General features: G+C 31.4%; 4 protein-coding genes across 4 annotated transcripts; 3 read left to right on the forward strand and 1 right to left on the reverse strand.

The window, feature by feature from the left end:
- Positions 1–1,986: 1,986 nt before the first annotated feature.
- On the forward strand, positions 1,987–3,349 carry LOC102660080 (putative nuclease HARBI1). Its single transcript, XM_006604078.4, has 2 exons — positions 1,987–2,859; positions 2,940–3,349. The coding sequence occupies exons 1-2, from the start codon at positions 2,430–2,432 to the stop codon at positions 3,323–3,325; spliced, it is 816 nt and encodes a 271-aa protein (XP_006604141.2). The 5' UTR covers positions 1,987–2,429; the 3' UTR covers positions 3,326–3,349.
- A 25,107-nt stretch (positions 3,350–28,456) lies between these two features.
- On the reverse strand, positions 28,457–29,203 carry LOC102663444 (vegetative cell wall protein gp1-like). Its single transcript, XM_006605082.1, has one exon. It carries the CDS (start codon positions 29,201–29,203, stop codon positions 28,457–28,459), a length of 747 nt encoding a protein of 248 aa, XP_006605145.1.
- Positions 29,204–29,247: 44 nt separating this feature from the next.
- Positions 29,248–32,521, forward strand: LOC102663580 (kelch-like protein 18). Its single transcript, XM_006605083.1, has 7 exons — positions 29,248–29,389; positions 29,476–29,675; positions 30,524–30,675; positions 30,897–31,083; positions 31,531–31,577; positions 31,789–31,858; positions 32,300–32,521. The coding sequence occupies exons 1-7, from the start codon at positions 29,248–29,250 to the stop codon at positions 32,519–32,521; spliced, it is 1,020 nt and encodes a 339-aa protein (XP_006605146.1).
- Positions 32,522–56,404: 23,883 nt separating this feature from the next.
- On the forward strand, positions 56,405–57,146 carry LOC100784553 (probable calcium-binding protein CML31). The gene has a single exon (XM_003553870.5). It carries the CDS (start codon positions 56,577–56,579, stop codon positions 56,997–56,999), a length of 423 nt encoding a protein of 140 aa, XP_003553918.1. The 5' UTR covers positions 56,405–56,576; the 3' UTR covers positions 57,000–57,146.
- The last annotated feature ends 14,943 nt before the right edge of the window (positions 57,147–72,089 follow it).

A 72,089-nucleotide genomic window follows, 5' to 3' on the forward strand; every position in this document is an offset into this window, starting at 1 on the left:
CAGGCTGCCACTGCTATGGTGTAAGCTGTTATTTACTATATGGTAATTTTTATCACCAGCTGTGTGCTCTGTTATGGTAATCTATGGAGCCTACTATTTTGGGCAATTTCAGAATCTTAAGCATGTTTTAAACCTTCAGAAACAAATTGAAGAACTTGTGCCATGATGCTTGCTTTTGCTCTGTTATGTTGTTTAGGATTTAAAAAGTCAACAAGGAAATAAGCTTGATGTACTACCAGACTAGAAAGATAGAAAATTATGTAGAAAGTAGTTGTATTACCAGCATATCTAAAAAGAGCACACTGCAGTTAGTTAGACGAGAATGAGGAGGTGGTGGAGGAGGAGAGGGCGAGGGAGAAAGAGGAAGAGAGGGAGAGGAGGGAAAATTGAATTTGAAATGCATCATTTCAATTTTTGTTTACCACACAACAATGATATATAAATGGATCTTGGGCTTTATTGAGAAAATTGGCTTTACTGAGAAAATTGGTGTTCTTTTTCTTTTTAAAAATAGGGAGTCAATGAAGGTTGGCTTATGCTTGAGGTGCATCAACCAAATGTTTGGGGGTTTTCAATCTAGAGGCACTTGGTCTTTTCGATTCTATTTTTGATCTGGATATGATGAAAATTAAGGGTCTGTTTTATTTTCTGTGTTCACTTTTAATTACTATCTTGTTTTCAATCTAAAAGTTTCAAATCTTTGAAAACAGGAAATAAATGAGAAAGAGAAAGTGCACAAGGACCTTTTTCATCTCATGCTTATTATACACTATAGCATTGACAAGTTTCTGTGGTAGCAACAAATTAGTTGTTATCCAATTTCACTTTTTCTGTTGACTCCCTTATGCTTCTTTAGGCAATGGTATTTACTTGCATTTGTTTAGATTCCATGTTCCCACGGGATACCATATGTCTCAATCTCAATCTCATTCTCACCTCCTCTTTCTTTTTACTTCCCTTAAAATCAACACAACCGAAATTGGTTTGCTTTATCTGCCAACTTGAAAAGGCTGGGATTCCATTGTAGAAGCAGCAGCTTGAACACTTCCAACCTGCAAAACATCAGATTAAATGATTAATCAGCAAAGTTCATTCAATTTAACAGCATTTTAACAATTTAGTTCCCAATAAGTACTATGTTTCTAAACATTGCACTTAATTACAAAAATCAGGAACTCTCAGTTCTAACCTCTTCGTTTAGTCTAGATTCAGTTTGTGCCAGTTTCTCTTCAATTTCCTCTAGCTGACTTTGCAATGCATATTTCTCAGCAACCTGAACTTTGAGAGTTTCAACCTCAGATCTTAGGGAACCTTCAATTTTCTGTTGTTCCTTCAGCTTCTCCTCAAGGTCAAATATCAGAGACTGAAGTTCCTTCTTTAAATTCTGATTAGTTTCATTGAGCATGTTCTTCTCATTCCCCACTGAAGATATCTGCAAGTTGATATCATTTCATTCAAAGATCAATTCTCTATTAATCATGATTTACACAAAATGACTATTTCAGGAAATTATATTACCACCCCTAGCAATAGAAGAAAGAAAATAGGGGAATATCAATACGAATAGTCTGTATATTTCATGTACTTGTGAATTTAATGTCTACACTTCTGCACTATGTGTTGTCCCTAATTCTTTTATGACATCCTTAGTTCAAGCTGATTAATAAAGAATTTAACTTTGCTGATTAATCATTTAATATGATTAAATTGGTTTGCTTTATCTGCCAACCGAAATTTTATAATAATTTGTGAATATTTCACCCCCATCCAAAACTATCAAATTTGTAATGTTAGAACTTCTTGCATTGTTAAATTCATCATAGTGGCTCTCATTAAAAGCTGAAAATGTCTTGTGCACATGGAACCATGTTTGTGGAAACAAACATAAAAATAATGAGTAACAACATAGGATAATTTGATATTAAAATTAGTATCCTTATTAAAATTAGTAACAACATAGGAAAAATGTCCACTTAATATGGAGATTACAACATCAACTTGCTTTATTATTTTTTTTCTTGAAAGATACAAACATAGAGTATAGTAACTCCTGAACTTTTGAAGCTCTCAATAAGGTTTAATTTTGAAGGATGAGCAATGGTGCTTTCCCTGACCAAACGTGGGGTGCCCTGCTTTTCTCTGTCATGGAATGGAACCAAACTTCAAAATTAGAGCAACAGTGGATTCGTGATTGTGTGCTCTGTAGGATACAATCCTGATATATTTTTAAAATGTCATGAATCAAATTATATTATCATAAAATATATTTATGTTCATTTTATTTTATAAGTAAAAAGATGAGAGTATGAATTGATATCTTGAAGCACCATGTGCCCCACCTCAAAACAAGCAGTGGTTTTGTTTTTATGAGCAACTTAAAGAAAACTTGAAATGTCAGCATTTATGAGCAAGTTGACTTGTTTTTATACATGTTGAGTCAACCAGGTTCTGTTCGTAATTACGAGGAAATATTTCAACATTCAGGTGAAACAATATCTAGACATTTCCATAGTGTCTTAGAAGCTGTGTGTATGTTTGCAAAGGATATAATTAAGCCTATTGATCCATCATTTAGAGATACTCCTGATGAGATTCTAAAAGATGCCAGATATTGCTCTTATTTTAGGAATTGTATTGGTGTAATAGATGGTACTCATATACGAGTTTGTGTTCCCTCTCATCTACAAGGAGTCTATATTGGTCGAAAAGGCTACACTACCACTAATGTCATGGCTGTTTGTGACTTTAGCATGTGTTTCACTTTTGTTTGGGCAGGTTGGGAAGGTTCTGCACATGATACTAAGATATTTATGGAGGCTTTACGTAAGCTTGCATTGCATTTTGCACATCCTCCTCAAGGTACTTAAAATTTATATATTATAAATATATGTATCATTATAATTTTGTGTTCTAATATGCTCTATTGTTTTATTCTTTAGGTAAATATTATCTTGTTGATTCTGGTTACCCTACTTTTATGGGTTTTCTAGGATTGTACAAGAAAACTAGGTATCATATCCCGCAATTTAGAATTGGGCCTAGAATCAGGGGAAGAGTTGAAGTTTTTAATTATTATCATTCTAGTCTTCGAAGTACAATTGAACATGCATTTGATTTATGTAAAGCAAGATGGAAGATATTAGGTAATATGTCACCTTTTGCTTTGAAGACACAAAACCAAATCATTGTTGCTTGCATGACAATACATAACTTCATTCAAAGAAATGACAAGAGTGATGGAGAATTTGATTCACTTGATGAAGATAACGAATATATAGATACTGATGAGGATGAAAGTGAAGTTGGTCCTAGTACTACAACATAGGAAGAATCGGATGCTCAAAGTACTCTACAAATGGAATGGTTTAGAGAATCTCTGAAGAATATGTTTTCAACACGTATTTAATTTCTATATTTTTTAATAATACAAGTTTGCATGTTTATGGTATGGGTACATTTGAATAATTTTATATTGGAAGACATTATTGATCGTATTATTACCAGGTTAATGACATTTTATATTTTGCTATAAATTATAATTACATAGATAATAATTAAATTATAAACTAGAATGTATGTGATAATATTACTAAAAAAATAAATTAATTAGATTTTAAATAAGAAAATTAATTATGTAGAAAGACGTATAATTATATTTTTATGAGATACATTTATTTTATTTTTATAAAAATAATTATTTTTTAATCAAAATTTCTAGAAAATATATAACAATATTTTAAATATAATGATAAAGTTAAAATATTTTTATAAATGAAATAGAAGAAAAAAGTAATTTTATTATTTTTAATAATATTTAATTATTTAAGGCATTTAATAATTATATAATAATGTTTAAATATTTAATTATTAGTTTTAATAATGTGAAAGCATATAATATCCTTTTTGGTAATTTTAATTATGCAAAAGACCTTCTACAATTTTATCCAAACACCATATTAATTTAAATAAGCACATAAAAGTTTATCATCCAAATATCAAATTAATTTATGTAAAAGTAACTTTTCAAATAAAAACTTAGTTCTTTGTCTATAAGATTTTTTACAATAATGCATCCAATCCAAACATACCTCCTTTGGTGATCTTTTAGATGGGGCTATGTTTAAATCTTGGACATGGATTAAGGCTAAAATTAAGCCTTTTAATTTTTAAAATGCGGAGTGGTATAACTGCCCAGCTCTATGTCTAAGAAACATGGACGGCTAATGTTAATCTACCTACCATGCGGTTGATGAGGTGCTAATGATATTTGTGCACAGGACATCTGTTGGAGGATGATTCAATCCGAAAGTTATTGAGGAAAGTGTTGGTGAGTGGACTGTTATGAGTGGGGATGATATCATGAGACTGATGCGGGGATAGTAGAGTTTTAAATAAGGAACTTTTCCTATTAGCATGTTTATGTCTGTGCTTTGGTTGCCTGTGAGTGGGGACATTGCTTGTGTTGTTCCACCTTTGGCTCGACTTTTATTGTATCACTGTTATCTATTTTATATATTATTAATATATATTGTTGACTTACATAAAAAAGAAACATAACATTGATTTAGCATCAACTATTACAACAATCAAAGCACACAATTGTGAAAGAAAAATACATCTTAATTTGTAGGGAAGGAAATTTTGGCTTCCTAGCTAACTTACATAACATGCACAACCAAGCGTACATTCATTTATCTATGCTTTTGCCTTTTCCTTTCAAGCGTTTTTTTTCTTTCAAGACCTACTTTGTGTTTTTTATCTGGTTGGGGCTTGGATGTTGCTAGGTGCACGAGACATATTGTTTGTGCATCCAACATTAAAACACAATTCCAAAAATACCCTTAAATATTTTTGGCTTTCTTTTAAGTAAATTTTTTTTATATAACTTACGGATCGATTAATCCATTTGAGTTATACGGATTACGTAATTTGTATAACTCATACGGATTAACTAATCCGTAAGAGTTATATGAATTTTTATTTTTTTTAAAATAAAAAATATTAACTTTTTTATTTTTTTTAAATTATAAATATGTTAATATGATTATTAAAAAAGAAAAAATAACTATTTAAAAAAATAAAATTAATATATTTACAATTAAAAAAACAATTACTATTTAAAAACATAATTCAAAATAATATTTTTTATTTAAAAATTAAAAATAAGTATTTACAAACAAAATAATATATTTACAATTAAAAACAATTACTATTTAAAAAATAATTCAAAATAATATTTTTTATTTAAAAATTAAACAATAACTATTTACAAACAAAAAAATATATTTATATTTAATAAAAAAACTATTTAAAAACAAAAATCAAATAATATTTTTATAAATAAAAAATATTTACTATTAAAATATATAAATAAAATTAATTTATTAATAAATTTTAAAAAATATATAGATTAACTAATCCGTATAAGTTATACGCATTAACCAATTTGTATAACTCATATGGATTAGGTAATCCATATGAGTTATATGAAACTCATATGGATTACCTAATCCATATTAGTTAATCTGTATAACTGGTATGGATTAGGTAATCTTTATGTATTACACGGATACCAAGCGTGGTTCTAAACCACAAAAAACAAAAAAGAAAAACCTTACCTCGACGAAGGTGGTGTAGACGGCCTGAACGGAGCCAATGGAGGCTGACGACAACGACAACGCGGCAACGATAACGCAAAGACGGAGGAGGAAGAAACTGCGTTGTGGTGGAAGCATGTATGGAATGCACGAGGGAGATGAGAGGGAGAGGGTTTTTAAAATTTAAGTAAAAAACATTTTTGTCACTTCACTTAAATTGTTGGGTGCACAAGCAATATTGCTGGGTGCATCTAGCAACAACCTTGGGGCCTTTAGTACCACCCTTAATTATGACCATACCCTCCAAAAATCATTGCATATGCCAACAATTTTTTTGAAAACATTTCTCTTTACATTGTAAATCATTTTATAATGCTATTTGTAAACATGAAGATTTCATTATGTATATTCTTTTATGTTTTCGATGATGAGTTGTAATTTATAAACACTAGTCTTGATTGTTGCTTTAATGCTTGATTGTGTGTGAAGTAATGCATACATACATCCCATCGTAGGACATGTAATTCAACGTGCTCAAATTGATCGGCATTGCATTGATCCAAGATGGTTAGCCTTTAAGAGTTGAACTTTTGTAACTTAGTTTTTAAAATGTCTAAGTATCAATTACATATCAATATAATCGACCATATGCTAATATAGTAGATTAAATTGTGACCTTTGTATCTCAGAATTGAGATAGGTGCCACCATAAATAGTCGACAATCCTTAGTGTCTAATCGACTATTTCGGTCTGAAGAGTTTTTCGCTTCCGCAAATAGTCGACTATATAGGAATATAATCGACTATATATTCTTTAGGAAACACAAGTGATTCAAAGAGTAATATAGTTGACTATCTTTATGACTTAATTGACTATTTTTGTTTAGAGGCTATAAAATGATTTTTTTTAAAGAGCTTTGTGTGGCATCATTCTCTCATATTTTTCACTGATTTTCATTGAGAGAGCTTTAAAACCTCTGAGTGTCATCATCACTTTGATCCTTTGATTGGAAACTTGTTTTTACATAGAATCAATGAATCTATGCATTGGATCATGAAGAAAAGTTTATACTACATAGGAAGAGTTTTCAAACTTTCACTTATTAGGTGAAATCTTTCCTTAATCTGTGTTTTGATTTTCATTTTTATTGAGTGGATGATACACCACTTTTGCAATGATATTTTGTTTGGGTTTTTGTGCCATTTGCATGCATTTTCTTGGCAGACTCATGTTTGAATGTTAGTTTTGTCTTGCAGAAGCATAACTGTTCATTAAGTGAAAAGAGTGGAAATTTGCACTTTTACCTAAAGATTTGAAGAATTTGTCACTTGACCACAACCATAGTGCATCCAACACGGTCGTGGTGAGCATGATGCCCATGGTAATATGATGACAACCCTCTCTAAACAGCATCAGCCTTCCGACGAAGATTATGGTGAATTCACCATGATTGTGGTCCACACCATGAGGATCATGGTCATTCCACAACGTCCTAGAGCTTCAACGTCATAGTTTTCGACCACGCTTGTAGTGGATTCAACACTATTGTAGTGCGCCTCATATTAGTTATTATTCTTAGGAAGCTATAAATAAGGGAGTCGAAGTCTACAAATAATACCTTTTGTCATTTTTAAAAATTAGAAAGCCCTTTTGAGGGTTGTAAGGTGAAGGCAACACCTTGAGGACGAATCATGATCATTGATGCGTAAAATATATTAGGCTTGCACAAGGGCAAGTGTACCTTACACAATAATAAGAGTGGCTCAAAAGTTCAAATACTGAACCCAAAGGACCAGCTATATTCCCAATTAGTTGAGTTTATTAAACTAATAATAGAGATGATTAAAAAGATGATTTAAATATTTTTGTAGTTTTGGTTTTTATAAGAAAGCAAATAAATGAATATAAGGAGAGGTTTTAAGTTATGATAAGAGTGACTAGGGGTTATGACTCACTAGTACCAATTTTCCCCAATCCTAGTCCTAACGAAATTCTTTCCCTAGTTAATTATTGATTCCCAAAATCAACTAAAGTCTTAAATCAACACCCCAATGATTATGGATCTATCAATTTAAGTCAAAGGATAAAATCAATTATAGGGATTATTAGTTAAAGATTAACTAATCTATCGGAGATTACCGAAACAATTTGATCATGCAATTTTGCACAAAACATTCTCTACTTAGATCTATCAATTACATGTAGATGATCACTACCATGCAATTGATTGAGTATTAGAATGACCGGTTTCTAATAAACAGTAAAATAAGAAAAAAAAATTAATTAACATAAAACAATGAGAAATTCCATTAAGAACAAGGAGAATGATACAAATGGACAGTTACACCATAACCCCAGATTAGGGAGGACTAGTCACTCATGATCAGAGCAACCATAACAATCTTCGATAAAATAAACATAAACATACCTATAGGTAGGAACGATGATCACGATCCGTTTTAGCGGTATTGTCCATGTTCTTCAACTCTCAAAAGCCTTCAAAGTTCCTCAAATTTGTAAAAGATAAGAATAAAACTAAAGTTTTTCTTTTTGTTTTTTTTTAAAGAGAGAGGCCTCATTCCTTATTTCTAATATTTTGTGGAGGTTTTCCTTCTATTTTTTCTTAATTATAGAATATTATCAATTAGGATTTAAATTTGACAGGTGAACCTTGCAATCTTTAAGTGACAGGTAGACAACAGACGTACAAAATTACTGCACATGTACAAAATTACAACGATTATACAAAATTACCACACATGTAAAAAATTATCACAGTCTTACAAAATTACCATGATCGTGGTCTTCGGATTAGCTCCAAAAATTCATGATATTTAACTCTTTTTCACATGAAACCTCTTAAGCACATGTCTTTCACAAACTTATATTAAACCGTGAATTTTGTCAAATAAAATATATCAAAGTGTATGAACATGACATGAAAACTCACTTCAAAATACAATCAAATCTAGGTTTATCAATCATCGTTCTTCCCTTGTGGTATGTCTAAGTTAATTTCTTATAAGCTTTCTAGTTTTGCTTTAACCATGAGCGGCTAGTCACCTTAGTCTATGTGTTATGATGTAACTGTCTAATTGTACCCCTTTCTTGGTTCTTAATGAAACTCCTCTATGCTTTTATGTTAATTCATTCTCTACCCTTTTCTTATTATTTAATTGGAATTTTATCAATCCTATGTTTAATCAAATGTATTATGGTGATCATTTGCGAATGTTTGGTAGACCTAGGTAGAGAATATTTTACACCAAATTACATGATCAAACTGTTTGAGTAATCTCTAATATATTAGTTAATCTTTAACTGATCATCCCTGAAACTAATTATATCATTTGACTTAAGTTGATATATCCATGATCATTAGAGTATTAATTTATGGCAACAAGCATCCTTTTGACCTTAATTATAGACTTTGGTTGACTTTGGGAATCAATAATTAACTGAAGGAGGAACTTCATTATAATTGGGAATGTGGGAAAATTAATATTAGTGAATCATAATCATTGGTCGTTTTACTATCGCTTAAATCTCTCTTTTGCAATTGTTTATTTTTTTTCTTTTAAAAACCAAAAACCACAAAAATACTTAAATCTTCTTTTCAAGCATCTCAATTGTTTAGTTTAATAATTTTGATTATTTAGAAATATAACTGGTCTCAAGGGTTAGATAACTGGACTTTTAGTCCACTATTATTATTGCGTATGATACATTTGCCCTTGGATAAGCATTATTTTTACACATCAGTGGATTTCTCAATTGTGTTCATGTAATGGATTTTCTACATGTAGGTTTTAATTCTTGATAAGTTTTCAAGGATTATTGCATTTGTGAGTGCATTTGCTCATGAATTTGGTTGTAATTGAAAGATTATAATGCAAAGATCCTAGTGGGCTACTATGAATCAACTAAAACTAGATTTCTTTGAAAGTAAATCAACATAAATTGTGTTTGCATCTTTTATTTAACCCTTCAACTCTTATATTGCTTCTTACTTAAGTTTTTTAACATTTGTGTGTTGATATTTTGTTTTGTATCATTGTGTAACATACCTAAATCTCTTGTTTCAAATGGATTAAAGAAACCTATATGCGAAAAGTTTTAATTTGGGTCTAAAATCGATTCAAAACCAATTCACCCCCCTCTTGGTTTGTATTTCCATGCACCATTATTTCTAACATTATTAGCATTTTATGTTTAGAGGTGTTGCTATTGGTATTGCAAATTCAATTAGGGAGGTGTAGATAAAGGGTGTTTTTAGAGAGAGAAAAAATTCAATAAGAGGTATGCTAGTAATAAAGGAAGGTATATATAACAATTACCAAATGGTTATTCTATGTATTAAACTCCAAGCCCAAATGGTTAATCTCCAAGTCCACTAGTCCAATGCCATGTGGGCTGGCTGGATTAGAAGACGCGTATAGACTAGACTAGGAGGAATTAACACAAAGGAAAGTGGAAGGATGTTGCTATTGACACTATCAAAATTGTTAATGGCACTACCCACCCACTTGGGTGCCTTTTAGCTGTATTTCAAAATTACCCCTTAGACAGAAACACAATGAAATCGTTTTTCCAATGCCTATATGGGGGTGTACAAAAAATAACAACGGAAACACAATTTTATTGTATATAGTGTACAACAAAATCTTATTTTTTTTGTGCACACGGAGGGTGAAACATGAACATAATGGAAATATGATTCCGTTGTTGTACAACAACATAATCATATTTCCATTGTTTTTTTTTTTTCACTTTTTACTAAGTGGAAATGTATTTTCGTTGTACATCCCTTCCCTTCCCTTTCAGACGATACAAGTGGCATGCATTTCTTCATCACTCACAACAACACAAACATTCAATAACAAAATCACTCATGACAACATGAATCTCAATGGGGTGGCACGACATGGATCTCAACGGGGTGTGCATGGTTGTGCTAGAGGACGACGTTGGGGTGTATGTGCTGGATGACGATAATGGTGACACACAACAAAGGTGTGACAAGGCACCATTTAGGTTTGACGGGGTTTGATGGTTCTGGATAAAGGTAGGGGAGCACAATGCACTGGATGACAAGGTGGGGGTGGCAACGCACGAGAACTTTCTCCTAATTTAGCACTTTCATAATTGTTATAAATGCATTATCTTCTAATTTAGCTCCTTCCTAATATGCTAAATGAAGGAAACTTTTGTGTTTGAATTTGATTAAAGTGATATATTGGAATTGTTTGGATTTGCTTGAAGATCTAAAGCAAAAATAAAGATTATGTACATTCAGAGATAGGGACACCGAACCATGCAAGTATTTTTTATTTTTTTTATTATTTTTAGAGCTACAATCATGTGTAAATTTAACAAAACTTTTCCTTTGATATTATTATTTTTTAATCCTACAAACAACGGCGGAACCAGAAAAATTTGTTAAAGGGGCAAAAATTTATCACATGATAATAAAGTTTCTTTTTATTCTATCTTCTCTTATTTTAAATTATTAAATAATAAACTTTAATATCATTTATTTTTCTTCATTCTATTTTTTTCATTTTTTTAAATTCATATATAAGATAAAATATCACCTTTTAATCTTTACTATATTAAATCCATATAATGTGATATGGTCCACACCTTAAACTTTGCTTTCACTATTCAAGCTAAGATTTTGTATGTTGCTACTTATTTTTCAAAATAAGACAAGATAGGAAATTATAAATAAATAATTGATAATATCAATTAAGACATTTTAAGGATTTTATTACTTTAAAATTTTATAATTATTTTATTTACAATATGATTGTTTTTTCTTATAACAAAAAGATAAATATTTATTTCAAACTTCAAAATTAAAACTATATAATTCTAACGCTGCAATCACAATGTATGGATAAAGGATCTCAACATTAAAAAAGTGCTAAAAGAGCATTAAAACTTGATAGACTTAAATAGAGAAAAAATTATTCATTCATCTAGCATTGAAATTTAGAGGGGGAGAAAGTTCTTTTCCAAGAAAAAAACATCAACAAATTTTTGGTTTTTTTGGGGTGGCTCTTACTCCTAGTTCTGTCCCTGCCTACAAAGTACAAAATTTACTCATTCGTATTAATTTATAAAAAAATGATTAAATTACTGTTTAATTCTTTTATTAATTTTTAATGTTTAATTAAGTTCTCTAATTATTAAAGGATTTAATTGAACCCTTTAATTATTTAAAATAATTCAATTGAATCTTTTCTATGAATTAAATGAAAGATTAATGTAAGTGTCTCTTCATGATATGAGATAAAATATATAAACTATAAACATCTTGCAGTGGCAGTAGTTAGATAAGTACTACCATGAAAACTACGAAAAGAATGTACGGCAAAGGATCTACGTAGGCAATCCTGGTATTATCTGTAGGAAAAAAGGTGTTCAAAAATACACATTACAGAATAAAATGATCTATTTTGTATTTAAATTATATCATAAACAGATGATATTAAAAAATGTATCTGCTGATGACCTCTTGAAGCATAAAAATTCTTCAATAGTGTGAAGACTTTACGTGTATCTACACCAAGATTCACCTCTATTCGTCAACAACTTTGACAAATGGAAAATAAGAATAGAGAAGTGATTTTTGGGATCGATTCAACATGCAGCCTAAGACTCTATTTATAGCACGCTAAGGATACCAAATTTCTTATCAAATCAAAATCATTATTGATAGTATCCTTTTTAAGCTATATTATTTCTTATTACCTATTATTGCTAACCATTTAGCAATTAAAATTGAAATAATAATTCACCAAGTCAAATTTGTATCTAGCCGCCATTTCAACCCAAATTCCAAATACAAAATCATACATGTTTGTTTCTCTTCTTTCACCAAATCTTTCATATTATTTATATTTTCAGTGCTAGCAAAAATATAATAATATTCCACCTTTTTGAAATCAATTAATCATATTAAATTCTCTCATTTAATTAATCATCAAATATTAAAATAATTTATTTAACAGAGATTAGAGCACTCGTTTGTGTGTGACCCCGTAGGTTCAATACTAAGTTGGTAATATATTAATTAAATTAATATACTAATCAAGGTAGACGTCTAGCAACACTCCTTAACGTCCGAATAACATGAAGTAACATTTTACTTTCAATAACCATTAGAAGAGTAGTGTAATAATTTCTTTCATTTTTACAGCTCTAGGTTAACTCCAGAGTATGATATTACCGTCAAACCCTTTTGAGTTAACTCATAATGACTTAAGAAACTCATTTCTTCTTTCATTTAATTTTCCTGGCCAGCATATAATTTTATTCATAGAGCTCAAACTCATTACCAAGAGTTGATGGATTCCTTCTTGGTTAATCATTAATTATACAGGTATTTAATCATATCCAATATCCATTCAACAAGTGCTCTAAAACATTAGGTGTCCGGAATCAAAATACAACAAATAACCTGTTAATTACTATGACAATCTCAGGTCAAAGATAGCTATTATACCTCTTCTTGAGGATTTTCTATTGACAATTTATGGTAAATTTCAATGATCACATCAACATATGACTCATCTATATATGCAAATTAATAAATGAGATCTATTAATATTTATCCAATAAATATTATCACATATATATTAATCTATCTAGATTATTGATATCCTATTTACAATAATCCTATGATCAAGAACAGTTTAGATTAAAATTAGAACAAACTTGTTTCTCATTATCATAATCTCTATTATAATAACAAGTCTTTAATTTTAATCAATGACATTATCAAATGGACCATTTGGTCAAATAGTGAAATATGACAATGAAAATAAAATAATACTTTATTATTAAAATTAGAATTGATTACATGATGACTTGGATCGTGGGCGTACAAATTTATTCCCAACAATCTCCCACTTGCCTAGAGCCAATCATTCATGAACTTCATTCCTAATTCTCATTTGTGCTTGTCAAACTCTTTTATGCCAAGCGCCTTGGTGAAGGGATCTGCTGCATTCTCCTTTCTATCTACCTTTTCAATCTTAACGTCACCACGTTCTATTATCTCTCTAATCAAGTGATACCTTCGCAAAATATGTTTGGACTTCTAGTGTGATCTTGGTTCCTTTGATTGAGCAATAGCCCCATTATTGTCGCATAAAAATGGGACCAACTCTTCTTTTGAAGGAACCACACCAAGTTCAAATATGAACTTTTTCATCCAAACAGCTTCTTTAGCGGCTTCACTTGCCGTTATATATTCTGCTTCAGTAGTTGAATCTGCTACCGTAGCTTGCTTGGAACTTTTCCAACTTACTGCACCACCATTTAAAGTGAAAACATATCCTGAAATGGATTTGCTATCATCTTTGTTTAATGCAAAGCTTGCATCAGTATAACCCTTTAGTTTCAATTCAGAGTCTCCATAAATAAGGAATTGGTCTTTAGTTCTTCTTAAGTACTTAAGTATGGTCTTAACCAATTTCAATGTTCCTCACCAGGGTTTGCTTGATATCGACTAGTTACACCTAGTGCATAAGCGACGTCAGGATGTGTACAAGTCATGGTGTACATGATAGCTCCCACTGCACTAACATATGGTACTCTACTCATGCGTTCTCTTTCTTCAGGAGTTGTTGGACTATTCTCCCTACTAAGAGTAATTCCAACACTTATAGGAAAATAGCCTCGTTTGGAATTATCCATATTATATCTCTTTAAGATAGTATCAATGTACATAGATTGGGAGAGTCCAAGCAACCTTTTAGATTTATCTCTATAAATCTTTATACCTAGAATATAGATTGCTTCTCCCAAATCCTTCATGGAGAATTGTTCTGATAGCCAAATCTTTGTGCCTTGCAATGTTGGTATGCCATTTCCAATTAGTAATATGTCATCTACATATAACACTAAGAAAATAATTGCACTCCCACTAACCTTTTTGTAAACACATGGCTCTTCCTCACATTTAACAAACTCAAACTTTTCGATTGTCTTATTAAAATGAATGTTCCAACTTCTAGAAGCTTGTTTCAATCCATATATAGATTGTTGCAACTTGCAAACTTCATTACAACCAATCAATGATGTGAATCCTTCAGGTTGTGTCATGTACACTTCCTCTTTCAACTCACCATTAAGGAAGGTTGTTTTCACATCCATTTTCCATATCTCATAATCATAGTATGCTTCTATGGCAAGTAGAATCTGAATTGATTTGAGCATCGCCATAGGAGAAAATGTTTCGTCATAATCTATTCCTTCCTGTTGACGATATCCTTTAGCAACAAGGTGAGCTTTATAGGTCTCGACCTTTCCATATGCTCCAATCTTTTTATTGTAAACCCATTTACAACCAATTGGTTTTATATCCTTTGAAGCTTCAACTAAAGTCCATACTTTGTTGATCTTCATAGATTCCATTTCAGATTCCATGGCTTTTTGCCATTTGTTGCAATCCGAGATTCTCATGGCCTCTTCATAGCTCTTAGGATCATCATCATTATGATAAACCTCATTTGACATGTCATCTTGCACCATTAAGTTTAATTTATCAGGTGCACGATGCATTTGAGTAGATCTTCTAAGAGGTTCTTGTGTTGGGTTCAAAGGTTGCTCCAATTGTTCTAAGATTGGTTCATTAACTTCTTCTTGAACAATGACTTGTTCTTGAACAATAGCTGGTTCTTGAGCCATAATCGTTTGAGTTGAAGAGCTTTGTCCTAATTTCAAAACATCAAAGAAAGGCCTCTCAGTTTCCATCTCATGTTCTTGAGTTATGTTATCATTGGTGACTTGAGTCTCATCAAGTTCAATTTCTTTACCATGGTTTCCTTCTACAAAAAACTTTCTTTCCAAAAAGGTTGCTCCTCTTTGCCACAAACACTTTATGGTTAGAAGGTTGTTAGAAATAATATCTCATTGTTTCTTTAGGATAACCAATGAATCTACACTTATCAGACCTTGCCTCAAGTTTATCTGTTTGCAATCTTTTAACATAAGCAGTTGATGTGTTTAAGACTTGGTTTCTTTCCTTTCCATATCTTTTATGGAGTTGTAGAGACTTCTTTTGTAGGAACTTTATTTAGCAAGTAGACTGCAACTTCTAAAGCATATCCCCATAAGTTTAATGGAAGATCGGTGAACCCTATCATGGATCTAACCATATCTAGTAAGGTTCGATTTCTTCTTTCAAATACACCATTGTGTTGTGGTGTTCCCGGAGGTGTCCACTGAGAGAGAATCCCATTCTCCTTTAGATAGTCAATAAAGTTATCACTAAGATATTCTCCTCCTCTATCAGATCTAAGCATTTTGATACTCTTACCAGTTTGCTTTTCAACTTCACTATGAAATCTTTTGAACATTTCAAATGATTCAGATTTATGTTTCATAAGATACAAAAATCCATATCTAGACATATCGTTAGTGAAGGTGATAAAATAAGAATATCCTCCTTTGGCTTGAATCTTTATGGGCCCACAAACCTCTATATGAATTAGTCCCAATAATTGAGAAGCTCTTTCTCCACTTCCAATAAATGGGGATTTAGTCATTTTTCCTTTGAGACAAGTTTCATATGATTCATAATCATAATCATCAAGGTAACCTTCCTTGTGCAACTTGTTAATTCTTTTCTCGCCAATGTGACCTAGCCTACAATGCCAAAGATATGTTTTATTTACTTGATTATCTCTTTTTCTTTTGAAACTAGAAGAAACATGCATAATCGAGTTATGATTCACATCGAGTAAGACATAAATGCCGCATTGGAGATAACCATTCACATATAAATCATCATCATGATAAATTGAGCAAATGTTATTATTAAAGATAATGCGAAAACCTCGCTTGTCCAACATGGAAATTGAAATAATGTTTGAAACAAATTTTGGAACATAATAACAATCTTCCAATACTAGTACTTTGCCAGTAGGCATTATTAAAGAAACTGATCCTAAAGCTAAGGCGGCAACATTTGCTCAATTTCCTACTTGTAGGTTTATTTCTCCTTTTTTCAACTATCTAGTTATCTGTAGTCTCTGCAACGTATTGCAAATATTAAAACTACTGCCTGTATCTAATACCCATATTGAAGAATCAGTGACAGTTAAAGAAATCATGAAAACATTTTTCATTAATGTCTTACCTTGTTTCTTGTTTTTCAAAGAATCAAGATACTTCTTGCAATTTCTCTTCCAGTGACCTTTCTCCTTACAGAAGAAACATTCAGCATCAGTTTGGTCAATCTTGTTCCTTTTGTTCTTGGGTTTGGTCATACCACCCTTAGGTCCAAGATGCTTCTTTTTTGGTACTTTGCCTTTCTTCTTGGAGCTCTTGCCAACTACCATGATAGTTCCTTTCTTCTTCTCAGAAGCAATTTGATGCTCATAATCAATTAGCAGATTAAGCATCTCATGCAAGTCATGACTCATCTTATTCATGTTGAAATTCACAATAAATTGTGAAAAATGAATCAGAAAGTGATTGTAGAATCAAATCTTGAGAAAGCTCTTTCCTAAGAGTGCACCCAAACTTCTCAAGTTGTTCTATGAGATCAATTATCTTAAGAACATAGGGTCCAACCTTTTCATTTGCAGCAAGTGAGGATCTAAACAGGGCCTTAGATAACTAAAATCTAACTGTCCTGCTTTGACCACCGTACATCTTCTTAAGATGTTCGACAATCTCATATGGGTCCATGTCTTGATGTTGCCTTTGGGGTTCTAAACTCATTGATGCCAAGATAATGCACTTAGCAATAAGGCACTCATCTAGGTACTTTTGAAAAAACTTGGTTGCTTCAGCATCACTCAGATCAGGTGCTTCCATGGGAGGCTTATCAATAGTGTCAATAAGCTTCTCATGCATGAGAACAATTCTCAAGTTGCGATACGAATCATCATAATTGGCTTCGATTAGTTTTCTAGATTCAAGAATACCATGAAGCGATAGAGAAGACATACTGTTGATTAAGCACACAACAAAATATAGTTATGTCAGAGCATAGTTTTTCAAACCTTTTAAAAATATAAAAATATTAATGATATTTCCACTAATTACAATAATAATATAGTAATGTAAGAAATACTTATTTCTTTTTAAGTGGATCACATAAAGCCTCTTAAAAATACTGAGCGAGTCACTTGGTTATCAAGTCGTTTCTCATACACATTCTAAAACAATGTATCATATACATTTTCAAATCAAAATAAGAAATGTCATATCACATAAGTTCCTGGTTGTCGGTCAATCCTATTGATATCAATAAATTAATTTTAATACTTCCCTAGGTTGTCTAGGCGCTCAGTATATAATTAATTTCAAAAACATGCATCTTATGCGAGAAAAAAAAATTATTAATTATAAGTCTCTTGTTCGTCAGATCGTTCCTTATTATTAATCAATTTTTTTTTACATAATATGTCTCAATTTATCTTTTTTCTATAAGTCCCCTGGTAATCAGGTCGTTCCTTATGATTAAACAATTTAATATGTAAGATAAATCAGATGATAAACCTATTTATCATTTAGATATATAACAATTATATAATTATGCACATAGCATATAAAAAAAATTTCTCTCAAATAATTGAACGAGATACAGTGCTTGAAGCGCATACCTCTTTGATATCACATATCCTAATGTAGCGTTTTTCCATTAAATTAATATCCAGCAATTTGAAAATAAAAGAATTAGTAAAAAATTACTCAAAATTGAAGGAAAGGTTTAATCTTTTAAAAGGAATCCAAATAAAAAAAAACTTTATTCTCTTTTATATAAAGATACCAATGTATATGATATGGAATACCTCCAGCAAATCAAGCACCATATTAACAACCAATTGCAAACATTTCACCGATTCAAAACAACATCCACGTAACAAGATTACAAATTGCACAAAAAAAAATTGATTTGACAATGTAATCATGCAATCATAAGGCAACATTACGTGTAAGTAAATAAAAATTGAAACTTTTTCAAATTTTGTTAAATATAATTTAAATACGAAAGACCCATGGCTCTGATACCAATTGTAGGAAAAAAGGTGTTCAAAAACACATATTGCGAAATAAAAGGATCTATTTTGTATTTAAATTATATTATAAACATATGACATATTAAAAAATGTACCTATTGATGACCTCTTGAAGCATAAAAATTCTTCATCAGTGTGAAGACTCTACATGTATCCACACCAAGATTGACCTCTATTCATCAACAACTTTGACAAGTGGAAATATAAGAATAGAGAAGTGATTTTTGGGATCGATTCAACGTGCAGCCTAAGACTATTTATAGCACGCTAAGGATACCAAATTTTTGATCAAATCAAAATCTTTATTGATAGTATCCTTTTTAAGCTATATTATTTCTTGTTACTTTTTATTGCTAACCATTTAATAATTAAAATTGAAATAATAATTCACCAAGTCAAACTTTTATCTAGCCGCCTTTTCAACCCAAACTCCAAATACAAAATCATACATGTTTGTTTCTCTTCTTTCACCAAATCTTTCATATTATTTATATTTTCAGTGCTAGCAAAAATATAATAATATTCCACCTTTTTGAAATTAATTAATCATTTGATCATATTAAATTCTCTAATTTAATTAATCATCAAATATTAAAATAATTTCTTTAACAGAGATTAGAACACTCGTTTGTGTGTGACCCCGTAGGTTCAATAATAAATCGGTAATATATTAATCAAATTAATATACTAATCAAGGTAGGCATCTAGCAACGCTCCTTAATGTCCGGATAGCATGAAGTAACATTTTACTTTCAAGAACCATTAGCAGAGTAGTGTAATAATTTCTTCCATCTTTACAACTCTGGGTTAACTTTAGAGTATGATATTACTGTCAAACCCTTTTGAGTTAACTCATAATGACTTAAGAAACTCATTTCTTCTTTCATTTAATTTTCCTGGCCAGGATATAATTTTATTCATAGAACTCAAACTCATTATCAAGAGTTGATGGATTCCTTCTTTATTAATCATTAATTCTACAGGTATTTAATCATATCCAATATCCATTCAACAAGTGCTCTAAAGCATTAGGTGTCCGGAATCAAAATACAACAAATAACCTGTTAATTACTATGACAATTTCAAGTCAAAGAAAACTATTATACATCTTCTTGAGAATTTTCTATCGACAGTTTATGGTAAATTTTAACCATTAGAAAATTTCAATTGAGTCAGTTCAATGATCACATCAACATGTGACTCATCTATATATGCAAATTAATAAATAAGATCTATTAATATTTATCCAATAAATACTATCACATATATATAAATCTATCTGGATTATTGATATCCTATTTACAATAATCCTATGATCAAGAACGGTTTAAATTAAAACTAGAACAAACTTGTTTTTCATTATCATAATCTCTATTATAATAACAAGTCTTTAATTTTAATCAAAGACATTATCAAATGGACCATTTGGTCAAATAGTAAAATATGACAATGAAAATAAAATAATACTTTATTATTAAAATTAGAATTGATTACATGATAACTTAGATCGTGGGTATACAAATTTATTCCCAACACTACCCTTGTACCTTTCTCATCAATGCATACTTTTATGTTCCATGCCAAGCCCCTCATTACCCACTATTCTAGTTTATTGCAATGCCTTTTTATAGAGCCACATCCACGAAGAACATAATGGTAGGCGGGATAAACTCCAACGATTCAAATTCAAAAACAACAAAGCTATAATGACAATTTTGGTTATATAGTTAGACTACAATGATGAATTCAACACACTATAATAGGCACCTAAATAAGCAACTGACAACTACTCACTCAACCACTCAGCATATAAACAAACCATGTATAGAAACCACATTGTAGACATATACATGCATTACACAATTAGAGTCAACTTCCATCTGACATCACGAAAATCAAAGCTAATTGAATCTATCTTTCCTAGTTACCGCAACATTTCACTCAAATGTTTGTATATCATGCATCCAGTTCCAACATTATTGTGAGCCTGCAAAGATAGGAAATATCCTGACAATATTAACACGGACTATAATCGCATGTGTACATGATATCTTCGTCTAAAAACTCTTAAAACATTGCACGAAGTTAGAGTGTCACATTATAACCATTCACAAACAAACACAAAAGTACAAAAAAGTCAAAATACGTAGAAAATATTGTTAGCAAAAGAATGCATGGGAGTGTAATCATGGATGTGTTTCTTATTGATCCCACTATTAGAAAATACACTTTCTACATCGGTTATTTATGACTTTTTACATAAGTTTTTAACCGATGTTGAAAGTATTATCGTTAACATCGATTTTAAAAAAAACTGATGTTAACGTAAAATTGACAACATCGGTTATTTAAATAACGGATGTTATATAATAAGAATTACACAAAAAAGTATTAATGTTGACAGTTAACATTGGTTTTCTGTAAAAAAAACCGATGTTAACGTAAAAGCTGATGTTAACGTACATATTAATGTTGATAGTTAACATCGATTTTGTTTTTTTTACAGAAAACCGATGTTAATATCCAAAACATTAACATCAATTTTTTTTCCCTAAAAACCGATGTTAATGTCCAAAACGTTAACATCAGTTTTTTTTTTCCAAAAAATCGATGTTAAGATACGTCAACATCGGTTTTTTTTTTTACAGAAAACCGATGTTAATATCCAAAACATTAACATCGATTTTTAACAAAAATCGATGTTAGTGTATGTTAACATCGGTTTTTTCGAAACAACCGATGTTAACGTTTTGGATATTAACATCGGTTTTCTATAAAAAAAACCGATGTTAAGATACACAAACAACATCGGTTTTTTTAAAAAATCGATGTTTTTAAGAATTTTTTTAAAATACTCTCTCTGTTTTTACAAAAAATCCAAAATTTAACCTTTAAATTTAAAATCAGAACACACAGCACGCAACTTATATCATTTTCATTTTGCTTTCAAATAGGTTTTAGCAGAAAGCTAGCTAGTAAACTATCAATTGTAAAAAATCAATTGATAACTATGAATAACTACAACAAAGATTATTCAATGTTAAAATGAAACAACAATTGTAAAAAATGTAATGCAAGTTATGGTAAACTAATTAAGTAACCTAAAGTTACATAGTTCCCTAACATCCTATGTTTGATTTCTAACTTTTATTGTGCCCACTGGATGCGAAGCGCCTTCAATCTCTCTGCTTCCAATGGTCTAACATCATTAAAATACTGCATGATCAAATAAAAGATAAATTAATAATGTAATAACAATGATAAGAAAATCAACTTTGTTTGAAATAAACAATTACCGTTTCCCAATTATTCCTGAAAGTTCCTAAGATTATCGTGGACATCCAGTGCATGACATAATAGCCGCACTCAGTGCTTCCTTTTTGTCTATTATAATAAATACATAATGAAATTTGGATATTAATTTAACTTTAACTACAAGTAGAAGTGAATAGGCATTTTGGTCCCTGTCTTTGTAGCCTTTTTGCATATTAGTCCCTAGCCTATTGAGTTTAATGCTATGTTAACATACATCAAAGCAAGTAATAGGAAGTTCCACACCAGTGACTGTTGTTTTAATTTACAATATCAAACCATTAAAAAACTAATTTGTGGACATCAAAAAACTGAATCGTTAATGTGTGTATTTTCATTTTAGTGAGGCCATCATGAATGTCATTTCAAGCATATCAAGGCCTCCCATGAAATCATGTTGCCAGATTTACTAAAAGGGAAAACATCACACATTTGCAGGTAATAGATAAACAAGTAGAGTTATCAGTTGATTGTTGGTCTTGATTGAAGTAAATTGGCACATATCAATTGCCATATGATAGAGCAAAGATTAAATTTGATAGAATCAAAATGTTATAGGTTCTGCAGAAGTATATGTAAATAAAATATGCATATAGTAAAATTACAAATAAGGATATGGTAATATATAACAATTTAATTATATGGCCCCAAACATAAATAAATAGATAAACTTTGATATGTTATTAGAATCAAGGACAATGACAAGGAAAATGAATTTGGGATAGTGGATGACAATATGGCATGCTAAACAATTCTAAAAGCAGAGGAACAAAACATGACATGGAGTCAAATATCACAGAAGATCAAAGATTACTCAAACTAAGACCAAAATGACAAATTAGAATTTAACTTCAAATCAATTAAAAAGGAGAAAGCAACATGAGAGTATTCTGTAGCTGCATAGCAATCCACATAAGGAGAAGGTTGCAGTGAGATAAGAGAAATTGCAAGTGAATAGATAGAATCAATATCCAGACCAGAAAATCGGTGCCAATTAATCTTTTTATCCATATAGAGCCTATTAACATATAACATAAACATTGATTAGATTTTTAGCCTACAACTGCTTAAATGAATGAAAGAGACCAAGCTACATCAGCAATGATCAACATTACTTTCATTATCTTTGTAATCCCATCTAAAAAATGATCAACATCTCCTACTTTCGTTGTTACCCAGAAATTAGTATCATGAAAAAAAAGATTGAAAATTGGAAATCAATTCATAAAAAATAAACAGTTCTAAAAAGATTAAAACTTTTTTTTTTGGGTGGGGTAGAGCAATGCAGAAATCTTATTCAGGAACATGCACTTGTCAACACACAAACAATGATTGCAAGTAAGCTGAGCCACCTTGTAATTAGAATGAGTTTATTCCAATTTTCCTTTATCATTCCCTTATGCGGGTCTATTTTCAGCAATTTTCATTTATTAAATTTGTATTTGTTAACCAAGATATGTAGTTGAACAATGAGCACGCAAACAACTAGATCTTCCGAATATGAAATCAGAAATTGATCATGAAACAGAAAATGACAAAGGATTAAAACAAACAAGTAGGAACGATTAAATCAATTGATCACGAAAAAGAAGGGCTAATAATGTATCAGCCAATCATTTAGGATTGTCTATAGATACCCTTCACAGTGCAAGACTAATTTACCAATCAGAGATCAAACTTATAGTTGAAACTAGCAAAAGGCAAAGGAACCCTAAAAATTTTTAGTCAGGGAAGAATATCGTCCTAAAATGGAAAACTCAAGAGGCAAAAGTTACAAGTAAGAAAAACACTTTAGCAGCAAAAAACCAGAAATAAACATTTGTGTATTTTCATTCAATAGGTTCTCTCTCATTCTCTCTATTGTGTGTGTGTGTGTATGTGTGTGTTTGATATCAACTATTTCATTAAATGCATATGGCATGACAAGAACCAATTAGTAATCATATTAAACACGAGAGACAACAACAACATTGTATAAACTCAATATAGTAATTTACAACTACAAATATTCATTTGGTGGTCAACAAATTAGTTGAGCAACTTGCATGAAACTTGAACAGATTTAGCATGGAATCAAAATTATTGTACCCGTTGCCTCTTTACTTGAGCGAATACAGATCCATAAAAACAACAAAATGCAGTAATTTTTGAACACACCAATAAATCATAAAAACTCATACCTCAATGGACAATCCCTCTCTTTTCAAGTCACCACTAGTGATGGCAGAACTGTCACAACCTTCAATGTGGCACTAACCAATTGCCAATTTAAAGTTAGGGCACCAATCTATTAGCTTATAAAAAATATCCAACCCTATATCAACCTCATGGACAAAATGTAGTGTTTCAACTGAAAGATTAACAAACCAATAAGGACTCCAAAGGGAATCTCTTAGGAGGTAACACGTTAGAAATACTGATGTCATTATAATATATATAGGATAAACATTAAAAGCCACTAAATTTAACTTAAGTTATGCAAGCCACTAAATTTTTCTGCGGTTTACTAGCTATGGAGTGTACTATTATCAACACTTTCTATTCTCTCTAGCTAGTTTCATGTATGCTCAATACTATATATCAATACTAGGCATCAACAAATTTATATTGGTGCTTCCTATTTTACAAAAGCAAGCTTGCATAACTTCGGTGCCAGATTCCAATATACATACCCCAGAAACCCTAAATAAATCAATCCCCAGAAAGCAAGTGCTAGCCCCTCTCATTGGGGCATTATTTACTAACTAACAAACAGACTCACTTATTTGTTACTTGCTTTTTATGTCTGAAACAGTAAGAATCTATAATACAAATGTTCAAAATGTAGTGTTAATTACCATTTACTAAATTTCCACAGTCCATGTATTCTTCCAAATTCACATGTCTACTTTATCAAAATCATGGAACAAGGCAATAATTAATAACTTACCTTAAGTCCAAGTTCAATTTGTAAATTCAGCATTCAACAAAGTCTTATTCAATGTTCACATTACTTTATTCTTTGAACATTCCAAAATCTCTCCAAACATGATCAACCTAGTACATAATTTGCTTTTGATTGTCCATGATATTTTCTGGTGCATTTGAAAGAACACTGCAATGAACTTTAGACCATAGAGTCAAGTCAGCAGCCATAACCATCCTGAGCAGCCCTATTGCTCTGGTTTTGTTTTGCATTTTTTATTTGGCTTTTGTGGTTTTAATTTGACTATTTATGAACCAATAATTTAGTGTTCAAATCTCAAATTTGTTTGGCTGGTGTCTCAAATTCATATCTTCTCCATTTAATAGGCATGCATGCAGTTCAATATTTCACCTAATGGTATGGTTAAGGCCAGCTTTATATTAAACTCTTCAATATGAAAAAAAAAATGATGAATTTAAATTCTCTTTAATCACTGTCATGTATGCTAATAATAAGTTATTCTCTAAATAGTTTGGATGCTATGTTTTTCTGGCAGTGCACCTATCGCTGATTGAGCTTAGCTTCAGATCAGGCCATTCCAAGACTGTAAATGCTTTTTCAGGGGTTAGGAGTAATAAGTAAGGATAGTATAAATAGAGGGCCACTAATCTACAAGCCGCTTTTGTAGCCACATGCTCAAAATCACAAAAAAGGTCTGCAAGGATCTCTTTCACTCTTCAGATCATGTAAGAAATGTAGCTTCCAATGTTTAGGACTTAGTTTTGGAAACATTAATTTAGACCATTGAGAGTGTTCTGTAATGTAACTGTCGAAAAGGACTAATTTTTACAGCATTACAAACTATACCACTGTCTTTGGATCAATTTTAACTTTTTCTAAAACTAACTATCACGCAGTGGAGAACAACACCATTCAACATTCCAATCAAATTGCATTTTAAAAATAGAAATAAAAATGAAGCAAAATAAAAATCAAAGGCAGTAAAACAAACACTACCATCATAGTTTCACATTACTACCCAAAAAAATAGAATAATAAAATAGGGTTATGGAAACCCTCTACAGTGATCATTTTGTGTAACCACGTGAACAAAGCTACTGTTTTTTCGGAACTAACAACATTTTCGTGGACAACCATTCTCTCAAAACACAGTGACACAAACATTCGAAGAATCGCGGCAGAGACGTACCTCAATGGCAGTGACTGAGAGTGAATGGAAAGACACACAGGTTGCAGTGACAATCGCGGTAGAGACGAAGTCCTTTGCGGTAGTCGCAGCTTCAACGGTAGTGGTACCTTCAGCTCAACTTCAATGGCAGTGGTAGCAAGAAGAAAGAGGAAAAAGGAGAAAAGGCTAAGGTCTGCGTGCGAGGGGCAAAATGATTTTGTGTTTTAATTTATGAAAAGAGCAACATCGGTTTTTTTAAAATAACCGATGTTACCTGAATTACATAACATCGATTATTTAAATAACCGATGTTAATATCAAATGGTTAACATACGTAACATCGGTTATTTAAATAATCAATGTTAACTAACTTGACTTATTTACAAAAATGCCATCGTGCTTTTCTTAACATCGGTTTTTTAAAAAATCGATGTTAATCGTGCGATGTTAAATCTATATTTTTTAGTAGTGTCTACTTCACAACCATAAAATATGCACCCTAATCAACTTGATCGTATTACTAATATCTACTTTGAAGGATACAATTTTGTCATATAACTTCCAATAAATGTTTAAGCTATACAAATTAAATTATAAGCCTAAAAAATTAACTTTAACGAAGATAAGTTTTTATCATGATTCATTGCTGCTGGATTTAAGTTAGTAGATTAGTTGTGCACTTCATAGCCAATGAATGGAAATATATATTTGAAAAACATTAAACTTGTATTAAAAACTGATGATGGCTTAATCTTGAAGGATCCTTTTATACTTATCACTAAAATCTGTTTCAAATAAGCAAAGCAACAAAAATGATGCTGACAGTGGATTATAAGATGTGTGTTTCACTAATCAGAATGGCTATAACAAATTTGTTATCATGGTAGTGTTCCTTTAACAACCAACTGAAAATGATAAGCAAGACAATGAGATCTTCATGGTACTGTTATTTGAGCAGTTAGGCATTTTGTCCAACGAAAGGGATTCATGGTTGTTAAAGGATATATGAATAAAAAAAAAAAAGGAACACATGTGACCAGGCAAAGGGAAAAATTAAATCAATCAAGGGGCTACTATTTATGAGAGTCAAGATTGCGTAGAAAAGGGTCATTTTGTCACCTAATTTAATATTTGAAATACAAAACATTATAATAGCTATAATAAATTATTTTAAAGATTTTTACATAAGTTATTTTAAAATTAAAGCCAGGGATTCAAAAAAGTAGAAATTATTTTGATAATTTTGTAATTTTTTAGTTTTAGAGCTCTTTCAAATTAACAGTTGTTTGAAATTTTTTATTTTTTTAAAATATTTTAAAAACTAATGCTCTCATTAAATGAAAAAATATATTCATAAAAAATAAAAATATTATGTAAAATTAATTTAATCAACATAAAATTATTTTAATGATAATAAAAGTACAAAATATACATTTAATTTTTTAATTTAAAAATATCAAAATTATTTCAATTAATAAAAATTAACATTAAATACTATTTAAAAATGTTTGATTATATATTATTAATTAAATAAATTTAAGTGTAGCATTAGTTACAAAGAAAAATTATTAAAATTTCTATATTATTATTCAATAATATTTTTATAGGATTAAAAACTTTATTTAAACAAAATCCAATAGTGTTAATACATATTCAAAATGATTTCATCAATAATCCAAATATTATTTAATAAATCTATAGGTGCAATTAAGAACTCAAAAACTTAACTACAAATTACAATTTTAATAAAAATATACGAAATATAAAATAAATTAAGGAATAAAAATATAATTCTTTTAAAACATTAAATTTTATTTAACTATATTATTTACTAAATTCAACAATGTTATTTTATTTCATGTAATAAAAATTAAGAATAATTAATATTTTTAATTTTATGAAATAAGTAATTTAAAAACAAATTAAGACCTTACGATAAATAAAAATAATTTAAAATTAACTATAATATATCATAATTATTTAATTGAGAAACAAGTGACTTGCTCAAATTGGAAAATGAGTGAAAATGAAAACTAAAATTAAGTTGTGGTGGGATTTGAAGATAGATTTTTTTTTATCCGTAAAAATTGAAAACATGTATAAGGTAATCACAATAATTAATGAATTATGCTCAATCAACTGAGTTAGATCATCATAAGTTTGAAGAGGGAGAACTATGTGAAAAAGATCCTCCTCACAATCTTAAAACACTACTAAAAAAGTTATTTTTTACGACACACATTCTAAGACGGTTATGCATAACCGTCTTAGAATGTCACACGGTGGCAATTTTGTAAATAATAAAAGTTATGCGACGATGGTTTTATAAAAACCGTCCTAGAAATTAAGTATTCAAAATATTCAAAGACGGTTTTATTGGAAAATTATCTTTGAAATTTGTGCACCTTCTTAATTATTTTGACGCTCAGAATTGGATTCTCTTTCGTACACCTTTAATTTCTTTGCGCACTCCGACCTCTTCCATGCAGTAGAAGCTTCCATAGACTCCTCCTCCCCCTCAACCCCCACCTCCTTTCCCTCACCCTCAAGTCTTGCACCGTCCTCAACCTCCCCCTCCTTGCCACCTTCCTCCACACCCACACCGCCAAGTCCTCCATCCTCCGTAACCCCTTTGTCTCCTCCACTTTCCTCCGCATCTACGGCACCTGCCTCTCCATCCCCTTCACCCACCAACTCTTCCTCCAAACCCCACCGCCGCATCGAAATGTCATCATTTGGAACGCCATCATCTCCCTCCACGCGCACAACAAAAGGAGGGGGTGAAGTTGGTGTTGCAATATTCGAGGGCAGCGAGGATGGTATTGTTGTTGTCTCCAGGGGGTGGTGGCAAGTTTGGCGGTGTCGCCGATGAGAACGAGGTCGGAGTCTAGGTAGATGATTTTGAGGATGCGGGAGGGGAGGAGGTTGGTGAGGTAGTTGCGAACGTAGTTGAGGGGGCACCGCAGTCCAGGGCGGAGCGGATGGAGGTGGAGATGAGGTCGGAGACGGCGATGATGGCGTCAAAGGGATGGATTTGGAATTTGAGTTAGGGGAAGGAGTTGGAGAGGGTGCGGTTGAGGAGGGAGGAGGAGGTGGCGGTTGAGAAAGCAACAATAAAGTCAACAAATGAGCTGCATTTAGATCCCAAAGATTCATTGTTTTTAATAGGAGGCTTTGATTGAAAATCATTGTTAGCAACTATGGATTTGTATTTTACTTCTCAGAATGTGATCACATCTCTTAAGCCTATGAGCTTAGTTCGTTCATATGCTTTAGTTGTGTGGTTGAATGGTGAAATTTATGTTTTTGGTGGTGGAAATGGTTATGTTTGGTATGACACAGGTATGAGATCTAGTTCTGCTTTTCAAATAATTATATTTTGGAATGAGATGAAGCTTTGTCAACCCTTTTATCTTCTATTTGTGTAGTTGAATCATACAATCCAGTTCATGACAGCTGGACCTTGTGCCGCTCTTTGAACCAGAAGAAAGGACGCTTGTCAGGAGCTGCTCTGAATGACAAACTATTTGTTGTTGGTGGTGGCAATGGAGTTGACAGCTTTTCAGATGTTGAGATGCTTGAGTTAGATATTGGGCGGTGGATCCCTACACACTCAATGCTAGACAAGGTAAAATGGGACAATCAAATGATCAATATTTCAGGTCTTGACTAAGATTTGAGAGGTATAATTATGGGTAAATGCAAAATGACACAGTAAATTATGTGATTTTTTAGGCTTAAGCGTCTAAAGATGTCAATTGGAATTAATATTTCACAACATTTTATCCATTTAAATTTTATTTTTGTCAGTTATTTTTTTTAAAGAGCTAACTTTAAAATTGTTTAGGCCTTTAGGTTAGCTTATATCATGATTTAGTATGTATGTTTGCATCAGGTATTGTTACCGGCCTTATACCTTTAATGTACTTGTCACTTCTAAGATGACCTAAGTCTTTTCTTTCTCACATGGCAGAATAAATTATGTAATCATTTAGATAATTTCTTTGAAAAGAATAAAAACTATTTATCTTATTACTTGAATGCTCTTTATATTTCCAGAGATTTGCTCTTGTTGCAGTGGAATTCAATGGTGCAATCTATGCCACTAGCGGATTTGATGGAAATGATTACTTAAGTTAATATTTATAACTTGATTTTGGTTCTAGTTTTTAACTGAATGGTTCAATTTATTTATATAATTAGTTGAAACTTATCATGCAAATATGGCTGATCTAGACTATGATATATATATTTTATATATTAGAGGGTGTTATTTTTTATATGTACCAATGTGAATGACACTTCTACATAACTTTAGGTCTGTTGAAAGATTTGATCCAAGGGATCATTCTTGGACCAAAATACCAAACATCATGAATGTAAAGCGAGGCTGCCATTCATTAGTTGTTCTAAATGAAAAATTGTAAGCTCAACGTCTTTTTTCTCCATAACTGCATTTTATTTTCATTAATGAAGGAGCAATTGATCTTGCTCAAGGATACTGTTGTGAGTGTTTTGCAATGTGTTAATCTTGACCATGCCAACTTAATGTTGTTCCAAAATATTCTGCCCAAATCCCAAGCAATTTGTACACAAGATGATTTTGAAAAGAATGGAGGGAATAATCAGTAAATTTTATAAATCTAAACTTGGTTGTTATTCATTTATGTGTTTGGAAAGTGCTCAACTTATCTTTGAATCATTTTGGACAAAATCATGTCACCATAAACAGGGTAAAATTCTATAAATAAAGTATTGCTATTCTAACCATAGATTTAATGTAACTCTTGTTTCAAATTTTTGTGTGCTTACTGAGACATGTTTCACTTAAAATTCTTGCATTGCATAGGTATGCACTTGGTGGCTTTGATGGTGACAAAATAGTTCCAAGTATTGAAGTGTTTGATCCTCGTCTTGGGGCATGGACGATAGGGGAACCAATGAATCATCGTAGGGGGTATTCTGCTGTTGTAGTTGTCAAGGAATCCATTTATATGATTGGAGGAGTTAAAGTGTGCGAGAACATTGTAGATACGGTGAGTAAATCTATTAATACTATATTTTTCCTTTGAAGAAACATTTAGGACTAGCTTGATAATAACTATCTATCTAAATATATATACATCACAGGTTGAGAATTACTAGGAAGGTTAGGGATGGCAGGAAACTTGCACTACAACAGCTGTTAAAAGGTGTTTCTTGTTAGCTATTGCCTGCAGTCATGAGTGACAAAGGTTCTTCAGTGGTCACATAGACACAAATTTTTGTAAAGTCATAGGATGAGGAGATAATTTTGCATAACTTTGTGTATAAGATATATAACAGGACATCAACATTTTATATGAATTGTTTGGTTATTCCTATAGTTGACCCCATTTTCATTTTTAATCAACTAAAATTTGAAGTTGTTAGTGTTGTTTGTTGTTTTCTATTTTCTAATTCATCATATGAGGTTAATGGTAAAGATGATGTTTTTGGGGCAGGAGGAGTATAGGAGGACGGAGAGGATGGCGGCCATGGAGCCGTGGAGGTAGGTTACGTCCAGTGTCATGGCCACGTGGACTGCCTCGTCTAAACATGTGTTGGTGGGTGAGAGGCGAATGGTGGGACTGCATTTAAAGCTTGAATGGTGTTCACGTTCTACGGAACTAAAGATATTTGGTTGGTTTTGCAATGTTGTTATCCTAGATTTGTTATTTTCTCTCTTGTATATTTTAGTGTTGACATTGTGTAGTATACAGGTATGAGCTTATCAAGATGAATCATTTTAGGGGATTATCACTTGGTATTGTTAAGCTATTCTCTAAGCAGGTATGTCAATTCTTTGCATGACCTTTCTACTTGGTCCTTTTGTTGGTTTTGTTTTCTTGTCATAATCTATTTTCTTAAATTTGTTACAAGATTTTACATGGACTGGCTCTACTAAATTTTTTTCTTCAGTTAGTGTTGCCCAGCTCATTCTGAGAAATTTACATTATTTTTTAAAAAATTTCTATTTTCCCCTTTTCGATATGCTCGTATTATCCAAAAGCTTGGTTTCCCAACCAATTTTTTTTACCAATCTCACCACATGTATGTTTCATCAAATTAATGAATTTTTGAACTCAGGTAAAATACTCAGTTGTGGTTTCTTTCTTGATCTGTCATCAGTAATAGTTCATACTCCATGCTTGTACAAGGACTACAATCTAACTTTCTTAACTTTAACTACAACTATATGGGACCGGTTTAAAATGTCTTATGATTAAACAGAGGCATTGCAATCCTTCTTTGCCTCCTTGTAAGTTGATTTTTGTGCTTCTGTTGGGCTGTCCCCTAATTCTTGAGTGCCACCTTTCACAATTTTCAGCACCTCTTGGAACCAGAGATGACCTTGTGACTAATTTCTCAAAGTTCTTGCCATCAAGAAGAGGCATGTTGGCCGGGAAAGAACTATTAGAGCCTAGAACTCTTGTCATTGTGAAATTCAAGTGAGATATTTATATTAGATCGAGTTTAATTAGTATTCTTAAATATACTATTATAGCATTCATACAAGAATCTTCCTTAGCCTCTTCTCTCCGATGTTGGCCTCGCCAAACAATTAAAGGTATAAAATGACTAACCAAATATATGAGCAAATTTGCTTCACTTAACTTTTCTTGACTTCATCCTGATCATTAGAAAGGGCTTAGAGAATATGTGCTAGTCAATAAATCTTCATTACTGAGAAGAGAATGACTGAAAACAAGAATCTTATTTTTTTTTTAGAATCTAAGTAATAACTAGCTAATGGATGTTGCTTTGGTCATCCCCTATGGAAATTGTGATCTTAAAGCCCTACTGGCTTCTATATGTTACATTCTCAGTTTAGTTACTAAGTTCGCGATTATTAAGTTTTGATAATATAAATAAGCCCAAAAGGCAAAAGTAACAGATTACAAAAACACTTGTTCGGGCAAAGAGATGCCTATTTGTTCTTTTTATTTTTTTGTTACCAGAAGAGATGCCCAACTTGTCACAAAATAAATGCAAGAAAAAAAGGTCGTTGTGAGTAGCTGTTGTGAATCTAAAGAAAGTATATTGGACGTATTGAACTATATCGGTGATGTTATTTTTTGTGTGCTAGTATTGGGCATGTAATGTAATCAACAAGAATATTAGGTTCTCTATACATGTAATTGGATACAGAACTTGAAATTAGATTTTGAATTTAGTTTCATCCATCACTTTGATCTCACAACTGGCATTATAAAAAAGATTAATTTGTTTTTAAGCTTAATTGTATTTTTACTCTTCTATACTACAACTATATGATTTTGATACTTTAATTCTAGTCATGTTTCTTCATCATGATTCCATCTAATAATTAACTTAATTTGTTGACATGACAAACTATAACATGGCATTACAACTAATGACTATGTAGTGTTTGATTACTAATTGGTTCCTTGGGTATTATGCTTTAGGATTTTAAAATTCAGAACATTGTCGGCTCTTGTGATGTCAAGTTCCCCATACGGATGGAGGGCCTTGCATATTACCAGGGTGCTTTCTCAAGTGTAAGTTTTTATTTTTTATTTTTTGGGAAAATAATTCGTAAGGTTGGATTGGTCACTGGTGACTTTTATATCAAAATATTTTTTGTTTTCACAATCAATGTTTGGCTATCTTGATGTTTAGTGGCCACTTATAATTTTAAGGGTGTTTTTTTAGAATTATATAACTTGATATGAAGTAATCTACAAAAAAAAATGTATTGTTTTAAGCACTATGCTGTAAAGTATGGAAAACATTGACTGGTACTGAATTGCAGATGAAAACTGAAACTAATTTCCATGGCAACCAAAAATCAACAAGGTTGTTTTAATGCATTGCCCAATGTTGTAGATACTTCTAGATGGAAAGGCTTTTAGAGTTTTAAAATTTTAAGTGGAGTGAAATGGTTAAACTTCACTAATAGTATTATAATCATGATGTTTGTGTGATGAAGAAAGTATAAATTATCAAAGGGCCATCTTCTATTATGTCTATGCTTGTCTAAATTCTAGAAGTAGAGGAAAATGATGGATTCACCGAGTCTTGCTTATTTGTGGTGGCAATATGATCCAGAGCTGTTTCCAGGGCTAATCTACCATATGAAGCAACCTAAAATAGTCTTGCTTATATTTGTATCTGGAAAAATTGTTCTAACAAGAGCCAAGGTAATATTTTTGCTTATAATCCCCAGCACAATACCCAACACTAAATTTTTGTGTGCATAGTATATATTATTTGTGAGTTAGAACTTTTGAGTAAGTGGTGTATGGTGAAGACATAAACTGGCTTATAAGACTCGCTGGAAAAATAATGCCTGGCCAAATAACTGTCAAATTACTCAACTTTTCCAAAGAAGTGGCAATGCCATTGTCCCAAATGTGAATCTATAACCACCGAAGGGAAGAAAAAATGTACACCAAAATGCACCAAATTCTAAGACAATTGTAGTATGTAGATCCCTCATTCTACACTGCATTAATGAGCTTTGCCTCATTCTATAGTGAGTGCCTATTGTATCCTAGTGGGGTTTGGTTCCTTTAATGTTCCCACCTAGGCCACCTCCTCCCAATGTTTGACATGTATAGAATAGTATAATAGCTTTATTTATTTCCTATTATAAATAATTAAATATAGATATGCATATACTAAAAAAAATACTACTATTTATCTCAGTATCTTTGGGTCCACCAATTTAAACTTGCTAATTATGTGATAAGATTAAACCTCATTTTTCTAGTAGGATGGAGAAGCAATACACACCTCCTTCAAAAAGAGATTTTCACCGAGGATACATTTGATCTGCACAAAGATTCAACGATAGAATATGATCTCAGAGGAAAAACACAAATTCTGATAATTTTTCACGCGTTTGGATTAAGGGAAAATGAGAAGAGAAAAAAACTATATACATGTCTCTTAAAAAAATTGGTTGAGCGTTTAGAAAACAAATATACAATCACACATTTACCTTATTTCATTTAATATCATTTTATTATATTTAAATATTTAATATGATTACATTTTTAATTCAAGTGTTTTATGTAACCAAATATGTGGAGATAAACTTAACTTTTTTTTTCTTTCATAATTCAAATAACCTAAAACATCACCTATATTTTCTTCTCTTCTTACTCGGGTGTGTTTAGGTATAGAATTGATGGTTCCAAGATTATGAAGGTAAAGATTACAACCATCAACTTGACACTTACAGAGGGGGCAACCTGTGGTAATTTAAAAGTTAGTTATTATGTCTTTTTAAATGATCACATATTAATTGGTAATGTTTACTAATTAAATTATTATTTAACGTTGAACATAGTGAAAAAGTTCAATGTTTATTATTCCTAGTTTACCAATAATTTCTCTTCTTTAAAATTGCTAGTTTTATATTCTATTAATTAGTGTTGTTTTATATTTATATCTTAATTATAATGTCTTATAATGAATTAATTATGATTTAATTTATAATATGAGAAGATATATAAATAAAGGAAGAAGAAAAAGAAACAAATAGACAAAGGAATTGAATATGCTATATGGATTTTTTAAAAGGCATTCTAAGACCGTTTTCCAAAAAATCGTCTTAGATTACATTCTAAGACGGTTTTCCATAAAACTGTCTTAGAATCCTAAAATTATTTTAATTTTTTTTGTTTAAAAAAAAAATTCTAAGACAGTTGTATGAAAAAACCGTCTTAAATTGTAAGCATTCTAAAACGGTTTTTTAGAATCCTAAATTTATTTTTATTTTCTTTTAAAAAAAATTATAATCTAAGATAGTTTTTTGAGAACCATCTTAGAATGTAATCATTTGAATATGGTTCTCAAGAGCTCATCTTGAGAACCGTCTTAGAATGTGTTACTTTTCTAAAACGGTTTTTTAATAACCATTGTAGAAAGTAGTGAAAAAAACTCTCTTCTAACTTATTAAAACTTTTTTTTCCAAATCTTATTTTATGAAAATTAGTTGCTTATTTTTGTTAAAAAGCTTAACCCAAATTCCTTAAGGAAAAAAGCTAAAAGAAATTGAATCAAACACATTCTTAGTCTTTTTTTTCTCTCTCTCTAAAAAAATGATCTTTTGATATAAGGAACATGTTTTATAAATGAAATTGTGAATGTTAATAAGAACATAATGATCACTTTAATGAAAGAACATAATAAGATAAAAATAAGTTTTTAGTTTCTATATTTTTGGTCAAACTTAGTTTTAGTTGTAATAAATCGATCAATTTGATCCGTATACTATAAAAAATACATGGATTTAGTCCATGAACACTTATGATTAAGGCACCAAATAGAAACTAAATCCACTTTTTTTAAGTATAGGAACCAAGTTAATCAATTTGAAAATTGAAATCAAATTTGACCGAAAGTACAAGGACTAAAACCATATTTTTCTCTAACTTTAATTACTCTTTGCCAATGTGAGTTGATACAAGTGATTAAGGATTCAGGGTTAATTGTCATATTCTACGTGAATGTGGTCGATAATCTACAATTAATTCTCCTATTCTTTCTAAATGCAGGTTCAATTCTCCTTAATTCCTATAAAATCTTGCTTAGAGGACAATCCATTGTAGGAAAATCCCATGTTGTTCAAGAGTTAGTTAAAGTAACTATGATTTGATAAATTTACTTGTAGTTTAGACTTGTATATTAATTTTTGAGTAGGCCTTTGCTAACAACCCTAACATCTCATTAGCTGAAATATCAACAATCACACTAGAAGGGGGTTGAATAGTGTTTTAATCAAATATTTTTTTTGTGGAAATAATGACTTTTATCACCAATATAAATGGATAGATTTAATAGTGTCGTCCACCAAGTTGAAAAACTAGTTTTGATGAAAAACAAAGTTGGATCGTCCAATAATAATGAAGTAGGATTTTCACAAAGGTTTTTTGGGTAAACACTTCGTGAGAAAATGTGTCAAGATAAGCTTAAAAGAATACTAAATTAAATAGCTTAAAAGATAAGTAGAAACACTTGGTTTCTACTAGTTCACTCAAACAAAGTTACGTCCACTTCTCCTTTACACAATTATGAAGGGTTTCACTAATAAAAAATTTGCTTACAAACAAGTTTTCTATCCTGCCACTCCTAGCTATACAAGTATTCTTTATGCGACTCTTGACACACCTTTAGACTCCCCCTGAATCACAGAACACCCAATTATTGTTTAACCACTAAGTCACTCCTAGCTTTCACAAACAAAAGTTTGAATGAATACAATGATCTAACAACACTCAAAGAGTAGATAAACAATTAAGCTTAAATACAAATAACTTTTTTTAGCAAAGGATGAAAATATTATGTGTTGAGTATGTCATCCACCAATTTATTAGAGCTTCACTTTAGAGAACTTGTACTCATTTTTTACTTGATTATTCTTCATTGTTGATTTTTAGAGCAAGAGACACCTTTTATATACTTTAGAGAAGGATCTGTTACGGGATCAATGTTGAGCCTTAATACGTCTGTTGTCTCACTACTGGAGGTGAAAACACGCATGCTCTGAATGGCGAGGATAGGAATAAAGGTACAGACAAATGCATGTGCTCTTCTCCCACAATGAAAATGACTCTTGAGGAATATTCTGCAAAAAACCTTCTATTCCCTTATATTTTGTCATTTCCTTAAATTTGAAATGTCAGGAATTCAAATAAAGAGAGACGAAATTGAAATTCGTAAAGCGAGAATGTGCACTTCCCTTTGTGGTTAACATTGTCCTTTAGTATCTTGTTGGACATCACTTAAGAGGGTATAAAATAAGTGTATAAGTTATTTTAAGTCTAGTGGATGTTAGTAATAACAGCTCAGTGTGTAAACACTGATTTTCACAATAAGTGGACGTGGTTTATTTAACAATGTGTTGGACTCTAAGTATACCTTAAACAAAAAAAATTTCCACTTAAGAGTGGACACATACTTATGAGAGTTGTAGATGCTAATATAATAATAAGTAATCTCATTTACGAAGTAGGTCATGTTCACTTAATAGCAACTCATTAGTTCATCAATAATTTAAACTTTTGTAAACATCAAAATCCAAAGTATGATAGGTCGTCAAGTGGTTAGTGGATCGTCCAGACCTAACATTAGCGACCTCTCCGATAATATTGGATGTCTTCCATTCTAACACTTTTCATCCATGAAAAAAAACTAGGATTACTCTAGCTTTTCAAATAATTTAAAATTTTGTGTGATCTTATCCTTTACCATTTTGGAACCATGTATAATTATTAAAAATTTTAATTCACCAATTGTTACAAACTTTCTCCTAAAAGGAGGAAATAATGGTCGTACATATTTGAGTAGGTCAGGGTGGAAGAGGAGGAGTGCAAGAGTATGCTGGCTTGTTCATGGAGATCGGGTGACAACATCCAATCAAATTTAAACCGAACAAGAACTAATCTCAACTTATGTGGTAGAGAGAAGTTTGAAAATTTTGGGAAACAGATCAAATAAAGGAGAAAAAAACTCAAGCTTTTGCAAAAAAAAAAAGGAGTTATCTGAGGAGGTTCATCGTGATATTATTCAGATAGAGAGGGAGTAGGACAAGTTGCTTTGGAAATAAGAGATTTTTTGGGAACAACATTCAAGGGCCAATTATTGATTGCAAAATGGGGATTTAAACAATAGCTTTTCCATAAGAATGCTTCCCAAAGAAAAAAGACTAACTCCATTGACCATATCAAGAATGATAATGAAGTCCTTTTTGATGAAGATGAAGATATAGTTGAGGTCCTCACCCAATATTTTGATACTTTGTTCACTTCACCGAACCCCATTGGAGTTAACGAAGTAGTAGGTGCAATTAAGAAGAAAGTTATGGATTGTATGTGAGAAGTCCTCTTGAAAAAGTCATTGAGGAGGAAGTGGTGGTGGCATTAGCCTAAATGCATCCCATAATCCAACATTTTTCTATAAGCAGTTTTGGGAAATAGTGGGTCCTAATGTTTTGGATCAAGTTCTGCATATTTTGAATGAAGAAGGAGACTCTACAGGTATAAATAAAACTCATATGGTTTTGATCCCAAAATAAAAAAATCTTATCCATGCTAGTGATTTTAGGCTTATTTGTTTATGCAATGTCATTTTTAAGCTTTTCACCAAAACCATTGCAAATAGGCTGAAAACAACTTTATCCGATATATTGTGGGGAAGTGTCAAAGTGCCTTTTTCCCAAATAGACTGATCACTGATAATGCCATGATTTTCTTTGAGTGTTTTCATTATATGAAGAAGGACAAAGGTAATAAAGGATACATGGGGCTCAAATTGGACATGTCAAAGGCTTAGGAGAGAGTTGAGTGAGAGTTTTTAAGCCAAGTCCTTCTCACTATGGGTTTTCTTGATTCTTAGGTTGCTCTCATTATCACATGTGTGTCTATTATTTCTTTTTCAATTATGGTAAATGGGAGTCCTCATAGAGTTTTCCACCCTCAGAGGGGTCTTAGACAAGGAGATTCATTATCCTCATATTTGTTTATTCTATGTGTTGAAGCTATCTTTGCTTTACTTATAAAGTCAGTGGAATTAGAGGTAAGGGATAAAAGTGTCCCAATCATATCCCATGATCTCACACTTTTTTTTTTGCATACGACTATTATTTTTGCTGAAGCCTCACAGGAGGAGGCCACACATATCTCTTATATCCTCAAAGCTTATGAGGAAACATTTAGCCAAAGGATTAATTTTAACAAACCTAAGCTTTCTTGTAGCCAAAATATGCATAGTACCAGAGTGAATGACCTTATACAGTTGTTGGGTGTAAAGGCAATGAAAAGTCATAAAGGTATTTGGCTCCCTACTTTCATTGGAAGATCCAAATCTATGGTGTTCAAATTTGTCTGAGATAGAGTATGAAAGAAGCTCAAGGGGTGGAAGAAGATTGCTCTATCTAAGGCAGGAACAGAGGTTTTAATCAAGTTTATTGTTCAATCCATTCCCACATATGTTGTGGGATGTTTCCTGTTACCTCAATCTATTTGTGATGAGATAGAGAGCATGACAACTTGCTTCTTTTGAGGAGGTGATACAGATGAAAAAAAGAATCCATTGGATGATTTGGAAACTGGCAAAACACAAGAAGGAAAGTGGTCTTGGCTTTTGCTATGTTAGAACTTTCACTATTGCCTGACTAGCGATACAATGGTGGAGGATAATGGTTAATGGGAACTCATTGATCACAAGGGTCATTAAAGCATGGTGCTTTCCAAGATTTCAAATATAGGAAGCTACCAAAGGTTTTCGTCCTAGTTACATGTAGAGAAGTGTTATGGAGTCTGAAGGAATATTGGAGAATGGTTGCATGTGGAGAGTTTGCAATGGCAGAAATATCCATGTATTGTGGGATAAGTGGATTCCAAACATCCCTGGTGAACATATTCTTGAAGATGAAGAACAATATGTTAAAGAGGATATGATGGTTCACAAGATTTTTAATGAGGAAGCAGGTTTGTGGAACAATGACTTGCTTGATAATTTGTTTTCTCCCCCACATAGTGACTTGCATCAAAGTAATCCCGAGAACTTTGAGGTTGAAAAATGACTTTTTGTTTTGGAAGTATACCACAAATGGTATTTACACAGTGAAGTCTGGTTATCATGTGGCGAGAATAAGATACCACCCAATGGAATCTTCATCAAGAAACTAGGATGAGGCGAGGTCATCTAGGAGGGTTGGTGCTTCCAAAATGCAAGAACATGGCTTGGAGAGCATGCACCAACATCCTACCAATTTGAACAAATTTGGCTAAGAGGCATGTTAACGTGGAAGAAACAATGCTTTGTGCGTTAGTCATGTGCCCAAAAGTCTAGTGCATCTGGTTCAAGTGCCCTCTGGGACTCAGAATTGAAGTTGGTTGCATATCATCTTTCTAGGACTAGCTCTATAGTCGTAAAAAAGATGCAAATGAAGAAATGGAAGCTACGGTAACCAACTGTTCATAACTTCAGAATTCCAAGTTGTGAGCAAACCTTTAAAAGATGTTTTCAAATATAAGAAGTGAGACACGTAACCAGCATCTTTTCGAAGATCATGTTCAAGAGCTATTTTCATGGAGAGCTCTAGAGGAAGGGACCTACAAGATTAATTTTGATGCTGCAATAAGGAAGAACACAAGTACAAGCCTGGGATGATTGTCAGCAACTCTCAAGGGGAAGTTATGGATGTTGCGACAAAGTTCTTGGAGTCAGAGCTCGGGTCCAAGGTAGTTTTGAATCAAAGAGTTTGAAGACCTTGAAGACTAGTATTAGGATCTTTTAGTCTTAGGATCTTTGGGTTTTAATACTTTTGCAATGCCAAACAAATTTCTAAAGATGTGTCATTTGTATTGGATGTTTTTAGATTAGGCATGTTGAGTGTTTTAGACATAGTTCTCTTTATCCATGCTTAGTGGTTATCAAACATGAGAAGATACATGGATTGATCTTAAAGTTTCTAATAAGCAATAAGTTCAATATTGTGTAATAGATTACCAAGCTTATGTAATGAATTACAAAGTATTAGAACAAGCAATATACTTCTCTTGAAATATTGGCAACTTTTATCGAATTAATTGATTACCAAGTTTTGTAATTGATTACCCAAGATAGTTTCAAAAGAAGAGAGTCTTTGTAGCTCAAAATAATCGAGTACCACATATTGTAATCAATTAGATTGCATTTGGAAATTAGGAGTTCTCTGTGTTTTGAAATAATCGATTACCACATTTGATAATCGATTATTCCAGAAACCATAGAAGCTTGAGAAACTCTTTGTGAAACGAGATAATTGATTACCCCATTCTATAATCGATTACCAGGTTTCTAGAAATGCAAAACATGAGGGATTTGAATGAATTAATCAATTACCTTATTAGTTAGTCGATTAAATATGTTTTTTCTGTTAAAATTATATATACCCTTACTTTTTCATTCTCATTAGTGACTCTTGATTAGATCTTATCTTTTGAAAATACTTTCTGAGAGCCATTTAAGGGAACCACTCTGCATTTCAACGAAAGGTTCATGATGATCAAGATTCATTCAATCTTCATCATGGTTTGAGCAAGGAAAGAAAGACTTGAAGATATTGTGATTTGCACATTCAAATGTATTTAATCCTATTTTAATTTCTTTCTAGTTTTTAACCCTGATTAGGGTTATCAAGGGTTTATATGAGTTGATAGGGTTTCAACTCTTGTTCTTTCTCTTCTAGGGTTTAAGAGAAGAGCATAATTTTACTGAATTGCTTGTGCATAGTATTTGTACTTAATTCTCTGTTAGTGGAAGTTCTAAAGGGTCTTAGAACAACTGAATGTAGGTTTTTATAAGATTGAACCAATATAAATTCTATGTATGATTCTCTTTTTCTCTAAACCTTTACTTTGATAATCAATCATAGTAATGAGATTGTTGTAAAAGGGCCATATGACAATTGTTCTGAAGTTTATTAAGAGGCAAGGAAACCAAGTTGCACATGCCTTGGCAAACTTAGCTTTTTCTTCTCTTGATAGATGTTAGATTGAAGATGTTCCTAACCAATTGGTCTCTCTTCACTACTACAAAAGTGCTTTTTTAAGACGCGAGTTCTAAGACGGTTGTTAAAAACCGTCTTAGAGTACGGAGCGGTGGCAATTTTGTAATAAAGGAGAAAAATTTTTTCTTTAACGTCGTACATTCTAAGGCGGTTATAGACGACCGTCTTAGAATGTCTTTCGGTGGCAAACTTGTAATTATGAGGAAGTAAGACAACGAAGTTTTTTATGGAAGACCGCCTTTGTATATCATTTTCACTTTTGGTATACCCTAGCTAGCTGAGGAAGAACACTCTTACTTTACTTCTTACCCCGCACACCCTCTCCTCCGTTTTCGCGGTTTCTTCGAAACAAAAACCCCCAAACAGCACAGACAAGAAGAACTCAAATTTTGGACATTGTTATCGACGACACTTCTTTACAAAGTCACAGAGAAAGTTTCTAGCAAACCAAACAGCACAGACAAAGTCATACCGAGGGCACTTAAGCTTTTCCTTTTGTGAGTGTTACTTGAAGGTATGTTCTCCTGCTTTTCTTCCATTTGATTACTTCTAATGTATACTTCTTTGCATGTTGTTCCTTGTTCTGTATCGAACCGATAGTCATTGCTGAAAGGAAAAGCTACCAATTGTGTTGAGGGTTTGGCCATTTGGGGGTTTTAATGTTTCGGAGTTTGAAAACAGAGGTGAAATAAGAGAGTGACACAATCTCAGATGTTAGGGCCATTTGGGGGTCATTCTTTTCCCTTTCGTATGTGCTTTCTCCCTCTCTCAAACGAAGACATTCTGAGGACACAATCTCAGATTCCTTTTCTATTTTTTCAATTACTTTGGTTATACTCATGGTGTTCACCACTGTAATTAGTATACTCATGGTGTTTGCATATTTCTGGTTAATTTCATTTAATAATGGTTTTTGGGTTTTGAATTTCTTGTCTAATTGCTCGGGTGTGCGTGTAGGTTCGTGCTGTTCTGGAGAGAGCTACAGGAGGAGTTGAGAAGGCTTTACTTGGCGTTTGAGCAACAGGTTTGGTTTTTACCGTTCTAAGCATCAGAATATTTGGGTCATGTAGTGAATTAGTTGAATATTTTAATGTTTGTTGGATGTTTCTTAATTTACTAACTAATGGAAACAAAATTGGAACTCATTGAGCTGGAAGGAAATTGATTGGCTTAAGTATAGCTACTTTTTTGCTAGTTAAAATTGCTTTATTGCTTGCTATATTGATTCAGTTTTTTGCTTAGTTAAAAGTTGTTAGGTTATATAGTATTAATTAACATGTGCATCAATCATGAGAGGCATGGATACATAGCAAGGATGTCTATCTTTTTTCAGAAAGTAGAGAAATTAGAAAGTCGAAGCTTAGTTGAACAAGGTCAATGCTGCACTATATTTAATTTCCCCTAACTAACAATGTATAATTGCTAGCTTCTATGGGTTATCTGTCTAAGGGCTGATTATCTGTCTGAAGCTAAAGTAATGTCAGATTTTTCTTAAAATAATCGAAATTTAGTTGCTTTGGGTTATCTTGTTGGTTAGTAAAATTAGAAAAAAGAATGAGCTCAATATTATTGAAGTTAGATTATCCTGTTTATTCATGCTTTCGTTGAAGAAAATTAATTTTGCAAATTTACTGTAAAATGAGGTTTTAATCTAAAGGACTCAGGTGATAGTAAATTGATGCTTTACTTCAATTTCTTTCAGATCTTGTTCTCTGTCATTGTCTGTTCAATCCGTGATCATGTTTATTTATATAATATTTTACCTTATGTTGAAGTTGAACATAGGCATGTGTCAAATATTTATTTTGGGGTTGTCAACTTTATTATTGTAGAATTTTATTTTGGTTACTGAATTTTACCATTTTGCTAATTGTGGAGGCTGGGATGCAGTGTGGATTGTAATAGTATATTTTGATATTTTTTAATGTTAAAAAGGGTGGTCATTGGTCATCAGGTTGGTTAAGGTTGGAAAATATTACTATTTATACCTGGAAGTACAGATTACCTTTTCAGGGTTGATGTTTTAATTTGTAAGTTGCTTTGTGTTGCATCCTTTATTTGATGGATTCTCCTTCATTATGCTTTTTGCCTACCTATATTCCTTTAGCGATTGCCTCAAAAGCTAAGTTGACAAGATGTGAAATCCTTTGCTTCTAAATTTCTTCTTTCTACTTTTTCTTTGGATTTTATTTTTTCTTGTACACGTACTGCAATCACTGTGTCAAATTGGATCTGGTATTTTCTTGGAAGCAAGTTTTCAGGTTCTTGGATTGACATGTAATTGTGACAAACTTATGCTTATTCTTTGCATTAGTGAGGCATTGTTGGCTCTGGTTTATTTCTTTTATTAGTCAAAATCTTATTGGGAAGGAGTATAAAAGGTTCTCCCAGCCATTTTCAAATAGAACGTCGACAATAATTTACATTTATATATTTCCTAAACTCTTTGACCTCCTAGGCATAGATAAAAAAAAAAAAGCTCATTTGGTTTAAATATCACCCGACAAAACATGAAGAACCTGAAACTTTTGACTTGATCCAAATCCAGCTTCAACTTTGATTTGATGTAATTGATTCTATGCAATTCGAGGCACCCAACTTCATTGATATGTGAAAATGAGAACGAATTAGATTTGCACATGGAGAGGAATTACTTTTTTTAAAATGCATATCAACATTATGAAGGCAAGCTGAAGGCAAGCTGGGTGGAAGTAAACATCGGCTCAAATCATGAGAATCATGCTCAAACAGCTATAACTTGTGCATATTTTCTACAACCATTTTCCACCATCCAATGAGCATATATACATTTTTAGAGAGAGAAAAAACACAGATCAAATAAATGCTTCTTTTATCAGTTAGTATTACGGGCTATTAAACTTGCACAGCATTCACAATGTTCAACTAAAATATGTGGTACACTAGAAAGTTCACATATATACTTGTCAACAAACCAATAGTTATATAACACTTTTTCACCCTATATAATACTTGTACCAGTGAATTATAATTCCAACACCACAGAAAATTATTCAGCCATTATATCAAGCAGCACACAAAATTGCAATAGAATTCTTGTAAAAAGTGTGTTGGGGAGAGAGGGGGGAAGGTATGAGATTTCCCACAAACATTTTAAAATGAGGGATAATCATCATGAGGTAAAGCTCACATCATTATTAAAGTAGTCAGAAGACAAAAAAATTATGTGCTTTTTATTAAATTGAAGTAAAATTCAGGAAGGCCGTATATTCTTTTCCTAACCCGTATATTATATTAAAAGTACAGCTTGTCATTTTATTACAATGTTGTTAATGAATCATGCTTTAAACACTTTTAATAAATAAACTAAAGAAACTATAATATTAATGTCTTATAAACTATATATGGAATATATTCTATGCTACCAGGCCAATTATTAGATTTTACTCCCAACTTGGGTTTCTTCCAAGTGCAAATGTAGTGCACCACAAGCTATAGTTTGGCAGTTTATACTGGAACTAGCAGATTCATAACAGTTCAGGTAGGTTTGCACCAATACTACTCCTGTCCATTTCTGCTTCATTGCTAATGAAGTAAAAAAAAAATCCTTAGAAAATACTAAGTATTACCTTTCCACAAACTGGACAGTTGTCACTTCTCTCCATCCACTCATAAATGCAACCAAGGTGAAAATGATGAGAGCATTTTGTCATTATCTTTGGATTCTCTTTAGTGTATTCTGCAAGCAAAAACAGTTTAGAAAGTAAGAATCTCCAAAGATCCTGCTCCTTTAATAGTGTGTTTTCCACTACCAACAACAACAACAACAACAACCAATTAATACCAGCAACATCAGAGATTCTCAACTATACCGTTGTCGTTATCTATGTTTAATTATTTTACACACTTAGCAAGAAAAAGAGACAAATAATAGCGTGGAAAATGTTAGAAAATTAATATATAGATTTTGCTATCTAATCACTAACTACGCCCCCAGAAGTTAGGGGTCGTATGGTCATAATGACGTATAATCACCTTTCCTTTTCCAAAATACCCCCTTGTTCTGTATCTTATGGTGGCCAAAGAGAGGGTAAGAATGGTAAAGCCACCCGACCCTACGTTACTAAGTTATCATAGGCATGTATATAACTTGTTCTTTTTCTTCCTTAAATTCTCCCGTTTCATATATTATCATGAAAAAATTGCAACTGATATATCAGATATACATAACTTATTTTCTCACGATCAAATAACTATTAAAACTAAAAACTGTACTCTATTAGTTTTCTGTTTGTGAAGTAGATATGTGAAAAAAGTGATGAGGTTGAAGGTCCTTTGCTAGCAGGTTATAAATGTTTGCATTTTTATTAGAATAATAAGTTACAAACTTAAAACTCAAATAACCATAAAGGAATTCTACAGCACTTAAAACTGATATCCAACTAGTCTGTATTAGCATCTATAAAACTGTAATCTTAAATGGCAATAATAAAAGCTCTTGTGCTTTTCTCTATTCTCTTGACAATTTCACCACAATCCTAAACAAAAACAAACAGTAGATAGGAGTTCTAGAAAAAGGGGTGTCAGTAGAGGTCAAATGCAATGCACAAACTATCAGGCATTCAGGCCTCATCAATACATTATAGGGTACAAACCATACTCCACTGGAGCTCACAAAATTCTGTTGGTTAAATTTTTTGGATTTTCCTTAAGTCATTTTCCAAACCCAAGCAACTGAAAATAGAGAAAATGTTTCAAGCAGAGCAGGTCATTATTACCTTTCAAAACCCATGTTCAATGGAGTACTCAATTGGCTAAAGCTTGAGACTGACAATGGACCATTACTTTATGTGGGACCAAGCAATGCAGCAGTTTTAGCCCATGCAAATCGCTCTAGAGACTTGTTAGGCTCAAATATGTTGGCTAGCTGCTGCTATAAAGTAAGAAAATAGGAGAGTTTCGTTGCTCAACCCAAACCCTCTAGTCTTGCTTCCGTGTACCACCTAATATACACATGCTGTTGCAAATATTGGATGTTTATTTGGTTGTTGCTTTCATCAAAGTAGCATATAAAGTAGCATATAAGTTAGTACGAAAATGAAGGGGTTCCATACTAATCATTCATTCAAAACAAAATGCATGTGATTATTTTAGAACAGGGACATGAATTAATAGTTAGTTTTTCCAAAAGCATCACTTGCAATCCTCACTTAAGTTATTACTTACTTTCTATATATCCAAAACAAAATGCATGTGATTATTATTTTATTGAAAGGCTTAATTATGTTTATAGTCTTTAAAATTTAGGGTCAATCCAATTCTAGTTCTCAAATTTTAAAAGAAAAAATATCTTAATCTCGCATATCACTGTGCATTGTATTAAGGCCATCTTATACTATGACTGTGCATTGTATTAGGGAAAAATGCTTCCATATATGTAGTTTTTAGTAATGTACAGCAGTAAGGTACACCAGACTGTTTTGTCAACTTTTTATAAGCAGCTTGTAACCTTCTAGTGACTGGTATATATATTATTTAATTGCGGTGGAAATGTGGTCTATGCAGTAACAAATTTAACTTTGTCTATTTATTATTTTAGGCCAAATTTGACATACCTGAAGGTTTAACTGCGAAGAAGAAGGTTATGTCCACCGTTGGGACCAGATGGAGGCAATTTAAGTCCTCCCTGACGACCAGATATGTATATGCTGAGAATGACGATGAACAAAACAAGGATCCATCTGCTAAGTATGGTATTGATCGAAATACATGGGAAGAATTTGCAAAGACTCGACAGACCCCTACTTGGAAGGTTTAAATTTCAATCTTTTTACAGAACATTTTAGTTACGTAATTTAGTTGTTAATGTCAAACATGTTTGAGTTGTATTTGAAAATGGTGACAGGGAATACGCAAAAAAGCACAGGAAATTCAAAAATTCAATGAATCTCCCCACGTACTCTCTCGTGGAGGCTACGATGTGCTTGAAAAAAAATTAATGGCCGAGAAAACAAAGTCAAGACAGAATGAAGATGACAATAGTCAAAATGCAGATATGGTCGTCGACCCTCCATCCCCTATTGCGAGACATGAGAAGTGGAAAAAGGCTAGGACAAACAAATTTGGACAAATGACATCTGCAGCAGCTCAAGAAATCGCAGACAAAATTGTAAGTTGAATATATGCCACAATTATAAATTGTAATTTGTAACCATAACAACGAGTTAATTTGTTGTCAATGTCATAGGATGAATTACAAGAACAAGCTAAACAGGGAGCTTTTGTCCCACATGGTCGTCAAGACATCCTAAACACTGCCATTGGTCGTCCAGAGCATCCTGGACGTGTTCGTGTCGGTGGACATGGTGTGACCATAACCAGCTACTTTGGACATGCTTCCTATGGGTCCCACAATTCTTCGCCTACGATCACCGCTGAAAGATTGGTTGAAATCATACAAACTATAAAGCAAGAGGTGAAGAAAGAGGTAGAAGACGAGAACAAAGACCGTATGGACAAGATGAAAATGGAGTTGGATGCGATCAAGAGTGAATTATCCCAAATTCATACGCAACAGTCAGCTCCCCCAAGACCGTCTAACCCTGACGTATTTGTTGCACGTGTTAGCACGAAAGAGAGTTGTGCTGAAGTTGCTAATAATGTTGTTGGTAACGAGCGGTCTACATTTGATACATGTAGTATGGGCTTCTACATTGTTTGTGGTGACAGTACACAGCTGGTGGCAGGGGGAAAGGTCTTTGGAGTAGGTGGCACGATACACACTGTTGCTTATGGAGATGATGTAGTAAGGGTGTGTGTTGACACTGTATACGATGGTGAAGCCATTGTCCCGTTACCCACTTCAGAGATTCAGTATGTCAGGGACGCCGTGAACTCATTCATTGGATGGCCCAGACATCTAGTGAAACCTTTATCTTATGTAAGTAATATAATAATCCCCCTGCCAAATTGTCATTTGAATACACACTTGTAATATTTGTTAAGTTGTTGATTAAATTTAATACTTATTTTCTTGTACCACTTAGGATTCTGACCTTAATGTGCGGAAGCCAGTTGAACATAGTAGTGATGCAAAGCTTGCAGGTGAATTCGATCCATTGGGAGAGTTGATGAAGATATTGTTTTATGTGTACCAGAATCCAGTGGAAGTGTCGTGGGAGGCGAACCAATTTGGACTTCCTGAGATTGGGGCAAAATTTTACATCACACATGCAGATCTAGCAGAAATAATATCAGGTGACAAGTGTTTAAACATAGCGATACTACAATTGTGGACCATGTAAGTCATTTTGCTGCAACCTTTATGTTTGATTACCTGATAACCATTATTTTTAAATCTGAAACATTTAAAATAATCATGACTTGTCTTCCAAATAGATTTATGAATGAGTGCGGTAGAAGCAAAGCTGATCAGTCACTATATGGTTTGCTGGATTCTCAATCTATACAAAATGCTAAGGAAAGACGTCAACAATGCCAACAATACATTGAAACATGGGTCAAGGAATCACAAAGGCAGTTGTATTTAGGAGCTTACTTGCATCAGTAAGTTCAATTGTTCTTCGAATTTAAGTTTTTTTTTTTGTTGTTGTACAATTCTGTTATTATAATTGTCCAATTCAGGGCACATTGGCAACTATTTGTTCTCCACCCAAGGGAAAACACGGTCGTTTGGTTTTGTTCTCTAAGGAAGAAGCCTGATATTAACATCAAAGGCGCAATTAACATGTTCTATTCAAATATACAAATCATGGCATCCTTTAGTTGGTAATTGTTGTTACATATACAACAAAAATGGTTGTCATATATATGCTATTTTTTTTTAACTAGTGCAATGAAGACAATAACCAGTTCTTTTGAAGGCATGTCTAATCAAGGTGCACCTCGGTGGGTTGAACCCAAGGTAATCAGTACTTGTTTGTAATGAACCGTTTGTACATCTTTAAGTGTTGAATGTTAAGTAACCATTAAAAATGTTATATGTAGACTAATGTGCAAAGTGGAGGGTTTGAGTGCGGATATTATGTCATGCACTGGATGTGGTGCATCGTGACTGCCGGTTTGAAGGATGACTGACACAAGGTAAACATAATGCATGGAGTTACAATTGTAACTTTGGTTAATATTTGTTAAGTTACTAATAATTTCATCTAATGTTAATTTTGTAGTGGTTTTCTGATGGCTCATCGTTAGACGTGGAGGCCATCACAACAATTCGACAGAAATGGGCAACTTACTTTTTATCTTTTAGGAAAAGCAATTGCTAAATTTGATTTGTATTATGTACAAGTACATTTTTCCTGTGGTTTCATCAAAGATTAGAACAATTATGACTACAACTTTGTATGTTGGATACATTAGAGAATCATTAATTCCAAAAAGGGTATTCAATTTGCATGGACTTATATATGTAGGATGCATGTCATTTGATGCTATTGTTCAGATTTTATTTGATGCTATTATTTAATTTGCATGGTCTAATTTAATTTATAGGTACCAGAGATCAATGTAAAAAAATGCATCAATAAAACGAAAAAAAAAAAATTAGACATACAAAGACGGTTCTCGAAAACGTCGTCAAATGACAACATAATGTAAACCTACAAAGACGGTTCCCATAACCGTCGTAAATTGGCATCACATACAAAGACATTTCTTACGATGATCGTCTTAGTATCATGCTTGACATGCCATCTAAGACGGTCATAAAAGACCTACAAAGACGGTTCCCATAACCGTCGTAAGTTGGCATAACATACAAAGACATTTTTCATAAAACGTCTTAGTATCAGTCTTGACATGTCATCTAAGACGGTCATAAAAACCGTCGTAAAATAGCTTATACATTTTACGACGTTGACATTAACGACGGTTGAAAACCGTCATGACATGGACTTAAGAACCGACTTAAAATCCAATTTTTCTAGTAGTGCTTGTTCAAAATGATATAATTATTTTCTTTTGGTTCATCAATAAAATACCAACATTTCACATCAAAAACTTTCTTCTATTTTTTTTTATAAAAATAATGGAATCATATAACTACCTAAAAAAATATTTATCTTAACTGTCATATTCTTAGCTAAGGTGGCTCCACCTCTAATCATATAATGCCAATGAACACTTCTTTATTTTCTAATTCCATAAAATATCATGCTAAACTTTTAATTAAAAAAGTGAACTCATATAAGAAGAATATTATAATGAATTAGGGGTGGATATTTTTGAACTAACCAAAAACTAAAAACTAATCTCTCGACCTATTAAAATATATTTAAGAGTTTGATGTCTTTTAATAGATATTTTTTTTTATATTTATACACACTTGAAATCGAATTGCTGATCATATTGATTAAGAAATAAGATTATTTCTTAACATCTTATTTTCTAATCATTTTAATGTTTTGATATTTAAGAGGAGGAATAACAAAAAGACTGTAAAATAATAAGGATTAAAAGATATATTCGTAGCATAGGCGTCGATGCTTTTCTGCGCGGAAACTTCACGTGTTACTTGTAGAACTCTTCCAATCTTTCTGGAGGAAAGACTTATTAAAGCCCCAACGACCATAGTAAATTAATCAAAAGGAGGAAAGTCAAAATCTAATTGACAATTTTTTTTGGAAACAAAACAGAAGTCTTTCTTTACAAGTCGTTTCGTAATTTTTTTTTTTTTTTTTTTGCTACAGCATGTAGTTTCGTAAATGATTTGGTCTCATCTGACGACGCTCGAATAAAATACTAGTACCTTTTTTTTTAGGTGTAAACTATATACTACTTGACAATGTTAAATTTGGTAAAGGAAAATTTCCAAACTCAACACCTTGAAAAACTTTAAATAGCAATGCATAAAAAAAACAGTAGTTAATTTTAATTTTTTTTATAAAGTCAAATATAAAAGGTACGCTTACCCTTATTAAAATATGTCTCAATAAACTTTAAATTTTTAAAACATTTTCAAGATTAAAGTTATTTGCAAGTTATGCCCAAAGGGAGAAATTCAAATATATGACTTTTTCTCATTTTTTTTTATCAGACGTTCTTCCAAATATATATGATTTTATTGAGATGACTCTAAGATTTAAATTCCTAATATTATACACAAAGTTTGTCTGGCTTACGAACTTTCTATTTTCACTTTCACCAGTATTGTTAGACAACTCCCGTCGATGTTGACAATTGCTATTATTTATACTCAAAATATATAACCATTTTGTTAATTAACATTATTTTTTGAGATTGATATTTAGAAAATAAAAGTAAAAGAATCATTTAAAAATATGTATAGTATTAAAACTACAGAACTTATTTTTTTTAAATATTTTTCCACTTTTAATTTTGTTAACATCATAAAAAGGGTTATTATTATTATTATTATTATTATTATTATTATTATTATTATTATTATTATTATTATTATTTAGATCACGTATATGTTTGGTATGTATGAAAAGTGCAAGAAAAGAAATCCGGCCACAAGAAAGAAAACTCAAGTTCAACATTCGTTGGGTTGAGTTGGAAAGCAAAAGAAGAGAGAATATTAATATGGTATTCGTGTTTTCACAAGAAAATGTTAAGATTATTTTAATAATTCATGTGTCTTATGGAATTTATGGATTGACTTTAAACAAATAATGACTTACTGGGATAGTTGTTTGGCCAAATCTTAATCTGATAGATATAAAAATAATAAAGTATGTGGAGTTTTTCTCGTCCAAAATAAAGACAATTAAGACATTTGTGTCACAATAATTCCGTCAATTTATTAATTCACTTAAAATCAGTGCTATATTTTTATTATTTTCAATAGTGTTTACACAAATTCACATATTTTTATTTTCTAGCTAGTATTCATATAATTTTTTTTTTTACCAAAGATATTGTGTTCAACATTGTAATTAATGAATATATTCAACTTTGGAAATACTTGTGATATTTGTTTATTTGCTGTAATTCATGTTTGTAACGTTTCTTATCAATATTGACAATTTTATAATTGCAAAAAATTCATGTTGAACCAAATGCGGTTGAACCAAAGGTACGAGGCTCGATCATCCTATGTTGAATAATGTTATTAGGCTTAACTGTTCTACCATGGACGCGCGATCAACTTTGCTCGATCGGCCTATATGATCGGGCGATCTAATAAGTTTAAATAAATCAATGACAGAGCTTTGTCGGGACAGAGGGGTCCATGGTTCCACACTCTCTTACAATTTCTTTATATGTACAAAGCACACATGAAGAAATAATAGGGAACCTTTTCGTTTCTTCATTTCTCAAGTAGTGTACATTAAAAGGGAATAGTCAACATGTAAATTTCCTTTATTTGGCACTAGTGGAAAGACATGTCCATTTGTTTTCATTTTCTCTTATAGTGTATTAAAAATTTATTGTTTTACAAAAATATAAAAAATAAATTATAGTTCAATATGAAGAGTTATGAGGAGATATGTAAGATTGAATTTAAAAAAAAATGAGAAAATGAGATTAAGATAAAGTAATTGATAGTTTATAACTTCTAAAGTAAAGCAGTGATATATATATATATATATATATATATATATATATATATATATATATATATATATATATATATATATATATATATATGCGGATTTTTCTTAATGAGTTTTCATGCAATTTTTTTTTATGAATTATGAATTTCTTGCAATTGTTTAATGCAAAATTTGTTTTGATTTATAATTTTTATTTTTAATAATTGAATGGATAAATAACTTATAAAAATAAAATTATGAAAATTATTATATTTAATTTATAAATAATATTTTTAATTATTTTTGTTCCTCCAAACTTTTTTATCAAGCTCCTTCACTTTAAATATAATCAATATGACTATATTTGATTTCTTTTTCACTTTTCTATTTAACTAAATATGCAGAAAAAATCACTCTTATATTTTTTCTCTTTTTCTCTCTTTATTCAAACAATTAAAAAAATAACATATTTTTACTTGCCTTTTTCTTTTATTTGTTCGATTTTTCCCTGTTACTTCCTAATATTATTATGCATACAAAGTACAAACATACAATTGGATCCTCTCCCGCGTGAAAATTAAAGAAAAGAGAGGACAGATAAAAGGAGTGTGGAGTTAAAATTCAAGAAGTAGTAGAACTGTAGGAGAGAGGTTCAGAGAATAGAGGGGGTTGGGGGGAGGAATTGCCTTCGTCTTTCTCTTTCCTGAATCGTACCGAATAAGCGGGCAGGACTTCTTAAGTCATCTTCTAGAAAGTTCCACTAAAGTGCGAGTAATTGAACCTCAAGCCAATAAGAAACATACAATAAAACAATTTCTTTAGATAAATAATGGAATTCATCTTAGAAAGTGTGATAGCTGATAAATTTATCTCTAAAATATGAAAAATATAAATTTAATTTTTGAATATATAAAAAGTGTGATAAATTAATTATGTCGTTAATTTGTGAGGTAATTTTGTTAATAAATAGTAATATTTAAGAATTAATTTAATAATAGGTTGTATTTTTCAAGGATTAATTTAATATAAATTGTAAAGTTTATGGATCAATTTGTTATTAAATTATTTGTAAGATTAATTTGTTACATCTTTTGTACATTTAGAAATTTTATATTTTTTTATCTTTCAGGAATCAATTTGTTAAGCATTAAACATTTGAGGATGAATTTGATTATTTATTCCAATTCATTTCATTCTACTTTTTTTCTGTTTCTTCTTCTCTTGGTCAAAATAGCACTAAGAATAATTAATATATAACGGTTAATAAAGACAATTATCCATTTTGGAAATGTGTTCATTTTTTTCATATGAACCTTCAAAATGTATATGTTGTTACTACTTTTTCTTCAACTGTTTTTTCTTTTTTACTTTTTAGTGTCTCCCTTTCAATTAGTGTTGATAAAATTGACTGTAACAATAATAACAGTCAATAAAACCAAAAATATAAATTTTTTCTGAGTACTTATCTAAATATAAGATATAAGATTAATCTAATGGTTGAAAAAAAGAACTTTAGAGTGAAGGAATGAAAAAATAAGAAGAGATCGCGAGTTTGAATGTCCTCACTAACATTTCTAACAAACTAATATTTGAAATAATTTAATTTTCGCAACTATCTTAAACACTCTCTTAATGTCAAACATTGTATCAAATAGAATCATTTGTACCACCAAACGTGTAGATCAACTGCTGGGAGGTTATTTCAGTTTAACTTAAGATTTTGAGTTCAAATTCTGAATACGTAGCTGCATTAAAATACTTGGAGGAAGTTTTGTCAAATTCTGAATACGTAGCTGCATTAAAATACTTGGAGGAAGTTTTGTCATTTTGTGGCTCAAACATAATTGTCTCTAATGAAAGATACATAATGTTGTCTAGATAAAACAACAAGATCATTTGTGGAAAAAAAAAAACGTCCGAGAAAGAAAAAACACAAAGAAAAGTTTGGGCTTTCGATGTTTCATGAATCGTACGGGTTAGGAGGGTAGGGCTTAAGTTATTTTCCATAGAGACTTCCTCTAAAGAGGGTTGTCAACTTTCGCCAATAATCCGTCCAAGATCTCACATAAATAGAGTTTTGGCGTTCTTTTCTTATGTGTGGTATAAGAGTCTTAGGCGGCTCCTCATGTCCCACGCCGATGAAAAAAAAACACACATTCATTAGTATTTCATAATTACGAAAATGCCCAAGAATCTTCTATTTTTCGCACTTGGTCGTACAAGTTATGTTACTTGGTCAATCACGCCACGCGGCATTGGCCACTATTATCGTTATATATACCTACTACTATTTCATCCTCCTTTAATTTTCAAGCCCCCTTGATGTAATTTCATTGATGCAAGATCCTTCTTTTCTTCTTTCATCATTAATCTTATGACATCTAATTTGGTTGTTTCGGTTACATAGTACTATACACACACATATGTCTATATATATGTTTTATAAAGTTTGGTTATAAAAAATTGCATTGTAGGGTTATATATTATGGACAAGCTAAGCCAATATGAACGTCTGTTCAACCAATTTGATGAGAATGGAGATGGCAAGATATCGGCGTCGGAGCTCTGGCAATGTGTGGAGGCCATGGGCGGGGAGTTGTCGGAGAAGGACGCGGAGGCGGCAGTGGCATTGATGGACTCGGACGGCGATGGGCTGGTGGGGTTTGATGATTTTCTGAGGTTTGTGGAGGGAGGGAAAGAGGAAGAGAAAGAGGATGGCTTGAAGGAGGCTTTTAAGATGTATGAGATGGATGGGAGTGGTTGCATCACACCGAGGAGTCTTAAAAGGATGCTTAGTAGGTTAGGTGAATCTAGGAGCATAGATGAGTGTAAAGTTATGATAGCTAGATTTGATCTTGATGGAGATGGGGTGCTTACTTTCGATGAATTTAAGGTCATGATGTTGTAATGTGTGTCTAATTTGTTTCCCCCCCTATTCTTTAATTTACTAGTGATTGATTATTTTTTATTAATTAATTCTTTAGCTCTTGTTGCTTTGAGAGAAAATAAAATGAAAAGAGTGGGAGGGATAAATTTAAAATTTGAATTGAAGAGATAATTCTCATACCCATAATTTCTTGCTGGTTATCGAATCATGCTGCTTGCCTAGGCATTACTCATAGCATGTCTTCCTATGCTACTGCACTCTAACTCAAAAGGAATTAATGGAATGGCTTATAATTTCATGTCACGAGCAATGATGCTTTAATTAATTTGGCTGTATGCCTACATGCTCAACATTCGTAGAGCAATGCTATTTTTTACAAACGTGCACCCATGCTACGAAAATGATACAGACTAAAAGGAATTAGACCAATAAAAAAGAATGTAATTATAACCATACACGAATGATTTAAAAATGAAATAAAGATGACTTACATTCGTGCAGGTTTCGTGAATAATTTTTTTTGGTACTAATCCAGCACTATTGTTAATTCATTTGGTATATTGGTCAGCGCGATTTAACCCAATTTCGTGTCCTTATGATGATTGTCAGGGTGTTAGAACAACACATTGTATATCATTGTTGTTTAAGTTACAATAGCATATCATTTTCTATCACGCATGCAAATACCACTGGGGCGAGGCAGGGCGTTATGTTAGTTATTCCGCAAATTAAGTACGTAAGGTTGATATGCGGAAGGGGTATTTTATATATATATATATATATATATATATATATATATATATATATATATTTGTAATTTAAAAGAGGTGCAACACAAACACTTATCAAGAAATAATTTATCTTAATACTAGTTTTACAAACATGCTTGACTGCAGAATTTTGATGAGATTTGTGTGTTAATACTAGTATGATTGCACTTAAAAAGGGGTATTATATGTACCACGTATTAGTATACCAAGTATTTGGTAACTATGGGCCAGATTTTGGAGCCTTTAGACCTTAATTTTGATGTTCTTTGAAATTTTAGATTGAGTTTGCCTTTGATAATTTTGATTCCACTTAAGTCCTATCCCAAAATGTGGGTTTATGAGACCTCTGCATGTTATTGCTAGATTTCAAACAGATTGGCCAAAGAAGTTGAAAATAGCCATTGGAAATAGATTGAATACTAATTATTCCTTAAATATATTGGGTTCCTTGTTTTTTATTTTTATTTTTGGACTCTAGTATCTTGGCCTGTTCATTCTTTCTTTACTCAATTTGGATCGCAGACTATCACATGCACAATTTGGATCACAGATTATCGCATGCTAGCTTGCAAGTTAATATATATGAAGTTTTGATTTTATTTTAAAAAATATTTTAAGACTGCTCTTTGAAAAATTATCTTAAAATGTTTATATTCTAAAACGATTTTTTGGAAAAATCGTCTTAAAATCCTTAAAATATTTTTAATTTTTTTAAAAATACATTCCAAGACGATTTTTCAAAAAATCGTCTTAAAATCTTCAATATATATATATATATATATATATATATATATATATATATATATATATATATATATATATATATATATATATATATATATATATATATATATATATATATATATATATATATATATATATATATATATATATATATATATATATATATATATATATATATATATATATATTTTTTTTTAAAATGATACATTTTAAGATGATTATTTGAAAAACCGTCTTAGAAAGTCTATCATTTTAAGATGATTTCTAACATTGTCTTAGAAAGGTATCCTTTTAAGATAGTTTTCTAAGACGATTTTTAGTTAAAAATTGTCTTAAAATGATACATTTTTCTAAGACGGTTTTCTATGTAACCATCGTAGAAAGTGAAGACTTTCTATGACATTGGCTGTGACGAAGGTTAATATCCATAGTTGAATGTGTCTTTTAATCGGCATAGAAAGCACTTTGTGTAGTAGTGATTGCCACCACCAACAATACCACATCCATCATCGCCACAATTAATTTTGATCTAATAATTAATTTTGTAACATTTAATAACAATACCACATCCGTCACCACCAACAATTATTAAAAAAATGTAACATTCTAAAATTTTAATATGATAATTGTTATTAATTTTAGTTTAAAAGTTATTAGTATAAGAATTTGTTTGAATTAAAATGATTATATATATATATATATATATATATATATATATATATATATATATATATATATATATATATATATATATATATATGGAATACTTGTATTATGATATATCAGATACCGTTGAAATAATTGAATAAAGAAAATAATGTAATATCCTAATTAAAATGATTAAAAGATTATTACTATTGCAAATAATTATTATAGTAATAATATAACATTGTTATCTACTTTGGATAAGATATTTGTAATATTTGAATTTGTGATAATTTAAAATGATTTAAATCTTATGATGTTTTATCTTAATATATCTTGAAAGAAAATAAAATATTAGATAATTTTAATAATTATATAAATCTAGATAATAGAGTAGAAAAAGACAAAGAAATATTTAATTAGCCAAATTTATTGAAAATATATTTCAAGTGACCCAATCTTAAATCATATATTCTTGTATTATATAAGAATGAACAATTCTATTCTCCTAGAATTTTATGGATAGTCTCTCTCGGAAAATAAAAAATTAGTAGATCATATAGATTGAGAAGAAAGAAGAAACAAAGAGAATTTGGTTGACCTACTAAGTGGATAAGAAAAATAATAAGCAAAGAACGTGTGAATTACAATGTGCTTCAAGAGGAGAGTAAAACAATATTTTTTTTCTAAACTTTCATGGTATAGACTTCTGGAAATGTGTCTTCTTGAGTTTACCGGTCATAAATCGATAAATTGATACATTGATCCTTGCGTGAATTAATTCCTATGATGATAGTAAAATTTAGGTTATGTGGTATTCTTGCGTGAAATTATTTAAGTGTTTGATATAATCATACAAACATGCAACTTTTACTATGTGTGAGGTTTAATTTAATTTTACAAAAAGGGGTCTTGCAATGAACAAATTTTCACTAGTTGCATATTGAGTCTTGGAATATATTTGAAAATTTATGAATCAGTTTGCTTGAGTTTTGTGCTTAGCTATCATGAATATCAACTAAAATATATTTTGATACATGTGTGTGTTTTATTTCATAGTTAATTATTAATTGACTTATATGAAACTATAATTTGGGGTATGACTTTGTGAGTTATTAGTGTGTATGAAATTAGAGTATTTATTTGATAGTTATCAGAAATGATGTTTTGTAATTATGTGTGAATTAGTCATCATCTCCTTGGAAGTGGTGATTGTATATTTTATTTTGAGAATTGAATATGCATGAGATATCTTTATCTAGAATGAGAAAGAGATTTTGGATATCTCCATATATGATGGAGAAGACAGTGGGATGTCATTGCATGGATACGAGTTCATAGACCCTTTGAAAAATCTGCAATCCACATTGATTATGAAAACCAAAGAGTTGAGTCTAATGATTCTGGGAATCACTGAGTTGTCTATGATAATTACTTGTTCAATAATAAAATACAATGAAGTGTTGGTGTTATTTACTAGAGTGTTCTTTTGTTGTGTAAAAAATTGTGTGGTTGTTTTATAAGTATGTATATATTATTTTTAATTTAATTTTGTGGATACCATGATTGGAATTTTTGATTATCGTGTTAGTTGTGAATAATACTATTTACAAACTCTTTTGTGACTTTCGCGTTAATATAAGGACGTTATAATCAACTGAGGTAACAGACCAATTATGTTATAAAATAATTAATGTCGCTATATATAATACTAAAATTTCTAATGTATATTTAATACACTATAAATTTACATGGTAAATTTTGTAACAATTAATTTTGATCTAATAATTAATTTTTTTTACATATATAAATTTTTATTAAACTTATGATTTTTATTTAAAATATATATATGTAAAAAAATATTATTAGATCAAAATTAATTGTAATAAAGTCAAAAATAAAAATATACTTAATGTAATAATATTTACACAAATATTATAAAAAATTATAACTAACTTTATTAAAAAACATTACATATATTTTAAATTATATGAATTAGTTGTTAATATGTATGTTTATTAACACGGATAATCCTATAATATTTGAAAAAATATTTGATGTTAAAAAAAAGGATAGGTATAGGAAGAAAAGGTCAATACTCTCTCATCAGTCTTGATTCCCTCCCTACTCACACAAAATAAGGAACATAGAAGAAATCCTTGTGTCTTTCGCTAATCAACCCACCCACCTACACCAATAAAAGAACCCCGTTGACACCACCGACCTCCACCAAACCACATCATATAGTTCCCGTAAGACCTGCAACCAATCATCAACTTAAACACACTGATGTATTACTCGCCCACTGCACATAGGAAAAATTGAATCCTGTGTGTAGATTTTGGAGCCATGACCACTCTAAAAACTTTACCTCCTCCCGTAATTTAATTGGGTCCGCCTGAAATTGTTCAAAGACACATTTGTTCCTATATACACTTCCATATACTGAATATCGCTGCACCCCAAATCATAGACCTAATTCACATACATTCTTGATCTACTTAAACTAACATTCTGCCAAAAAAGTTCACAATATCACCAGAAAAACAGTCAAGAAAGAGATTGAAATCCACGAATAACACCCATGTCAAACCACACGAGCAACGTTACAATGAATGAAAATATGATGCACAAACTCTGATTGTTGTTGGCACAAAGTATAGAGCAAGTAATTAAGATGCTGAATAATATTCCTTATAAACAAATTGACCTTCATTGGAAGCCGGTCTCTAAAAGATCTCCATAAAAGACATAAGGTTTTGTTTGGCATTTTAATCTTGCATAGACTTGAAAAGGTGTCAATAGAAATGACGACACCACCTCTATTACACAAGAACTCATAAGCTGAAGAGGTAGAATAGCCACCTGAAGGGCAAGGCTCCCATAACCAAGAATCTGGATTCACTTTGAGCACATGAACATAATCCAAAACTGTAAGTAACTGACTTAGGAGATCATTATCCCAAACAAAAGTATTCATTCTCCCTACCATGTTAGTGCATGAGATGACAACAAGAAAGGGTGCTACAATACTGAGAAGTTCCCTCAAGGCTTCATGCTCAACCATTCGGAAAAAGTGCTCCAATATCACAAACAGTTTAACTAGTCCAATCTGATATGCTTATCTAAGATTTAATGTCTCATGTGATAGACATGTGACTTATTAAGGATTAATAAATATATACTTAGTTGTTATGGACTAAGTTGTCAATAAGCTATGGGCTTAAGTTGATCAATTTCTAGTGACAACAACTATTCAATGGTCTGCGGGCTTAAATATATATCTACTAATGTAAAATAAGGTTTTATTCTTGATATTAGAGTATTCTCTAAACTCTATTATCATTACGAAAGATAGAACAAATATAAAGAATAGTAAAAGGAAGTAAAATCTTGTTTCTCTCACCTTCAAAGGAACCAAAATGCATCAAAAAGAAATTTCACTACGAAGAAAGGTGCACATTATTTATTTATTATTTGTGAAAATCATATATTTCATGATTTGATTAGTTTTCTATTATTGTGATCCTTAGGAAAACCCATTAAAATTTACATGTGGTATTAGAACATGTGTTGTGAAATTATATAATTTTCTACTAATGATGTTTTTTTCCAAATTTCTAGAACTCTAATTTTAGAATTAGGAATTATTGATTAGTATTTTCCGCTGCAAGTATGAATGTATTTTCCCCTGCATATCGAAATTATGTTTCGGTCGAAATCTATTGTATCACATTGTTATGATTGACATGCTGGTATTATTATATTATTATATACATTAAAGGCCGCAAGCTAAAAAGTAAAGTCTTCAACAAATATATGGATGGATCTGTGTACGTGAATTTCGGATTCGTGATCCATATTCTCGTGTATTTTTAGTATGTGTTCTTTGAGAATTCAAATCAAGGAAGTTTAATTCTTGAAATCTAATTTCCAAAAAGGCCTCCTCAACGTGATTGAATAGCTTTGCATGAAGAGTTTTTTTTATTATATATTTGTTATCTCTATTTGGATCAAAATATTGGAGAAAAACAATGGTGCATGTTTATAATGATTGGCCGAGAATGAATTTTCGGTGATTTTGCTTTATATATGATGAATTTTACCCTTGTGATATAATTGTTTCCATGTTTTATAAACATAATTAACCTGATGGATCTTTAATTGATAAGGCAAATGTGTATGATTGATTGGTTTTGACTTGGAACGTAACAAGTGATTGAGCATTTGTAGTTTAATATTTTTTTTTTATTCTTCTTAGCTCAATTGACATCTCTTTGACCATTATATTTTCATCTTAACTCACTTTTGATCTTTGGAAAATATTGAGCTTAATTGAGAATTGTAGCTAATTTTTGAATTTTGTGCTTACTTGAACTATTTGCCTTGTGCAAGGCGTAGAGGACACTACAAAACTCCAAATAGAGCGTTGAGTAGTCCCTGGAAAGTTAAGAAAAAGATCTTCAATTTTGTTTCAAATAAGTGTTGGTCAATGCTATCATTTCAAGGGTGAAATTAAGCTTGGAAGTCAGAACCTCTGCATTTGAATAATTGGGCTGCGAGTTTGGGCTTTGATTTGTGAAATTAGTTCAATTAGGTAAATTAGATGAGTCTATTCAAGGCCATCCCTTCCTTCTGAGTAGTCACTCTATATATATTAGTGGAAGTTAGTTAGTTAGTGAGTTAGTTACTTCATTTTGTAAAAAATAAATTTAGTTACTTGTTGTGCAAACTTTAAGATCAAACTATTTTCTTTCTTTTTCTCTCAACTGTTCTTCATTCTTCTTCCTCTTTTCACCTCTGTTCTTCCTTCCTCTTGCATACATTTCGTGGCTTTTCCATTGGTGATGATCATGGAAGACTAAACACTTAATCAATCCAAGGATCCACTCCAAGCAAGGCTGGATTTGAGTTTTGGTTTAGTATTTCTAATATTTGTGAATGCTCATCTTTTTCTTCAATCCTATTTTCAATTTTCATGATTATGATTATGCTTAGGATTGAAAATGGATTTGGTTATGGATTGATTTCCTAATTTCAAAATTTAATCACAGATTTTTTGGATGATTTTTCAACCTAATTTATGATCTCAAACATTTAGGGATTGATTCGATTGAATTATCTTTAATGCATTTGACTGAACTTTCACACTTTGAACATCATTCGTAGTAACTATGATAATGTGATTTGTATTGGTTTGGTGAATTGGATTGATGCTATTAAACTTGATTTGTATTTTGTTTTTGCTCTGTTGTGTTTCTTCATATTTGTTTTTGTGTTTTCGCATTCCTTTACAGTCTCCTACAAACTATTCAATGAAATCCCCCCTTGCTGTTTATAAGTGAATGAATGCTGGAATCAAATTGAATCATATCTCTGAGTCGACATAGGTTAATCCTATACTGCAGATTTTCCTAATTTTATTTGTTTTTGAAGCGATTTGACAATCATTATCAACAAGCAAGAATGCTACGAATGTTGGTAGCAAAAAGTATGTGCAAGTCATGTATCAATCTATTTGGAATTAAGTGTATGATAGATTTGTTAGTCGTCAAAGTGGTCAACAAAGTGGTCAAATCTTTAAGTTTATTTAATTCTAAATTAATGATATTTTTCTTCAATTACCCATAGAATAATGAATGTTGAAATATATAATTATTGGTTTATGGGATATATTGAAATTCATTGTTATAAGACATTTATGGATCACCCAAAGGTTGATTAGTTGTTCTTATAATTAATGAATATAATTGTAGGCAATTTAAGTGTATCATTAGTTTTATTTATATATTCAAAGGTAATAGGTGATTCTAATTGGTGCATATTTAACTGTCAATAATGTTATAATTTTATCAACATCATTATGTTGTATGTTGCATATTGGTGTATCACCAAAGGAAAGCATCGATATACATTTATTGTTGTTTAGATATATAATATGTGTAACATGTGTTTTATGTCTCAAAACACTTATGTGAAATTTTATTATGCAGTATCAGCTCCCAACTCGCTGCATTCTCATGTTTTGTCTCTGTCAATTTCTAATGGTCTTTTCTGACTAGATTGAGCAAGTCCAATTTCATCTTAGTGTTTTGAATATTGATCATGCTATATTGGAAGAAAAGCCTGCTACTATTACTCATGCTAGTAGCAATGAAGAGAAAGCCCATTATAAAGCTTGGGAAAGATCAAATAGACTCAACCTAATGCTCATGAGAATGACTATCGCAAATAACATTAAGACATTTATCCCCAAGACCGAAAATGCTAAAGAATTTATCAGGTTAGTGGAAGAGCACTCCTAAACAACTAATAAGTCTCTTGCTGGGACATTAATGAGTATGTTGACCACTATGAAGTTTGATGGCTCACGTACTATGCATGAGCATGTCATTGAGATGACAAACATTGTAGCAAAGCTTAAGACCTCGGAAATGACTATGAATGAGAATTTCATGGTACAATTTATTCTTAACTCATTACCATCCGAGTATGATCCATTTCAAATGAGCTATAATACTATGAAAGACAAATGGAATGTGATGAGTTGCACAATATGTTGGTTTAGGAGGAAACAAGGCTTAAGATCAAGGAAATCACTCAGTCCATTGTGTAAACCACCAAGGGAATCAAGGCTTAAGATTAAGGCTGGAAAGAAATTTACCAAGAAGCATGATAAGGGCAAAAAGCAATTAAAGATCATTGAAGCATTAGTGCAAATTCAGAAGAAAGCATCAAAGAGCAATAATTGCCACTTCTGTGGGAAAGCTGGACATTTTTAGAAGGATTGCCCTAAACATAAGGCTTGGTTCGAAAAGAAAGGTGAGCTTAATTATTATGTATGTTTTGAATCAAATTTGACTGAAGTTGCCCATAATACATGGTGGATTGATTCTAGATGTATGACATGTTTCTACTATGATGTAGTGATTTCTTACAATCCAAACCAATGAGAAGTTCGTCTTTATGGGGATTAGAGTGAAAGCAGTTGAGACTTATCATTTAATCCTTGACATTAGACATCATTTAGATTTATTAGAAACTCTTTATGTTTTTAGTTTATCTAGGAATTTAGTTTCATTATCTAAACTCGATGTTAAAGGATATGTACTCTTTTAATTTTGGTAATGGATATTTCAGTTTATTTAAGTATAATAATCTCATTGGTACCAATATTCTTTGTGATGGTTTATATAAGTTGAATTTAAATGGTTTGTATGCTGAAATGATTTTGACTTTGCACCATAATGTTGGCACTAAACGTAGTTTAGTGAATAAACGTTATGCTTTCTTGTGGCATAAACATTTGGGCCATATTTTTTAGAGAAAAAATGGAAAGATTAATAAAGAATGAAATTCTTCCAAATCTATATTTTATTGATTTGAATATTTGTGTGGATTGTACTAAAGGAAAACAAACAAAATAGACAAAGAAAGGTGCTACAAGAAGCACTAAGCTTCTTGAAATTATGCACACTGACATTTGTAGACCTTTTGATGTTAATTATTTCGGAAATGAAAGGTACTTTATCATATTCATTGATGACTATTCATGTTAGGGTTATGTCCACTTATTGCATGAGAAATCTTAAACAGTGGATACCTTGGAAATTTATTTGAATGATGTAGAAAGACAATTAGACAAAAAAATGTTGTCAAGTTTGATAGAGGTGGTGAGTACTACGAGAGGTATGATGAAATTGGGCAACACCTAGGTCCATTTGCTAAACTCCTTCAAAAACGTGGTATTTGTGTGCAATACACAATGCCATGTACACTGTAACAAAATGGTGTATCAGAAAGGCATAACAAAACATTAATGAATATGGTTAGGAATATGTTAAGTAACTCTAATTTACCCATATTTTTGTGGATGTATACATTGAAAACACCTTGTATTTGTTGAATAAGGATCTTAGTAAGGCAGTTGCAAAGACACCTTTTGAACTGTGGACTAATAGGACACCTAGCATAAGGCACTTGCATGTTTGGGATTGTCAGACAAAAATAAGGATTTATAATCCACAAGAAAAGAAACTGGATGCAAGAACAATCAGTGGATATTTCATTGGTTATCCAGAAAAATCAAAGGTGTATAGGTTTTATTGTCTTAATCATAGTATGAGAATTTTTGAAACTAGGAATGCAAGGTTCATAGAAAATGGTGAAATAAGTGGGAGTATAGTTCCATAGAATGTGGAAATTAAAGAAGTTATAGTGTAAGTTCCTTTAACTCGTGTCTCTAGCAATAAAGTGAGTGTTCCTCTAGATGTTGTTCCAAACAACAATGAAGAATAACAACACAATAATGAGCCCGTGATTCAAAATGAACTTATTGTAGAAGAACCATAAGAAGTGGCATTAAGGAGGTCTCAAAGAGAAAGAAGACCAGCTATTTCAAATGACTATGTGGTATATCTACATGAATTAGAAACAAAACTAAACATTATTGATGATGATCCAATTTCATTTTCACAAGTTGTAAGTTGTGATAATTTTGATAAGTGGTTGGAAACCATGAAAGAAGAGTTAAGATCCATGGAACAAATGGTGTTTGGGACCATGTAGAATTGCCAAAAGGTTGCAATGGTTGTAAATGGGTCTTTAAGACTAAATGTGACTTTCCTGGCAACCTTGAACGTTACAAGACCAAACTTGTTGCTAAGGGTTTTACTCAAAGAAATGGTGATGACTATAAAGAGACATTCTCACCAGTCTCATGAAAGGATTCCTTTAGGATTATCATGGCACTAGTAGTCCATTATAACTTGGAGTTACATCAAATTGATGTGATAATTGCCTTTCTTAATGGGGATTATTTAGAGGAAAATGTTTTAATGGACCAACCGATAGGGATCCCAGTCGAAGGAAAGGAACACATGGTGTACAAATTAAAGAAATCAATATATGGACTTAAGCAAGCTTCTTGTCAATGGTATTTGAAGTTCAATGATATCATTGTTTCCTTTGGATTTAAGGAAAACATTGTTGATCAATGTATATATCTGAAGGTCAGTGGGAGTAAGGTTATATTTCTGATTTTGTATGTTAATGATATCTCGCTTACAACTAATGATCTTGGTCTTCTTCATGAGACTAAGAAGTTTCTCTCTAGTAATTTTGAAATAAAGGACATGGGTGAGGTAAACTATGTGATAGGAATAGAAATAGTCCAAAACAAATCACAAGGATTGTTAGGCTTGTCCCAAAAAGCATATATCAATAAAGTGCTAGACAGGTTCGGGATGGAAAATTGCTTAGCATCACCGGTTCCAATTTAGAAAGGAGACAAGTTTAGTCTCGCACAATGTCCTAAAAATTATTTGGAACAGAAACAAATGGAAGCAATGTTATATGCATCTATTGTTGGGAGTATTATGTATACTCAGATTTATACTCAATTAGACATAAGCTTTGCAACCAGAATGTTAGGAAGATACCAAAGTAATCTGGAAATTGAACATTGGAATGTTGCAAATAAGGTTCTAAGATACTTACAGGGAACAAAGGATCACATGTTTACATATAGGAGGTCAGATCACCTTAAGGTGATTGGGTATTCAGACATGGACTTTGTTGAATGTGTGGATTCAATAAAATCCACCCTTTGTTATGTATTTCATTTAGCTAGAGGAGCAGCATAATGGAAGAGTGCAAAGCAATCTGTTGTTGTTACATACATTATGGAAATTGAATTTGTAGCATGTTTTGAGGCTACAATTCAGGCTAATTGGCTGCAAAAATTTATTTCAGGGCTTGGAATTATCGACAGAATTGCTAAGCCACTAAAAATGTATTGTGATAACTCCGCATCAGTGTTTTTCTCTAAGAATGACAAATACTCTAAAGGTGCTAAACATATGGAATTGAAGTACTTTGTCGTAAAAGAAGTTAAAAAAGAAAGAGTGTTAATAGAAAATATCAGCACAAATCTCATGATAGTTGACCCTTTGGCAAAGGGATTACTGTCCATATTTACTGAGCATGTTGAAAATATAGGCATTGTTGTTATTAAGGATTGTTGAGTGTAACATTTACGTTTGTTTTGGACTGTTGACACGTTGAGCTCATTTATAATATGTTATTGATTACATGTTATCTACGTTTGCATGCATGTTTGTATTAGAGTAACGTAAACATGTACCATCTTAAATAAAGACATTATGTGCTTCTAATTATGTTCATACTAAGGAGAAGTTTAATTTGTGGTACATGGAAGGGATTACGTCGATTAAGTGATGTAAAATCGCCATGTCTCAGATTAGTATGTATTCTTAATTATGAAATTATTATGTTCCCATTGTATGAAACGATTTAGTCATTTTAATGCGCATTACGTAAGTTTTATTTATTTATTTATTTGTCCATGATGTTTGGTAATGTCACATGAATCAAGTGGGAGAATGTAAGATTTAATGTCTTATGTGAGAAACATGTGACTTATTAAGGATTAATGAATAAATAATTAATTGTTATGGATTAAGTTCTAAGTAGGCCATGGATTTAAGTAGAGCAATTTCTAAAGACAACTTCTTTTTGATGAGAGTAGTGGTTATAAAGGGGTTAATACTCACTAATGTGAAATAAGGTTCATTTCCTAACATTAGATTATTCTCTAAACCCTAGCAACCATCACGAAAGATATAGATAATAGAAAGAAGAGCAAAGGAAGTGAAATCTAGTGTCTCTTCTCTTTCAAGGAATTACAGCGCATCGGAGAGAAGTTTCACTATGGAGAAAGGTACACACTATTTTTCTTATTTTTTAAAATCATATATTTCAAGATCTTGTTTGGTTTTCTATTATTGTGATCCTTAGAAAAACCATTAAAATTTGTAGCTTCTTGGTCAATCATGGTAAAGGAAGGAGAATAAAAGCTCGTTGTAGAAGAATATGATTTTTGCTTCTTGCTCACATTGTCATATTTCCTCTCACATCTTTCTACACGAGCAAGCATAGAACTTGTAACATTATTATGTCTAATTAAACTACGAAAATTTTTACAATTAGCTTTGGAGAGAGGGTTAGGATTTGGCATTTTATTAAAGTGTGTTCATGCCATGGATAAGTTTTCATGGCCTACAAGGCGAGGTGGAAACATATCTTCCATCATGTCAGAGGCCAACATGTCAATGTCATCATGCTTATCCATCTAGTTGTCCTACATTTGAAAATAAATTTGATATAAAAGCTCTAAAAAGAATTATAATAAAATGTATATAAAAAAGACTTACTACAATTCAAAGTAAAAAAAAAAAAAGCAATTGAAACTAAAGTTCAAGTTCTCTAAACACTATAAGTTGTAAAACTTAAATAGAAAGAAAAGTATGCTAGCAGCTAATATATTCCACAATATTGATTTTTTGTTTCCTTCACCAGGCCAATTTTGTACAGTCAAAAGGCAATGACTGGTTCTCTAAACAACAAATGCTGATAAAAAAATCACATAATGAATGACATTATAATGTTGTACCGAAAAAACAAGCAAACAGGAAACCCTAGAGGACACATTTTTCTCAATAAATGTACATTCATTTGATTCAAGAAAGAGATAGATGCATGAATATGCATCAAATTTTTGTTAGATCAACAATAATCCCATCATGTTAATCTTAAGTTTAGAAAAATTCTTTCATTTTCAACCCTGCCACTTATAATTAGTCTCTAACTATTGATATAAAATACTAACCAAGGGGTCCTTGATGCCTCTATTGAACTGTTCCTTTCACTTTTTCTATCACACTCTGCACCCTCTCTCACTGTCAAACAAATGCTACCTCTACATTACATAAGCAAAGAAACAATATTGTTCACTGCAAGGGTTGCTTATGACTATGCTTGTTAATAGTAATACCAATTGATAAGTGTTAAAACCACACCGTATAACTATATGAAAGTAAAATCACTTAATCATTATTATTATATGGTCATAATAGTTTATGTGAATTTAAATACAAATGTATTATGTGTAGAATGACAAATGGTTTCCAATACTACAAATTAAGTGGCAAAGGGAGTAGACTCTATTGAGGTTTTTTCTTTTTTTTTTTTCCTTTATAAGTCAAAGATTTTATTAGATGAATAAGTGTCAAGTTAACAACTCAAGAACTATTTAGTTAGAGAAAATAGAAATTACAAAGTAAAGAAATATAATTCCATATCACCATTACTTAAATCCCTTCCTAAATAGCCTCGATTGAATGAAAAATTAGATTGGACAATGAATATTGGAGAAAGGAACCTATGGAGCAATAAGTGTCTTCTGCATTCATTTTGTTTTAGAGAGCATTCATTTCTTATTTCAGACTTCAGAGAGTGTAAGAATTTTTTTTTAAAATTACCTTAAAATAAAGAAACTTACTTTTTTAGAATTTGATATGTCAGGTACTAATCTCATAAAATCTTGGCGAGTTCATAGTAGATTGCCACTCTCTCAACTAAACATTATCTTCCACTAGCTGAAGCAATTTCATATGTCTGAATATGGGCTTTGGTAATATCCTTCACATTGATCCAACCATATGTATCATTTGGAAAAGTTTCTGAACTTACATCAATCTAATCAAACATATATTTTGTAAAAAAACACTAATTCTTGTCCGGGAGCAGACCTGAAATATATTTGATGTACATACTATATTATGTTTCCCTTTTAAACTTCACTTGAGACAAAAAAAGTAGTTGAGTTGGATTTAATTTGGACGACATCATCATCATGTAATGTAACTTAGATGCAGACAATTAAAGTTGTTATTAGGATTCAATTACAACATAACATCATGGAATGGATGAACCAAAACTACCATTTATTAGGTTTAAAATATTAACAACAACAATGATAAATCAAGTCAAAACCATTGCAAAAGTTCTTAAAATCACATTCTTCGACCAATGAAGCTAAACACAATCAATGCAAATCAAAACTCAAAAGGGTCTTCAAACAATAGAAAAT

This window comes from Glycine max, chromosome 19 (genome assembly GCF_000004515.6).
Source record: "Glycine max cultivar Williams 82 chromosome 19, Glycine_max_v4.0, whole genome shotgun sequence".
Classification (NCBI taxonomy): domain Eukaryota; kingdom Viridiplantae; phylum Streptophyta; class Magnoliopsida; order Fabales; family Fabaceae; genus Glycine; species Glycine max.

What these genes read in the sequence shown, in the direction of transcription:
- LOC102660080 (XM_006604078.4), top strand. Translation starts at nt 2,430, where the DNA reads ATGTTGAGTCAACCAGGTTCTGTTCGTAATTACGAGGAAATATTTCAA. An exon ending in TTTTGCACATCCTCCTCAAG is followed by an intron (nt 2,860 to 2,939) that starts GTACTTAAAATT and finishes TTTATTCTTTAG; the next exon opens with GTAAATATTATCTTGTTGAT.
- LOC102663444 (XM_006605082.1), bottom strand. Translation starts at nt 29,203, where the DNA reads ATGAATCTTTGGGATCTAAATGCAGCTCATTTGTTGACTTTATTGTTG.
- LOC102663580 (XM_006605083.1), top strand. Translation starts at nt 29,248, where the DNA reads ATGGATTTGTATTTTACTTCTCAGAATGTGATCACATCTCTTAAGCCT. An exon ending in GCGGCCATGGAGCCGTGGAG is followed by an intron (nt 31,578 to 31,788) that starts GTAGGTTACGTC and finishes TGTAGTATACAG; the next exon opens with GTATGAGCTTATCAAGATGA. An exon ending in TTAAGCTATTCTCTAAGCAG is followed by an intron (nt 31,859 to 32,299) that starts GTATGTCAATTC and finishes ATGATTAAACAG; the next exon opens with AGGCATTGCAATCCTTCTTT.
- LOC100784553 (XM_003553870.5), top strand. Translation starts at nt 56,577, where the DNA reads ATGGACAAGCTAAGCCAATATGAACGTCTGTTCAACCAATTTGATGAG.